Here is a 70,931-nt window from a genome sequence, read left to right as displayed (position 1 = left end):
CATTTCTAGGCTACTTAAAATACCACTATATAGAAACTTCACTTTTAAATTGTCTAGAAATAGTTTGAAAGATATTGGATCAATGGATCAGAAATTTAAACAGCAAGTTAAAAATTACCTTTCCAAGACAAATTTGACACGAAATGGGCAAGGTGAAAGATATCGTACTCTGCTTGTCAAATCTTGTTTTTGATTCAGCCGCCATATTTGTTTTGTAAACAAACCAAAATTCCAAATCAAAATTGCTAATATGTCAATGCAACACTGCAAAAACTGACTTATAATGGTTAGCAACGAATGTAGCAGTACTTGGATAACAATATCTTGTTGACGTTTTTGATACGAATGCTCTTTTATTGAAAAAATTCAAAGATTTGTGATGAAAACAAAGAAAATTTCCAGTTTCTTTAATATTGGAGGTAGAAATGGTTGCACTCTTCCGAAAAAAAAGTCCAAAAAGGTTATCCACATGAGAGTTGTCTTTTCTTCATAGTGTAGTCTCGATTCAAATGTCTTACATTTCAATGGCCAACGTGGAAAAAAAAGCGTCTGCATGAAAATGGAATCTATTGATATGACAGGATGATAATTCCCATACTAAGGAAGAACTGGTTTCTATTTGGGATAGTTGCTGTCATTATTCTTGCCAAATTTGCACCGGGTATTGGTTCCAAAGGAGGTAATTTAAGTTCTGAAGGGATGCAATCAGAGTATTTGTTGTGTATTAATAAAAACATAGACACAAACAAGCAAAGCAGTTAAGTTTGTTTTGAGAAAGAGTAAGAGCTTTCAATCAAAACTGTGTGATGTGTGCATGACAACTAAGACTTCTTAAAAATGGAGTTGACATGGACATATATGTTTTGAATGGTCTCTGTTGTGCACAATATCCTGACTATAATAATAGTATCATTATGCTTTTGAATAGTAGACTAAATAGCTTATTTTTTATGAACAGATTAGAGTTAAGGCAGCTGTAATTTAAAATAAGTTTTCTATAGTTACGGCAGAATAAACATATCTTTTGTTTTATACAGTAAAAACTCTCCAAATACTAAAACTTAACGGAGATCCTGAAAGTAAAAGATAGCTGTAGTCAATTCAACAAAATGTGGTCAAGGTATGGTCATCCCTACCTTGCCCTAACCAAGTCATTCTGTTAGAATACGAGTCTTTATAGATAACAATCACTTTAATTCTTAAACACAAAGTTTTGACAAGATTCCACCGGTCATTGTCAAGTGTACAAAATATAACAAAAACATATTCTGTTCATATCAAACAGTAAGTCATTCTGTTTTAAAGCCGTATTTTGAGATATTTCCATAGTTATATAAACATATCTGATGTTTTATATAGTTAACTGCTGTAACAATATGCTGTAACAATAGTCACTTCCTACTTATTATGTTGTAGGTATTCTATATCCGGAGATCACAGTAAAATATTGTGCAGTGTTTATTATTTTCTTTAATAGTGGAATCTCTTTAAAAACAGAGGTGAGAAGAAAATATTTATTTTGAATATTATTTTGATGCTAATGTTAAATGGATAAAGGTGTCTTCTTCACCAGATTAAGAGCTCAATTTTGTTTATCCTTAGCACTTTTTCTGGGTCTGTAGCACATGGTGCAGAAAAGTAGGAGTCCTACTGTAGTTCGTAAAACTCCATTCATTTCAATTTTTTTTTTTTTCTGGGTCTGTGTCATTTACTAAGTAATAAAGCAACCTGCATTTGCAAGTTAGATATGCAGACATTAATGACATTACGAAGTCAACATCAAGACATTGTCTCATTTGGCGTTTATCTCAGTGTGTGTTTTATGAAATATAAATAGTAAGCCTATATATTTTATAACATTATAATAAGAATTCAAGTGGTTTTTTAATGTTGAATTTATTTCATCTTGTAATTATATAAATGTAGATGGATAGGAAAAACTATTGAAAGCACTCTGTCATCAGAATTTCTCGTACCTTAAGAGGGCTCAAACCCATGGTACCTAATTACCTGTACCCACAGCATGAAATAGCCCAGGGGATGATACTCCAACATTGTAATTGTGGTTCCCGCAATTTCATTAAGTGTTTGATGGCATCACTAGTTGCGAAAGGGCCTTATGTCATATAAAACGTATTTTGCAAGTTGTGACATCAACAAACATTTATTTTGGGTGAAACTGCAGGAATCACAGACGTCTGACTGAAAAATGGAAAGGTGCAAATTGATGCTATCCGTGAAAATTTTAGAAACATCTTTACAATCCCTTTAGCTAGTGACAGATTGATTAACATGACACCCCACATTTTATAGCTTTTTTCTGCTGTGCTACTTGAAAAGCTGTAAATATATGCTGAGTTAATGCCTGAATTAGAACTTGCTTCATTTTCAGGAGTTGGCAAAAGCAGTGTCTCAAGTTAAAATCCATGTGTTTGTTCAATTTTTTACCTATTGTTTCTTTCCATTCATTATAAAATGTCTGGTACTGTTGTTAGAGTCTTTGGTACCGTTTGAAAAGTTATTACTTGATGGGTAAGTTTTAACTTTCACTTTATTACTTATAGCTTCCACTTGAATAAATAACAGTGTTTTTTTGAATGATTCTTCATCACTACGGAAATAACTTGAAATGTTTCTTTAAATATTCAACCTATTCATTCCCTCTTTGGGAGCACCTGTCACCACTCTGTGACATTGGAATTCATTTTGGAGAGTCCTCATTGTTCTGTTTAGTGAATCTGCTTACTTTGCTCATACAACTATAGAACACTTTAGGAAAGTCAACCCCCATTTTGAAAAGCTGTCCCGGTGACAGTTGTTCATCCAAAACAATTGTTACGAGCATGAGATGAGCTCTAATTAATAAAAAATGATTAGAATTATTAAACTCAATAAGAAAATTCAACCAAGGATCCCCAAACTCTTATATTGACATTTCTAATATTCTCCAAATTGAAGAAAATGTTATAGCTTGTGACCAGAAAAGACCATGTTTATATATTTACAGATTACTTATATTAAGTTGTATGCCCCCGCCAGTGTCTTCAGCAGTAATACTCACAAGGGCTGTAGGTGGAAATGAAGCTGCTGCCATTTTTAACTCAGCCTTAGGAAGTTTTCTCGTAAGTTTTTGTTTTTTAATATATAATTAATAAAGACTTAATAAACTAAGTGATAGGGGCAGATGAACTTGGTTCAAGCAGTCCCTATGGTAGTAGAGCCACTGTGCCTGGATTGACTCGGAGAGTTGAATCGGTTTAATCAATTCTTTCTGACTATTCAAACTGGTGGTTTCCCCTGTAAATAATTCAGGTCAGACTATAAAAAGCAGAAAAATCAGAATCCCTGGTCTTCAGAATCAAAAGTAATTTTTTTATCTTTCAAATATTGGCAAAATTTATGCCTAAAATTAAATCAACTTTTTTGTCTTTCACATATTCTTGACAGCTTAAAATTGTGTTTGTTTTTCAGGGAATATTTATAACTCCAGCTTTAGTATTAGAACTGGTAGGTTGTTATTTCTTAATCTGTCTAAAGAATCAAACTGTCCGTTAGATTTCTCTATGCAGTTATTACTACCAGTGGCTAAACTTGATGAGTGGGGGCACAGGGAATTCAGGTAGGGGCCCTCCCCTTTGATGTTTTTTTTTTCATATGTTTAACATATTTTTTTCTAGGGGTGGGGCTCCCTAAGTGGTGGGGGTCCTGTGAACTTGGTTCAACCTGTCCCTATGGATTTTATACAATCTACTGTTATAAAAAAATCTGCTATCCAGAAAATATTTATGAATTAATATAACCATTGGTAATATATGCTCATTATGTAATTAAAGGTTTGACAAGTCTGTTATTTTAAAAACTAAGGAAGACAACTCATATTTAAATCTTAGTTTAATATATCTTACAACTATATACAACAAAAAATACAAGGCAATATATTATGGAACAACACACTTCTTTAATAACAAAGTATATAATGTTAAAACAAAATTTACATGCATCGTCATCAGATGAAAAGTTATACCAGAATATATTTCCTTGTGTTTTTGTTATATATGCTTTCCACTTAAATGTTATTTAATACAATGTACAAGCTGAACATTTATATAACACAAATAAAATATTTTTACAGACATCATATTAATAAGGATTCTCCTGGTATGTCTCTGTCTTTTTTGTAAGGTTATTCCCGATTGTGTAATTTCATATGAACTCTTAGAGTGCTGGCTTGAGTAAAACACTTCCTACACACATCACATTTATAAGGTTTCTCTCGAGTATGTATATTCATGTGACTAGCTAGACTACTGCCTGCAGTAAAAAACTTTTTACAAACAAAACATATGTAAGGCTTCTCTCCTGTATGTGTTCTCAAGTGAGTTTTAAGACTGCCAGCGTGTATGAAACATTTTTTACAAACATCACATTCAAAAGGTTTCTCTCCAGTATGTGATCTCATGTGAACTCCTAGACTAGTGCTCTGAGTAAAACTCTTTTTACAAACTTCACATTTATAAGGTTTCTCTCCAGTATGTATTCTTCTGTGAGTTTTAAGATCACTATATTGAGTGAAACACATTTTACAAACATCACATTCGAAAGGTTTCTCTCCATTATGTCTTCTCATGTGAACATCCAGATTACTGCCCGTAGTAAAACACTTTTTACATACATCACATTTGTATGGTTTCTCTCCTGTATGTGTTCTCATGTGAACATCTAGCATACTGCAATAAGTAAAACACTTTTTACAAACATCACATTTATAAGGTTTCTCTCCACTGAATCCAGTATGTATTTTCATGTGGTCAGCTAAACCACTTGCCTGAGTAAAACACTCTTTACAAACATCACATATATATGGTTTCATTTCTGTATGAATTCTCAAGTGAACATCTAGACTACTGCAATAAGTAAAACCCTTTTTACAAACATCACATTTATAAGGTTTCTCTCCACTAACTCCAGTATGTATTTTCATGTGGTCAGCTAAACCTCTTGCCTGAGTAAAACACTCTTTACAAACATCACACTTGTAAGGTTTTACTACACTAACTCCAGTATGTATTTTCATGTGGTCAGCTAAACCATTTGCTTGAGTAAAACACTCATTACAAACATCACATTTGAAAGGTTTCTCTGCACTGATTCCAGTATGTAGTCTCTTGTGATCAGCCAAACCACTTGCCTGAGTAAAACGCTCTTTACATACATCACATGCATATGGTTTCTCTGTAGTATGTGTTCTCATGTGATATTTTAGACCTCGTGCCATAGTAAACTTCATCATACAAACATCACATTGGTGACATTTTTCCAAGTTTTTTTCCATGATAGATTATAACTTTTGCTTGGGATTGAATGTGACAAATGAAACAGGAAGTTGAATATATTACGGAGTAACTGTTGACTTATGGACAGATTTAGCAGAACATTGTGTTAAAAGGTTGGTGAGATGAAAATTAATGAGAAGAATCTCAATGAAAGCACTGGCCTAGCTCTGAAAGCAGTTGTGAGTTTTTGTGTGAAAATGAAAAAGTATCAGTGGTATTAAATGAGATATAAATTGCTGGCCCATACCACTCTGAAATTCTTTTATACAGGAGGATTGAATATGGTTTATAGCTTAGACAAATAATTGTCAGTCTTTCTTTAAATTTGCTAATGACTGCATAACAAGAAAGTCAAAAGAATCCTTGGCATAATTTTGTAAAATTTAGCAGGGAGGGGAGGGGTGGGGGAATTTATATGAGCTTTGTGTCCACTTGTCGACATGATACATGTCCTACCTTAGTTTTTTTTTAAAAATCCCCTGTTGTGGATGCTATGAAGATAATTTCTGGCTGCTGTTGTGGGGTTGCCATGCTTTGAAGATAATTGGAGATGCTGTTGTGGGGTTGCCATGCTATGGAGATAATTTTGTGCTGCTGTTGTTGGGTTGTCATGCTATGAAGATAATTTTGAGATGTTGTTGTGGGGTTGCCGTGGTGTGAAGATAATTTCAAGCTGCTGTTGTTGGCTTGCCATACTATGAAGATAATTTTGTGCTGCTGTTGTGGGGTTGTCATGCCTGGAAGATAAATTTGTGCTTCTGTTGTGGGGTTGTCATGCCTGGAAGACAATTTTGTACCTGGAAGATAATTTTGTGCTGCTATTGTGGGGTTGCCAAGCTATAAAGATGATTTTGTGCTGCTGTTGTGGGGTTTTCATGTCCTGAAGATAATTTTGTGCTGCTGTTGTGGGGTTGTCATGCCTGGCAGATGAATTTGGGCTGCTGTTGTGGGGTTGTCATGCCCTGCAGATAATTTTGTGCTGCTGTTGTGGGGTTGTCATGCCTGGCAGATAAATTTGGGCTGCTGTTGTGGGGTTGTCATGCCTTGGAATATAATTTTGTGCTAATTTTGTGGGGTTGCCATGCCCTGAAGACAGTTTTGTGCTGCCGTTTTTGGGTTGTCATGCCCTGAAAACAATTTTGTGCTGCTGTTGTGGGGTTGTCATGCCTTGGAAGATAATTTTGTGCTGCTGTTGGGGGTTGTCATGCCTGAAAGATAATTTTGTGCTGCTATTGTGGGGTTGTCATGCCTTGAAAATTAATTTTGTGCTGCTGTTGTGAGGTTGTCATGCCTGGAAGATAATTTTGTGCTGCTATTGTGGGGTTGTCATGCCTGGAAGATAATTTTGTGCTGCTATTGTGGGGTTGTCATGCTTGGCAGATAAATTTGGGCTGCTGTTGTGGGATTGTCATGCCTTGGAAGATAATTTTTTGCTGATTTTGTGGAGTTGCCATGCCCTGAAGACAATTTTGTGCTGCTGTTTTGGGGTTGTCATGCCCTGAAAACAATTTTGTGCTGCTGTTGTGGGGTTGTCATGCCTTGGAAGATAATTTTGTGCTGCTGTTGTGGGGTTGTTATGCCTGGAAGATAATTTTGTGCTGCTGTTGTGGGGTTGTCATGCCTGAAAGATGATTTTGTGCTGCTGTTGTGAGGTTGTCATGCCTGGAAGATAATTTTGTGCAGCTGTTGTGAGGTTGTCATGCCTAGAAGATAATTTTGTTTAACTGTTGTGAGGTTGTCATGCCTGGAAGATAATTTTGTGCTGCTGTTGTGAGGTTGACATGTTTTGAAAGATAATTTTGTGCTGCTGTTGTGAGGTTATCATGCCTGGAAGATAATTTTGTGCTGCTGTTGTGAGGTTGACATGTTTTGAAAGATAATTTTGTGCTGCTGTTGTGAGGTTATCATGCCTGGAAGATAATTTTGTGCTGCTGTTGTGTGGATGTCATGCCTGGCAAATAAATTTGGGCTGCTGTTGTGGGGTTGTCATGCCATGAAGATAATTTTGTGCTGCTGTTGTGGGGTTGTCATGCCTGGCAGATAATTTGGGCTGCTGTTGTGGGGTTGTCATGCCTTGGAAGATAATTTTGTGCTGATTTTGTGGAGTTGCCATGCCCTGAAGACAATTTTGTGCTGCTGTTTTGGGGTTGTCATGCCCTGAAAACAATTTTGTGCTGCTGTTGTGGGGTTGTCATGCCTGAAAAGATAATTTTGTGCTGCTGTTGTGAGGTTGTCATGCCCTGAAGATAATGTTGGCCTGCTGTTGCCATGCCTGGAAGATAATTTCAAGTGGCTGTTGTGGTGTTGCCATGCCCTGAAGATAATTTTGGCCTGCTGTTGCGATGCCTGGAAGATAAATCTGGATTTTACTTGTGTGGGTTAGTTAGCCTGAGAGGGAGTAGCATTGAAATAAAGATAGGAGATCAATGTATCCACCTTGGGTTCTATTTTTCAGGTTGGATCCACAGCTCATGTTCCTGCTAATAAAATCCTTATACAGCTATCATCTACTGTTGTCTTACCAATAGTACTGGGTCAAATAGTACGGAGAAATCATAAATTATGGTTAGAACAGCTGCATTTACCTCTGGGAGAAATAGGCAGGTGAGTAGGATAAGGTCCAATATGATAAAGATAAGATTACAATTTTGTTTTTTTATTTTTTTTGTGGGAAAGCAAAATACCCCTCCCCTCCTCCCAAAAAAGCAATATGGCAGCGTCTTTTGGTCCCCCTTCCCATACTTTATCAGTGGTATCAAGAAACAGGTCCTACATGACATGCTTTGATTTGTTGAAATAAAGTCATTAGAACTGCAGTAGAAATTGGAAAGCCTTGGACCAGTTGATAATGGAAAATATTTAACTAATGGATATGCAGACAAGCACAAGATATATGGATGTACAATTTGAAACATCCTACTTCTATCGCTTTGCGACAGCTGTACGGAAACTGCTAGTACAAGTTCTGACATTTATTAATGAAATGACATTTTTGTTTTCAGTGGTATATTATTGTTGATAATTTACACAACTTTCTGTGATACCTTCAGTCATCAGGATTTACAAGTGGATCAGTTTAGTCTAGTTTCATTAGTACTGCTCAGTAAGTTTTAAGACCATTCATTTAATAGAAATTTCATGCTTCTTGGTCACAATTATAACAATAATAATAATCACTTTATTAGGGTAAGAAATTAGGCCAAATAGCCTTTCTTGAATTTGGCCCAATTAGATATAGAGTTATCTAGCCTGAGAGATCTGACCCTAATGATTTTCCCCGATGTGATATTCGGATGGGATATTGTAACTGTGTCAGACATATAATGTCTATTTTCCAGTTGCTCTGACCCGTAATTAGCGTGCTAGTTTTTATACACATACATGAAATGTCTTTTGGGTCATTGATGTTTTGATTTGCATGAATTATTTGTATTTTTTCAGTAATTTTAATCCAGGTGTTGTTAATGTTATTAGTGTTTTATACAACAACTCATCCAGCTATTTCATTCCATCCTCAAGATACAGTGGCTCTGTTATACTGCTGTACCCATAAATCTTTAACACTAGGTACGTACAGACACTAAACTAGCCTGAGTTATGAAGCATTGTTTTGGTAGAACAATCAAGATTTCAAGACTAAAGTAAAGATGCAGTCTGATTGGTTGATATAGGCAGATTGAATATCAATTGGAGTGATTTGACCAATCAAATGGTTTGACCACTAAAATCATGAAACTAGCGCCAGATATTATTAAAATTAAATTCTTCCTATCATTTAATCATCTGGCTGCGTATTTTCAAAACATTCTTGGTTCTAGGATGTCCTAGAATCTCATCTTTTAACATTGTTTCTGGGATATTCAAGCATTATGATGTTTTCGACAATATGTGGCCTGTAAATCAGTTATTTTGTAGGTATTCCTATAATTAAGATAATATTTGGTAATGATGATAGTTTATCTGTTATAACTATATCATTATTAATATACCATCCTGTACAGATCTTATTGGGAGGATTGTTAGTGCCTCTAGTCAGGGAATGGCTTGCTACCTCTCGTTATATCAGGTAACTCCGTTTTACATCTTACTCTTCTGTACCTGATGGGGATATCAAATGTGACAACGAAGTCAGTGTGTTATCTTTTGTGGTCTGATGCACTTACACGAGACTATGCTGTTATATCTCAAAATGAAAAGGCATTAGCCTACTCTTTTTCGATCTCCAACTGTTGAGGTATTCCAAAATTATGTGATTTCCATGTCAGCACTTTATTTATATCAATCCTGTCCTTTTCAATTTCAGATATCCTATACATAGAAGATTAAGTTACAGTGCTGTTTGAGAATTGAGAAGCTTTCAAATTTTTCATGCATGTTTTACAGTGGAGAGGCTGAACAGAGAGCAACTGTATAAAAGGCCAATGATGTATGTTCTAGTGTTTTGTGGTGGAAGAAAGATGGCCCCTTTTATAAGCAATGATTTGGACTACTGTTGATATCTGACATTGTCTTAAATGATATTTCTATTTCTGCTCGGTACATCAAAAGTTCATGTTCATAATAGAAATGATAAGAAACCTATTTTAGAGAAAGGGAATGCAGAATTATGTGCAATAACATTCGTTAAATAGGTGGACGAGATTCTTCTGGGGTGTAATGCGGTGGAATGGATGTCATCTCATGCACGTTTTAGATGCCTTTTGGTTCAAACTCAAAATGTAAATAAAAAATATTTTTATCTGTTACTTTTTTCAATATTACTTTACCAATTATTAGTGGAGGTTAATTTCAGTCAATCAAAATAAAAACCAGCTAATATACGAAATTCTCAAGCTGTAATATCTTCTTTCTGTAATAAACTGTCCTGAAATACAGAGATTTATAACAATTAAGAACTGAATACAGTGTACAATGCACCATTCCGTCACACAGCCAACATTCACTAAGAGAAAATACTTCCACACATCACACAAACTTTCACACACACCATGATAAATTGTCTTCCCTTCGAAAAACAAAAACACATACTGCATACAACAGTGAATTTCTCAAATCACATACCTTGTATTTGTTTCCTTTCAAACGTCACATACACAACACACCACATATAAACACATGATTTCACACATCACATATAAAACACATGATTTCACACATCACATTCCTTCACACAACACATGATTTCACACATCACATTCCTTCACACAACACAATGTCATGCTTTCACACATCAAATACAAAACACACGCTTTCACTCATCACATTCCTTCAAACACCACCATCTATCACACATGCTTCCACAAATCACACCGTCTTCATTAGCCCACATAGTGCAGAAAAGTAGGACGTAAAACTCCATTCATTTCATTTCATTTCCACAAATCACATATAAAACACAAGCTTTCAGTCAAAACATATGCTTTCACACACTCACACACACACACACAACATATACTTTCACACATCACATACAAAACACATCCCATCGAACACCACATACAAAACACATGCTTACACACATCACATACAAAACACATGCTTTCACAAACCACATACAACACACATACTTCCACAAATCACAGATACAACACGTTCCTTCACAAATCACATAATTACACAGATACGAAACAGGTTTTCATCCATCACATACAAAAAACGTTCCTTCACACATCAAGATTACGTCTATGAGGCACATGAATTCACTCATCACATACAAACACATGCTTACACTAATCACACAATCTACACATGCTTGCAAAACTAAACATACAAAACACACACTATCACTCACACAATATTAAACACTTTTAACTTGTTTTTCACACCAAAACCACAGTCATCCAGCAGTGTAATACACTACTCTACAGTGAATGTTCACTGGAAGGTTTGAAAAGCTTTATTCCTCTTTTGTGATATTTTTGATGGCATCTGCCATATCTTTTCTAAATTTTTTATTCCATATTTTATCCATTAAATTAGCATTTTTCTTATTTTTTCTTTTAATTCATGCTCAATTTCTTTCTTTTGATTTTATTCATTTTATCTTCTGATCTTTATCTTTTCAATTCTCTTTTATTTTTTTTCAATTTTCTTTTTTTTAAATCTTTTTGAGCATGAAATAAGTGAAAATTTTGCATGTTTGTACAATAATAAAATATAATTTAAGATGTACAATTATCAAGCTTGTGAACAATGAACATGGTTTCTGAAGCTGGACTTTCATTTCTCAATAGAATGCTATAAGGGCTTTATAGTGTTTATATCTCAAAATCACATCAGGGATGTTGATTTGGTCATATTTGTCAGTCACGTTTGTTTAAAATGTTCAATATAAAATTTACAATCTGGCCATTTTAACACACATTTTTATCAATTTTTTTTCTGAATAATTGCAAAAAGTTGGACTCCTCAAAATATAAATTTCACTTTCTGTGACTTAGGCTCACTTTTTTATAAACAGAAATTTTTAGAAAATGTATTCAAAAATATAAAAATTCAAAATTTTTAAGCTAAACTGTAAATTATGTAACTAAGAACCAAAAATCGCTCAATAAACCCAGATGCAAACCCTCAATCCATTTCATTCAAAAATCTCCAGACTCAAAAACTATGTTCAGAGTTTAGATCTTCATGGAACTTTGATAGAAAATATACATTGATGACAAAAATAATTAGCATTTAACAACAAAAATATTCTGTAACAATATACAACAAATAGAACTGTCTTGAGTCTTGACAAATGTAGATTTTATATCACAATTTGAATTTTCTTTAAAATGCAAGTCCAATTTGAATTCTCTTTAAAATGCAAGTCCATTTTGAATTTTCTTTAAAATGCAAGTCGATTTTGAATTTTCTTTAAAATGCAAGTCCATTTTGAATTTCCTTTAAAATGCAAGTCCAATTTTTATTTGGGAGACTAATATCGCAAATCAATTCCTAGTTTTCAGATTTAGAGTAAATATATTGAGGAACTAGCCAGAAACTTGTTATCACTTTGTATCTATCTTATTATTTATGGGCTCAATCAATACAGAACTGACCTTCAACAGATATTTAAGTCCTACAGTTAGGAGAATCTTTGACAAGGCTCTTTATAATTTGTATAAAATTATATCAGAAAAAGACTTTTCTGCAACATTTCTTATCTAGTTGAAACTATTTGAATATTCTACCAGTATTTGCAAGTTATAAGGATGTCAAATAATTCAAATCACGTCAAGACAGTTCTAAAATTTCACAACAAACCAATTCCAACAGATCAATTATATACAAAACAAATTAATATATATACAGAATAGTACACAATACATTGCATAATACATGTATCAGGACCCACACCAATTTTGATAGGTGTTAATTCCCCAAATATGGCACCGTCTGTCACTTAATACCTTTATAAATAGTTTGAAGCCAAATAAATTCTTTGCATTTTTTTTTTTACATTACTTAAATAACAAACCCAATTGATCCTTAATTTTGAGCCCTCCAAAATAATATACAATTTGTTTTTTTGTAATATAGACATTGACAAGGGGAAAATATTTAACGAGAATTGTCCCCCTCCCCTTCCACAAGAAATAATACATAAGGTATAAGAAAAACGATGTCAGGCATTGTTAATTCAGCCATCATGAGCCTTTCCACAAAAATGTTAACTTTAAATGCCTTGTCTATAAATGCACTCAAATGAATTTGAAAATCAAGTTGAACTTTCTAGTGTACGGTTCATGAAGAGCTGAGGCGTAGTAATTTCTATCTTCTCCAGGATCTACTTTCTTCATCTTCATCTTCCTCATCATCACCAGCCAGCAGAGAATCTTCATCTAATTCTTCTGTTAGTGCAGACTATAAGTAAATACAGCATTAATTAGTGAAAATGATAAATTATAAGAAGATCAGAACTAATTGAGCTTCCAAGTCCAATACTTTTGTGCATCTGATAGGTCTTGAAAGATGGCCAATTCCATGCAGTTTGCAATTAGGGAAATTTGACACCTGCATTAGCTTACTCTTTTTCAATTTCCAATTAACAAGATATTTTTTTTTAACTCGCACGGACTTTACCACAGAGGGCCTCCCTCAATTTTTCAATCAGTAGAATCAAACATGTCAACTACTTGGAAATGCATGGCAGGGAGGGTAAACCGGTTTGAAGAAGACTACAATGAAACAAATAAAAATTCTGATCTTGTATATTGTGAAAGCTTTAGATCTTACCTCTTCCTCTTCAGACTCTCCTCCTGGTTCTTCACTACTAATAGTTCTAGTAATACCACTGTACCATTTTATACTTAATACTTTATTTTTAAACTTACTACCTCTTGATATAGCCTGAATAATAACAACAAAACTGATAACCTCTTCACATTACTCTTCAGCAAAAATACATGATTAGTTAAAAATTTCTAATAACCACAACAACCACTCCTTTCTACAAGATTTTACTTGGGGCAAAAAAAAAAAAACAGGACTTGTACTGCTATACTTGTTAATAACAACTATGGCAAAAATCTGGAGTTTTACTGGTTACAAAAATTCTTAGCCACTCTAGGAGTATAAACTATAAAAATGCTTAGATTTGAATGCTTGAAAAGGGTAATAAATATAGCAGTAAAGCAGAGTATACTCACCAATTCAGCACTTTTTCTGGTTTTAAAGGTAATAATTGCACTTGGGATCGAATCTATAAATTCACATTTATCTACTTGACCAGTTGTCTTCAAAATAAAACACAACATTAGTTAGAAAACAGAAAAAAATACCAATAAAATGAACTTTATTTTATCTGAGGTGTTGGTAGCATCCATTAGGGTTCTAAATGCTTCAACAGTTTCCACTTCAAGCTTAGATGACAAGCCTTAGATTAAAATTAGCCAGTTTTCCTTGATAACATTTAGTAATTGACAGCTGGCAGAGAAACTGAAATTTTTAGTAAGGTATATAAAACCAAGCAAATCTATAAAGTTTTTGCTTTGTTTATTGTTTAATATCAAACTCAACATCAATATGAACTATCTTTAAAACAATACAAACTTACATTAAAATGATTTTTGATTTCTTCTTTTTCTTCCAAATCAAAGTTTCTGACTTCTATAACTTTGGGCCTGTTATCAAGGGTCATTGACCCACCTCCTCGTCCCCTACCAAATGCAGAGTAACCTCCCCTACCACGAACACCTCTAGCTCTCATACTGCCACGCCCTCTAGCACCTCTTCCTCTACCTCGCCCAAATAATCCTAAAGACTGTGCCTGTAACATAAGATAATGTAAATGATACTTTTGCTTAAAAACACATAAGATATCTTTCTTGAAAATTTGCTTTTGCAGGAGAACTTTACTTTATGACAAATACAAATGGGTTCAACTCACTTAAAAGCATTACGACTCAGACAAAGGGTAGGAAAGGCCAATGGCAAGAGGTTTGACCAAGAACATGCTAGTAGAAAGGATCATCATGAACTGAAGTTGTTATCCTTGTAAACAATGTATTTATATTTCAGGTACCTACCTCTTTAGTAAGCTGTGTCAACTTCAATCGTAAAGTTGTTGTATCTTCTCCAGCATTCTGTTTATTGATCAGTTCTAACTCTGTATCCAGAATTTCTTTACGAGTCTAAAAATATAACACATTCTCAATCACAGGGAAGCTATAAATTGGACTAGGGGCTTATATTCTTAGCCAATATTTTAAGAACAATTTTTAATACACAAATTTGGTTTAATAACTTGTTTTCTGAAATCAAAATTACTTCTTTTAGTCTATAATAGACTAAAAATTATATTGAATAGTTATCCACTTAATATATTACTGGATCCTACAGATATTTTATTGTTTTTGGAATCCTAACCATACTGTGGGATTTTAAATATGTGAACTACCTCCTCTACACAGTGAACTAAATACAATCAATCTTACCTCGTCAGGGTTTTTGGTTGATTTTTGTGGTAAAAGTTCCAGTTTTAATTTATCTATACTGTCTGTTAAGGTCTTCAATGTCTAGAAATATATTAAATTGAAATGATATATGAAATACAAATTTTCAAAATTTCTGATTTAAGATAACAGGAAATTCCATTCCTTAGGTTTCCTATTTCAAAGAAAGAAGGCAAAATTTGTAATGACTAGAAAACTATCATATCATTCTGTCAGAACGATCACTTCTTCATTGGAATCATGGAAGGTTTTACAAGCATTCAGTCAGTATACAATATGAAGATGATGAATGAAATATTAAGATATAATACCAGTCCTACCTTCATAATAACACCTTTCTCTTCACTACTCATAGTTTTATTATTCTCTAACTTTTCTATTAATACCTACAAATATATAACAATAGATGATTAGTATTAACTTAGACAAAAACACTATGTTAATCTGAATGAAAGACTGCTCAAGGGCTGTAAAGAGGTTTTTTAAGTTTTTTCATGACTCTTTTTACCATTCCAATTTTCTGTCCAATGTCTGTGGTACCCTTTTAGAAATTATTAACCCTATATGACATGAATATTGCTTTAATATAGTTTTGGTGGAATTGTAATACCCACAGACATCTGTCTAAAAAATTGAAATAGTACACATGTATGCTTACCTTTTGATGCCCTATTTCTTTTTCTAATAAATTCTGTTTCTGTTTCTGAATTTCAACTTTCTTCTTCAACGCCTCCTGAAATAAAAGGCCATTGCTCAAATTGATATAAAAGATGAAAGTTGTCTTCTTGTGACCTTGGACAGTGCTTCTATAGGTGAGTATCTTCTATAACACCCAACACTATTCAGTTATTTGGGTATATCTGACTGAAACATATGAACACTCCAATAGTCAAAACACTAGATAGATATATCAACCAACTAATAGTACTCTACCTGTTTTATTTCTTCTTTCTTTTTGATTTCTTCGATTCTTTTCACAAAGTCAGCTGATCCAACAGCTGTGGGACTAGTCATAGCAGATTGTGTTTTATTAATGGCAGCTGAATTAATGACTGTTTTCTTTAAATTACCAATAGAAGATGTATAAACTATCTCCTGCAAAATAGAATTGAATAATCTGATATAGTCTGAATGAGTTTCTATCTCAGAGTTAGACAGAAAGGTGAAATCAGAAGAAGATGAGCAAGGCAATGCAGTGTGTAATAAGGGAAAATTTTCCAGGACAGAAGCATCTTTGTGTATTCATTTTTTATTTCCAACTGTCAATTATCATGCAGAGTCTACACAGGTGTAGAATTTTACTTGACGCTTCTATGTTAGCCCCTCTGACGTACATCCCGACAAGGGAAATTGGTTTGATAAATATGAAGGTATATCTGAAACTACGCTATGATTCAAACTGACGACAAAGATCAATAAAAGATGGCATTATAACAAAAACAACTCTATTTACCTTATCTTGTTTGTTTTTATTATTTAATGATAATTTACTATGATGAGGAATGGTGATGGCCAGTCGGGGCTGAACTGGTTTCGATTCCATTGGTTTCTGAAATCGTGAAAAATGATGAGAATAAAGTTAATTCTGTTAAATCTTATCAAGCAAAATATTGACAAAACAATTATTATTAATAAAAAAACCTTGTGCCTGTGCTATAATGGCCCTTGAAAATATCTTTGCTACAAGGCCTTACAAAAGATTCTTACAAATGAGGTTAATTTTGTCAGGACAGCAGCATGAGCATATTCTTTTTGGATAGTTCTACATCCTACGTTTCTGCACCTTATTGGGCAAATATAGAAGGACCAAACAATAGGTTGTTTATTAAAAGTGTATATGGCCTTGATGAGATAAGATGATAATAAATAAGGTACCTGTACAGTCAAGTCTGTAGTCTGACCATCCCCTGCCTCTTGTTTTTTATGCCAGAAAACTTTAATAAATCTATTATTAAATACTGGCTCACTACTACGATAGGCACTGAAAGCTGATTGGTTATCACTATATGTCACTAAGGCTGCTTCAAGGTCACCTTCATAGCAGATCTACAAAATACAAATATAACATTTCAACAGGGGAGAGGTCAATATTCTTTACCCTACATACACAATTTCTCAGTTTTCTACTCAGGAATTTCAAAAGCATTCACTCAATGAACAGAAACAGTACTTTTTTCATGGCTTAGTTTGATATATGAAATTATACTTGAGTGCATTAAACACAATGCAGTTCCATTGCTTATAGTTATGCTTTTGATAATAAACTTTGCTACTAAATTACTAATTTCTATGACTGTTCCTTACCTGTAAATTAACCAGGGTACCAAATTTTCCAAAGTGTTCATTTAATTTAGCTATATTGTTCAACTCTCTGGGAATTTTACGAACTTCTAGGCACGAGTTCTCCATATTTGGGTTTGGTTTTCTATAACCTGTGATAAAATACAAAACAAAGTGTTTTATATGAATTCAAATGATGTTTTTCAAAAGGGGTTTTTATCAAAATTATATTTTGTTTCTAACTCTTTTCCGAATAGACCCAATACAATGAATATGGCCCCCACACAAGTAAATACATCAGCAAATGGAAGTGGAAATGATCAATAGCCAAACAGCAAACAGACTTCAAATGCACTGAGCTTAACCTAGAAACAAGTCTTTGCCTTAAGTGAAATGGTACCTACAAAACCTTATCACCTAGTAGAGTAAAACAGAGCATCAACCTACCTCCTAATCTGGCAAAATCAAAATGGCGTTTAGGCTGTGAACCATGTTGTTGTTGCTGTTGTTGATGGGATTGATCTATCATATCATACGTTCTTTTACTCGGTACCACAACTCTTGATTCACCTTTCTCGTTCTCTTCTGTAAATTAAATATATCAGGTTGAATTTAGATATTCAATATATTGATTACGCTACTTGTACCAGTCATATCTCATACTGTCTGGAGATTCAAGCTCTGGTCACATTTCACAATTTTTTGGACATTTCTATTACAGTTTTCAGTAAATTTAGACAAAAATTACAATTACTGATTTCAGTAATCATATTAACAAATCAGATTTATATTCATTAATTTGATTAAAAAAATGTGAAAAAAATTCATGAGGGATTTATAATCACTTACTTTCACCCTCAGCAGGCAATGTCTTTACAGTAACTAGATCTCTTTGCCTGGGTCCAGAGAGAGGATTCATATTGGGTGGTGGCTGGCTGAAATAAGGCCCTGGGGGACGAGGTGGGCGTGGTCCACCTGGCCAGAATGTTGGGCGAGGTCCAGTCAGTCCTGGTGCTTCTGGATTATAAACTTCTAAAACATAATAGAGGATTTTTTTTCAGACTTTTGATATTTTTTAAACAACCTTTAACATATTCAATAAGAAACACACTGTAAAAGGATTCTTTTTCATTCTTTTATCAGAACAATCCTGGACCAGACTGATCAAACTTATCTTGACTTAAATTTTTTGTTATCCTCAAGATAATAAGTAAATAGGCCTACATATCATGTACTTTTTTGAAAGAACTATATACTAACCTGTGGGTGGGGGTGGTCTATGAACTATAGGTGGAGGGGGTTTAGAAAAATCAGGAGGGGGTCCAGCAGCTATTGGGGGGAGTCCTGGTGGTGGTAGTCCAGGTGGTGGCCCTAAAATGCAAAATAATCAAATCTTAGTTACTTAAAACATTACATTTCTTTTCATGTAATTTCCATTATTGATGGTCTTGACACTAATAAAGTAAAGAATTCCCAATACTTTGTTACCTTTCTTGACATTATATGACTACATAACAATAAACGTTACCTAAAATATGATAATACAGTCCAGGCAAGTCAATTCCAAACATAAACAATAGCAGTAACAAATATCAATCTATCACATTGAGAATGGAATAGGGGGCATAATTTGCATGGAAATTGCAAATTGAGATGAATATTACAGAGAAGTAAAATATACCTGAAGTGGTTGGTGGAAAGGGAATAACACATGGTATTCCACTATCTTCTACTACTACTGGATCTACACCATGATCAAACGGACATAGATCACCTCGCATACAGAATCCCTTTTCTGAAAAAATATAACATGAAAAGTTGTTATATCATGTTTTAGGTTCCTTTAAAGGACAAAATCAAAAAAGGACATTTTAAACCCCCCGGTTCCCAACCTGCAGTGTTTTCACCACCTGGGGGTGTGGGACTAGGGTGTGGCCAACTGGTGTAGGAGAAGAATTTGTTTTGAATTGAGAGAGCACCTCACATCATCACATGCTAGAAATGTGGATGAAACAAATTTTTGGGGTGTGAAAGGTCCACATTATACTCCAAGGTTGTGAAGACTAAGAAAGGTATCTTGTTATCCTATTTCACCTGTGAGCCATAAATCTACCTACCATCATAGTCTCTACATCTTTGATTAGATCTATTAGCCACGCCTCCACCATCTTTTCTAATATCATCAGTACTGGTGACCACAGCTATCGAACTTGGTATCCTAGATCCTGTATTGGTTGTTACTATGTTACTATAGTTACCGTTATCTTGAGTGGGCGTTGACCCTCGACTGTCAGGTTGTCGACCTGAAATATTTTGTAAGAAAAATTAAATTATCCTGAAGGGGCTGATGAAAACAGGCTGCCCCATCCATTGTGCAGGAGGGAATATTTTCAAAGATACATATGCAGTAACAAGACTCAAAACATCTTGTGGAAAAAAACTCTAAACCTACCAGAAAATAACTTAAAATATGTTTTATAATTTCACATCAATTTCAATGATTAAAAAAAACCTGACATAGCTTACCTCTGGATCTTGACCGGCTCCTTGACCTAGATCTATCTCTTGACCTATTTCTAGGACTTCGAGATCTCCTCCGATCAGGTGACCATCTCCTAGGAGATCGTGACCTACTTCTTCTTCGCCCATATCTTCTGGGAGGTGAATATCGAGATCTATCATACCTTCTTCGACGATCATCACTAAAACAAAGCAGAATATCAGGTTAGCCTTACTAAAGACATAACTATGTAACAAAGTATAGTCTATTCACCTATATTGATAAGACAACAAACATATGATTTCATACAGTTAATGATGAAAAACTCTTACCTGTCACGTCTTCTAGGGCTACCTGATCTAGATCTTGACCTACTCCTAGTTCTTCTACGTCTAGAATCTCTAGGCCAATCTCTGTCACTTGATACCTGGAAAATAAGATTTTCAAAATTTCTAAAGAATAGCCAATTACATTAAATCTGGATCCTGAAAATTAGTCAATGTATCCTATCCCAAAAAATTATTCATCTGACAATCTGCCAGTAAATCAGCTTGATCATAAGGAAAGCTTAAGTTTGAAGAAATCCTGTCTTCCTAGTTTACCATTTTCTGTATTACGCTTAAACATTTTAGCAGGCACTGGGATTTTTAAAACATCAAAGCTAAGCAGCCATATCAGACTACTAAATTTTCATAAATTTAATTTTTTCAATATTACAGTACAAAATGACCATTTCGCAAACCTCGTCAGGTCTCTTCTTGTCCTTCACCTCTGGTTTAACTGGTTCTTTCCCAGTGTTAGTTGTATCAGGGGCAACTTGTGTGATTGTGGTGCTCAACTGGACAGTGGGTTGACCTTCTGAAGTCGTGGTTGACACCACAGGTGACAGAGCTTTAGGAGGGGCAGGTTTAACTAGACCCACATAGGATTTATCTTTCAATGTGTTAAATAGGGAATCCACAAAAGTGACAGTTTCTGCAAAAGAAAAATATCAAGGGTTAGAAATAAGATTATTTTTACAAGAATATATTTCACTGGCAATACAAGCATTTTGACCTACAAATTGGTAAAATTTGACATGCAAGGTTTTAACTCAAATCAATTTTGTCTGCTAAACAACTTATCAAATATCTTACTCAGTTTAAAATCAAAAATCCAATCCCTCCCCCATTAGTGACAGAAACTGAAACTAATGAAGACTGGCAATGTCATTCAATGAGCAATGCTAGGCTTTTGTTCCAACAGCTGCTCAAATATGCCTACTTGAAATCAGTAAATGGTCTTATAAGTGTATTTTGGCAATAAAGTGTTGCTAGAGAATTGAACTTCATAGGAACTTCAATAAAACTGTCTGCTCTACAAAATAAACAATAACTTACTGTTTTGAAGGAAGACATCCAGCTGATCTAAACAATTTTCTCTGATTTCTGACTCTGGTTTATCTTTTTTAACTAGGGCATAAATATAGTTTGTAAGAGCTGATGGATCAGCATCACATCTGAAAATAAGACAGTTTAGATACCTACAATGTTATATCCTTACAGTGAACAGCTTGAAGAATGCAAGTGTATTCACTTTTAGCTCTTCCTGGTTTTTCCTCACATATTCTTCTAATCTGCTTCTAAAAAGCTTCAAATTCAAAGCTACATTGAAATCAGCAATATTTCTTTCATTTTCTGATTGATAATATAAAAAAGATGCAATAAATTACTTACAATGGGGTTAAAGACTGGCCAAGCCAAGCTTTAAGAGAATCTGGGTCTTCGATTATCATTGTAAGAATAACTGTTCAAGAATATCTAAATCCCTGAGCTAGGGAAGTGGGTGGTTTGTGTTGTTGACCTTTTTCGTATTTTCAAGCTGGAGTCTGGACAATGTAAACAAAGTGATTCGGAGACTAAAATAACAATCTTAGTTGCCAAACTTGAGCAGTTAGATTAAAAAATTGAGATCCATTCACAACGGCGCTGCATTCAACTGGTTAGTAACATAAATAAGGTTTTTGAAGAAATTGTTGAAGCAGATTGCAAACGTTGCTTTTTCTAAAACAAAATGGCAGCAAATGTCAATTCTCGTCCTTATGTCACGTGACATAATATTAGTCCAAGGTAAATACACTTTTTATTTGAATTCTAAAAGTTTATAGTGTACTGTTTGAGTCTGAATAATGCAAAGATTCAAATAAAGTGTTTTATTATGATATGAAATGACTCAATTCCATATTTAGTGAAATCGGTATTTTGGAGATCTCGCATAATTTCTATTTTAGGAAACCGGAAGCACATGGCTGCTCTAAAGAGAAAAGAGAAATATTTATGTTTTGAAAATGTTTTTCGTTTTTTAATGACTTGATGTTAAACATGCCTCCTAAAAATAAATTGAAAAAACAGGACTGGTTTGAGTGCTCAAAATGTCACCATGTCATTCCTGATCGTGACCTAGAAAGCCATTCAGAAGCTTGCCAAAAGTCGGATGAGAAGTGTTGTTTTATTTTTGAAGAAACGTTAAATGGAGTAATCTCCCTTCATTCTGAAAAAGGTTGGTTTAAAGCTATCATGAAGTTAAAAAAAATGGAAATTTCATATCACATTGTCTAGTTTATTGCTCTGACTAAATTACATTGAGTTATTTTGTCATATTCAAATAATGTTGATTTTAATGTGAAACATATCCTTCCTATTGTAAAGTAGACAAATCAATAATCTTAAAGCTATCATGAACTTCAAGAAATGAAATGTCATTTTTTTTTTATCAGATGTAGCTGTTCCAAGATGCAATAAGGACAAAATCATTTGTATCCATCCAAGTGCAATGCAGCTTTGTGGTCTAGCAATAGGTAAACCCTGTATTGTGAATGATTGCATGGTGTTGACAGCCTGGCCATCTAAGTCTGGCCCAGTGTCTGCTGTAACAGTTAGCAGTCAGTTGTTGGAGAGATTGGAATGTAAAAAAGGTGATATTGTTTCAGTAAAGAGATTGTGGTCCGATTGTCAGGAAGCCTTAGAAGTTCACCTTTCAACTAAGTAAGTGACATACCTGAATTGCAATGAATTTTTAAATTTTGGTACCAGTATATTAAATTTAGGGAGTTAATTAGAGAGGAGGAAGCAAATGCATTTTGTTTGGAACCTTTTTTTTTCATTCAAAAGACAAAATTGAGCTGTATCAACTGGTTATTCATATCTATCTATTTAATCTAATCCCTTTAAATTTGAACCATCTTCATTAGCCCTCATAGTGCAGAAAAGTAGGACGTAAAACTCCACTCATTTCATTTAAATTTTAGAATATTGGATATTTGTGTTTTTCAGTGAGTGGAAAGAGTTTTTTGGACAAACTGAATTCTGTAACTTCAACAAGCTTAAACTAGGTAAAATAACAAGCTTCGTGCATTTTTGTGCAATTTTCTTATATTTTAAAAACTGTAAGAGTATTTCTGTTCATTCATTCAAGGCCTGTGGGGTTAAACTGTACCAATGTAATGTGTTACAAGCTTTCTTACTTATGCCACATGCTTTATCACATTTATGAATTTTAAATGATGGTTGCACAGACTTGATCGTTATTAAAAGTAAGGTTTATATTTTGTTGAATTCTTCAATCAATCAAAACCAAGTGGTACTTTGTATTTCAGAGGGTGAATTCTTGAAGACTGGAAGTAAAATAGAGATTCATTATTTTGGTCAAATCTGTTCGTTTACAGTGGACAAAGTGACAGCATGTTTACAGAAAAAACAGCTAACAGAACTTGTAAAAAATACCTCATCTCAAACAGACTTGTCAGACAGTCTAGCCTCTTTAGATTTATCTGACATTTCATTGGATAGTGAATCTGTGATGAACCAATCAGCAAGTTCCCTACAAAGTGATGCAGATTCTTGTGATTCACCAATGAAAACACCTAAAAAGAAAATAGATTGGAGTCAATTCCACACTCCTGTGCCAAGATTACATAAACCTTCTAAATCAGAATTTCTGAAAATATCAAAAGGAACGAAAATAATAATTTGCAATCCAAACAATCAGAGAAAGCAAAATGGACAACAAAAGAAATTAAGGTTATCGGATATAGGTGGTCTTGATAAACAAATAGGTTCTATTAAAGAAATGCTAGAATTACCACTGAAACAACCAGACCTACTGAAATCTTATGGTAAGTTCAAGCTTACTCCTTCTGTAACAGATTGCACAGCTTCACTGTGGGTTATAATCTAATAAGTGTTGAATTGGTGTGTGCTTATAGAAACATCTGACTCTTAGTTATATTATTATGGTGGTCTACCAGGTTGTATTTGTGTCTGTTTATAAACCCAATGCATCATTTACTCTTGATTATATTCTGTATAGTCCAGTGTTGCATTGGTGTCTGCTTAGTGCTTATAGTAACATCAGATATCACCCAAATTGTCGTTTTTTAGAAAACCAGATATCCTTAAATCTGGGTTATACATATACTCGAAATTGTGGTCCACTGTTGTTATGGTGTATTTTTATAAACACCAGACAGCACCTAACTATATTCCACATGGTAATCTACTGTTGGGCTGATTGAAGCATCACCTTACCAATTGGATTTTAGAAAAAACTCCAAAATTGTGTATAGAACTTGCCAAACTATGTCAATGTACTTGTTAGCTATTTTAGAAATACATGTTTGATATTTTCCAGGCCTATCTGCCCCTCATGGTGTATTGTTATTTGGTCCATCTGGGACAGGAAAAACTCTGCTATCACAAGCTATAGTTAATGAAATAGATATCAACACAATACATGTTACAGGACCACAAGTTTGGAGCAAGTAAGCTATTTGCTTATATCAGGGTATAAACAACTATCTATATATACATATAAACTTTTCAAGTTCTGTTTTAATATTTCTATTTCTACACCGCTCTACAATTGATGTATTGAGCACTACTTTGACGTGCAATATTTTACTATTGTAAATTTTACAGAATATAAATAATGTTTTTGAAACTGGTAAGTTCGCTGCTACAAATTTTTAGCCAAAGATGCAAATCTGTCACTCATTATACCATAACAATTCAGAATATTGTGCTGTATATTTCAGATATTTTGGTGAAACTGAGGCCAAACTGAGAAATATTTTCCAGAAAGCAAAAGAAAAGTGAGTTTTTGATAAAAGAAGAATTGATATTTAAAGCATAGTTTTAAACCCTAGTTAAGATAAACATCGTCCACTCGTTTATACAATGAAAAGGTCAGAGGAAATATAGATGATATCAAATAGATATCTAAACTGCAATCACAGTCTAAAATTTGCAAAATCAAAACATGAAAGAAATGATTGCAATATTCTGAATCTGGAGATTGTATTTCTTTGTATTTGCTCTTGTTTTTGATAATTTATGTAATGATATGATGTAGCTTGCTTATTCTAATGTTTTAAGAAAATATGTTCTTATATTTCAGTTCTCCTAGTTTGATAGTAATAGATGAATTAGATGCTTTATGTCCAAAACGTGAATCTAGTCAATCAGAATTAGAAAAGAGAGTTGTAGCTTCATTACTTACTTTGATAGACAGTATTAGTTCTGTAAGTTTCTTAATTATTCCTAACTCAGTTTTGTGGTTCCATGTTTAGAAAATGTTAATGTTAAATCTCTATACCTCTGTACTACATGTTGCTCTTGTCTAAGATTTTGGTCAAGCTGTACTAGGCCTCAGATCTTCCTTAGGAAACTATCTTGCATTGTTCATTCACAATATAGGAATACTACAAATTTCCTGCATCATACAACAAGAAAACATCCTTGAAGGATAAAAATGATGTTTTAATATTTTATTACCACTTTTGTCAATTCTTATTCAGTATTGTTGAATATTTTGTATTTTCAGTCTGAAGATAATAGTTATGTTATAGTTATAGGTATAACTAGTAAACTAGATTCTATAGACACATCACTTCGTCGACCTGGTAGATTTGATCGTGAAATAGAGATTGGCGTACCTAATGCTATAGACAGACTGGATGTAAGAGTTTACTTCCATTTTCATGCTACATTATTTGTAGAGGGTCAGTGGTTGCTGTTTGAGACTCCATGCTGTATGGCAATTTAATTTTGCAAATGGAAGTATCTTAGAGACATATAATAATAAATCTATCTTTTCATTTTTTCCACTGTATTTCCATTATTTTTGCATTGACAATTTAGAAGAGACCAAACAATACTGCTTATTGAAAGGAAATGTCTTTCTTAATTGCCCATTTGTATTTACAATAATGGAAATTTTTTGACTGCTTATGTAAGACAAGTACTGTTGTACAGCCATATTTATTTTGCAACTGGTAACATATTGTTAGATTTGTTCATGATTTATTGATAATGTTTCAGATAATAAAGAAAATGTTATGTAATGTACCACATAGTTTACTAGCAGAAGATATCACTAACTTAGCTAACACTACTCATGGTTTTGTTGGGGCTGATTTATCAGCTGTTTTTAAAGAAGGTAGGTTGAAAATATTGAAATTCGTTATTTTTCTTTTTTCAGGTTAGCTTTAATGTTAAATGAGATTTTGTATCCAAAGTATGTTTTGGTTATTTTAGAATATTAAAAATAAAACATATGAGCAGATACTGTATCAGTCAATATATCTGAACTATATTATTGTCCTGTTATTTCTAAATAATATAGTTTAAATTGTTTTCCCCTTTTTGGGAATTTGTGATATAATTTAATATATCTGAATATTTGCTGACTTTTGGTTTCTTTCTCCTGTACACGCAAATTGGGAATTAACAAGAATAGTGTTCTTTTGTATCATGCAAACAGTTGAAAACAACGTGATTTTCCGCATAATCCCTCATATGACCTTTGCCCTTCATATGCTCAACTTTTGTTTATAATTCATCCTTAAAGCTGGCATGATATGTATAAAAGAGAAGAAACAGCAATGTAAAGATATGAGAATTAATCTACACCATATACAGAAAGCTTTAACCTTGGTCAAACCCAGTGCAATGAGAGAAATACAGTTAGAGGTGCCAAAGGTAGGTTATATCAGTAAATATATTTGAAATAAATAATTAATAAAAAAGATTGACTAAGACCATTTCCAAATAAATTAATAAATAAAATAAAATAAATTTTTTTCTCAGTTCTTAAAACATCTACGATTTTCAATAATAAACAGCTACAATAATCAATTAATGCACTTCACATTGAGAAATATTTTTCTTTCTTTTTCTTTCAAAATGTCATTTTTGCCTTCCTCAAATTGCTTTATTAAATTATTCTCTTTTAAATAATGGATATCTTTGATAGCAAATCAGTCTACCACAATATGCAATTCAGGCACTGAACAATTTTCATTTTTTTTTCTCTATTTATGTCTTTTTTGTTTTGTTTTATTTTTCAAATAGATGAATTATTGTTCAAGATGTCATTTTGATTAGTTTCAAATTGGTGCTGTTGTATTAAATTATTCACTTTTAAATCAATGAATCATTGTTACAGGTATATTGGTCAGATGTGGGAGGACAGGACGACTTAAAATTGAAATTAAAACAGGCAATAGAGTGGCCATTGCAACATCCTGAAGCCTTTCTACGCTTGGGAGTTCAACCACCACGAGGCTTATTAATGTATGGACCTCCTGGATGTTCAAAAACATTGATAGCCAAGGCATTAGCTACTGAAAGTGGTTTGAATTTTATTGCTGTAAAGGTAAGAAAATAATGCACAGCCACATTAATTTTTGCACATCTGAATCTGATTCAAAATATACACACGAAGAGTCCACTTTATTTATTTATTTATATATATCCACCGGACAAAAAAACTGTGTGCTACAAGTTCAAGGATCCCTTTACCATTCAAAAGTGAGAAAAACAGCTGTCAAAATGTTCTCTCAGTGCACTCTACATGCGGGTTAGTATCAAGGTATATTCAACAAACAATTATCATGTGTTATTCCAGAGCTAATTAAGTAATGATTTATTCCAAAAACACAATTCTCAGCAAGGGTGGCATGTATATCATGGGTGACTGCTTGAAACCTTGTATAATGATATATGACACGAAATTACTTTTCAAGAAAAACACAAAAAACTATTTGTAGGCATATTTTGTTAAAATCTTTATTATTTTTTATTTCGCTGTACATGGTTTTCATTCTTTGAAAATTTAAACCTTGTATAACACTTTGAGTAATCCAACCTATCAACCAATAACTCGTATAATAGTACAGTATACAAGGTTTTTCGTTCTCATCCGCAGAAAAAGGAAGATTGGACCTTGTATATTTTTTACAAGGTTTTAAATCTGACTGTGTATATATGTGTTATTTAATTGGTTCTTTTTGGGTTTTTTACAATCAAGCTAAGAATAATAGGTTTTGATCACAAGATCCACGCTTTTATGAGCTTTCTGTACCAAAAAGTCAAATATGGCATATACGAGATTTCAAGTGATCACCCATTATATTTAATTACTTAAGTTGTGATATTCATGTTCTCTTTGACAGGGTCCAGAATTATTCAGTAAGTGGGTAGGTGAATCAGAACGAGCTGTACGAGAAGTCTTTCGTAAAGCCAGGTCGGCAGCACCCTCTATTATATTCTTTGATGAAATTGATGCTCTAGCTGTGGAGAGAGGAAGGTAATAAGAAAATTGGGTAGGGAAGAGGTGTGTACTAGGACTGTAAATTTGCTTATATACCAGTGTGGGAGTTTATATCACCCATGGTACTGATTACTGAGTGTTTCTATGGATATTTTATCAGTGTCACATCAATGACACAATTTGACAGCTGACAGTGTCATCATATTGACTAGCTGACAGTGTCATCATATTGACTAACTGACAGTGTCATCATATTGACTAGCTGACAGTGTCTCCATATTGACTAGCTGACAGTGTCATCATATTGACTAGCTGACAGTGTCATCATATTGACTAGCTGACAGTGTCATCATATTGACTAGTTGACAGTGTCATATTGACTACTTGACATTGTCATATTGACTAGCTGACAGTGCCATCATATTGACTGGCTGACAGTGTCATCATATTGACTACTTGACAGTGTCATATTGACTAGCTGACAGTGTCATCTTGACTAGTTGACAGTGTCATATTGACTAGCTGACAGTGTCATCTTGACTAGCTGACAGTGCCATCATATTGACTGGCTGACAGTGTCATCATATTGACTACTTGACAGTGTCATATTGACTAGCTGACTGTGTCATATTCACTTACATACTGTTGATTAGTGTTCTAAGATGTAACGAACCCATGCAGATATGCCATGTATGATGACACTGTCAGCAAAGTACACCATGAAAATTGCCTGAACCTAACCAGCATTAAAATTCCACTGTATGGTTGCAGGTGATTATGTAACTTTGTGATTTGATTTAGATAAGACTTATCTTATAAGAGCTAAGGAAAATATATATAACTATATCTTAAACAAAAATTTGGAAATTTCTACATGTGAATGAAATAAAACCAGTCATGATTGATAACTGGACCCAATTATATGGATAACAATTACTTTATTAAAATATTCTTTCGTCTTTATCAAGCAAATGACAGAAGAACCTTTGTCGTAACGTCTCAAGTTATTTATTAAAGTAATTGTTATTCATAAAATTATGTCCAGTTATTTATTGTCTAATTACTAAATGCCACTTAAGGAAGTTATCAGTCATGATATGTATTGTAGTTCAGGAGGGAGTAGTAATGTAGCTGACAGAGTATTAGCTCAGTTATTAACAGAAATAGATGGTGTAGAGAATTTAAAAGATGTAACTATAGTAGCTGCTACCAATAGACCAGATATGATAGACAAGGTTTGATTTCACAGTTTTAAGGGTTTTACCTGGGGCCATCTTCATCAATTCTTAAGATGGTAGTGTTTATGTATATATCTGATAAATTTAGTTTGAGTGTTTCATTCATCTGATTGGTCAGACACTAAAATTGATTTGAAATTTGGTTTTATTAACCATTCACTTTACCGTTATTAAAATCAGAAATTTATTTTGGTTAAAATCTTGTGAATCAGGGCCCCAATTAACCTTCTTGGCTGGAAGCATTTTTGTGAGAAAAGTGAAAATTTATTTGGATCAAGTTCTAGTCCTTTGAGTGCAAAAATTCCAATATTTTTACTTCCTATTATGCAATTTTTAAGATTCATGTACAGTTCATAATTGAAGAAAAATGAAAGAGAGATTTAAAATTTACATTTTCTTACTCTCATGTAAACTCAAAGTTTATTATTTAAAATCGAGTTTTTTTTTTATTTCCAGGCCTTACTACGACCTGGTAGAATAGACAGAATCTTGTATGTTCCATTACCTCCACCTGAAACAAGACAAGCTATATTCCGTATCAAATTTAAAACCATGCCAGTATCAGAAGATGTTAATATCCAGTCTCTTATTGATCAAACACAATATTACTCAGGAGCCGAGGTGAGTCAGACTATATGAAATGGGAAATCCATTCAAAGTGAAATTTGTACTGGTGGTCTGCAGTAAATCATGATAATTGTTACTGTAGCCATTTATACACATACTACCTATAAGAAGTTGGCTACATGATCAATTGATTTGGGTAGTACAAACATTTATCAGCCAAAAGAGTAAAATGATAATAAAATGTTTAAATTTTTAAAAGCTGATCATGAAATAGTATTTAGAACATCAAGAATTTGGCATAAAGTTTCAGAACTATTTATATGGACACTGTTCTATTTTATAGGTGACAGCAGTATGTCATGAGGCAGCACTAGCAGCTTTACAAGAAGACATCACTGGAAAATTTATAACACTGAAACATTTTCAACAAGCCTTGAAGTCTGTTACGCCTAGAACCAGTCAACAATCAATACAGTTTTATGAAGATTATCATAAACAGAGTGGTCTACATTCTATATGAAATAAATATTTTATTGTAAACTTGTTATACTTTTTCATCCATTAAGTTTATTTTATTTCGGGACAGCTGGATTAGGGAGCTCTGGACGTTCAGGATTCATGAAATCAACTGGACCATCAATAAAACAAGTTCAGAACGAGTTCCACATAAATAGTAGATGCAGACAGAATAAACAATGGCAGAAAAAGGAATAGAAGGGAAAATTGTGATGCGACATTATCTTTGTTCTGTACCGTTTGATTAAGGCCAGAATTGAGACAAATGAAACCTGTTCAAGCTCTACCTAGAATTATAAACTGGGCATTGCATGTTGTAGATGACAGGTTTAGACTCTCTTTATAACAGCTTGTAAAGGGGTTAACTTTCCAGGAGACTGAAAGAGCTAATTATTGTAAAGGGCCCCTGGATCAATTTTGTCGTAAATATGGGTATTCCTCAATGTAAAATAATACACTTAGAAACTAATATCGTAAGAATTTTGAGAAACCGGGGCCAGGTGGCTTATACATGTCCTACGTTGGTTATAGCCTAGTGGGCCTTTGTCATTCAACTTTCTAGTAGGAATCTAGAGGTATATGTGAGTAAAGTCATTCATTTCGACTTAAGGGGCTATGAATGAAGTTATTCTTTACTGCCAATGTGTCTTTTTTCTTAAATATCATCTGAATGTTTCTTTACCAAGTTCTATCCATATAACTTAGAATCTATTGGGTATACAGTTTACTTCACAGAGCACAATAAGTTACTTCATTTCTCTGCTTGCTGGACACTAAGGCCTGTGTAGGTAGGGCATTAGAAATTTTCACCACACAGAATGAAGCTACAGTTACAAAAGAATCAGTCACAAATATAATGTAAGAATTTAATTCCAATTTAAAGCTGATTCGATATAAACATACATAAAATTAACAAACATTTAATATCAATTAACAGGAAAGACAGGCAATAAACAAATTGGCTCAGTGTTCTAAAATCTTTCTGATAATTCATCTTTTTCACTGATAGATTTGGAAAATTTGTATATATAATATCCCACACATACATCTGTGATTCTCAAACTAAAAGGGGGTATAGACATACATATATTTGATTTTTCAGAGCTATGAAAGAGCTCAATTTCAGCATGCAATGACATTGTTCAGGTTAAATGTCTAGGACAAATTAAAAAATATCTACCATAAAAGTTAAGACTTAACATTCTCAAAGGTTGTTTAGAATAATATAGGATAAATTGTTATATCTGTATGTGAGGTTTAATAAGCTTCTTCAAAAAATGAGCTAGTATTAAGGCAAATAGTTACATGATTTTAAACTGATATATGAAAAAAAAAAGTTCAACTCTTAGATGGCCATGCTTACAAAGAGAGATCTCTGAGAATTTGTCTGTCAAAAGATTATAACAGTGACAGTATCATTTCACTCTCTCAAAGAGAATTCCTTAAACATGAGATAGTCTTTAAGTTTGGAAGGCAACGGTAAATGCTCAATATTTTTATCAATACTGATAGGCAAAGATGTTCTGATAGTTATTCGGCAGTGATCTTTCAAAGATCGCAATGGACATAATAATGTTTTTATCCAAGGTTCAATTTTGTGATAACTACTGCACATAGACATTTGATGCACTTTTGGCGTTAGTGGTCCAGATGCGGGTTGGAAACCTGCAGAAATTAATAGTTTCCATGACATTAATTCTTTACTGTATAAGTTCACCACTTCAGGATTTTCTAGGATTGACTTTGAAAGAGTCACTGACACCAGCTCAGTCATCTCTTCCTCAGTAATGTGAGCACCATAAGATAGCAACAGTTTTAATTTCTCCACAGAGTTGTGAACGTACGCGAATATCACAGGCTTGTGTCGTTTCCATCCACCGCCACGGTTCACGTCTGCACCGTATTTTAATAAAAGTTTGACCACGTCTGTATTCACGCTAGCAGACGAACACGCTAGTCCCAGTGGCGTTCTCTGATGATCATCCAACATGTTAATATCCATACCAAGTTCTAACAATTCTATGACTAGCTCATTAAATCCAAATTGCACTGCGGCTGGCAGAAACGTGGCTTGTTTAGGATCGGCACCGGCTTGTAGCAAATGTTTTGTAATTCTCACTGGAGGAAAGTTATCAGGAATGACATGACCAGCTGGAGAATCACGTCCATTCCAGAAAAACCAAAATTCTGCGTTACGGCATGAAAGTTGCAGCGGAGACTCTCCGCTTACTGATTGGATATTTACAGAGCAGCCATATTTGATTAATCGAGTAACAGCTTTGATGTCGTCATTATCACATGCTAGGAATATCGGCGTGCAACCAATATTGTCAGCTAAATCCACATTAGCACCAGATTCCACTAAAATATCAATTATTTCCAATAATTCGGAATAGGTGTTGTTTGAATTATCTGAGCGCTGATCATTGGCACGGCAACAGTAATGCAACGGACATTTCCCATCAGCCCCTAGGATGTTGACGTCAGCACCATATTGAATTAACAGACGAATAATATCAGGGTTTAATTTTGAGCATGCGATATTTAGTGGGAAGATACCCTCCTCCAATTCTTGATTGACACAGGATTTTGCGGAGCTGTTCAATAACAACTGAACCAGCTCCAAATCTTCGTTTGTTATGGCATCACACAGATTTTTCAAGTCTTCATTCTCTTCGTTTGGTCCAGTCATTTTGTGAGTTTGTTCCAAATCTAACTACATCTCACTGAAAAAAATAAAATAATGGTAAGAAAAGGGCTTTATTTTTTTTTTCTTAAACAGTAATATAGCTCTCTTAAGAGAAATGTTATGTTAGCATTCATCACCAATACAAGGTTTCTTAATGTTTTTTAACACAGCATCAGACTGCAAACTTTTCAAACATAATTAGCGCATATAAATGTACAGACTTGAAAGGATAGGGATCTGATACTAAGAGAGGAAGATTTAAAATTTAAATACCTGTATTTACATAACTAGGCCTAGGCCTACTTTACTAAAATCACATTTTACAAATGATAACTCTTCCAGTGGGTTGCATTTTCATCAACCCAAGGCAATCTTAGACTCTCATTAGTAGTACTAATTTGCCGTTTCAAATCATATGAAAATGACTGGCAAAATCCGTTTTTGTTATAAAAACTGACAAAATACTATGCCTTTAGTAAGGCTTTGAATTGCAAAGCTTTCTTCACTTATTTCAAAGCAGTGAGGTTCCTTTATATTGCAAATCTTGAATTACCCTCAATAATACACATTAAGATCCATAATCAAATAGAATGCACACTTACAGAATGTGTAAAAGTCAAAATGGAAGCTCTAAAGTCGACTTTTGGCCTTCAGATCTGCATTCTCTGTTCATTTTCATGTCACTCTCAAATCAGCTGATTGATTCGACTCCATTTTCAACGACCTTGAGGTCGAAGGCAATATTTGATTAGTTTCAACCGTTAAACAATACTGGATGTTCTAATCTACATAATTATCATCATCACTACATAAGACTTGATAATCAAGAACTATTTACCGGTTGAAATAAAGCAAACTTGACCTGTCCTATTTCTGACTGACAACAATGTGCATAAATAAATTTTAATTTTTTTTTAAAACCTTTTCACTCCAGAATTCTCCCAAAATTCGACGCACTACTCTCTGGAATGGAACTGACATATATTCAGATAAGAGTTCCTATTACAATCAGGCTGCCAATTCTAAGGAAGGCAATGTTTATGCACTGACAACACGGTCAAGAAGCTATCATGCTACCAACACATGGCAGTCCAAACTCCGTCTGTTAGTAACTTGTGTGACCGAATTCTGTTATGTAAATTAAAGGGGCGGTCTGATTTTTTTTAAATTAATTAGGAAAATTGTTTTCGAAATAGCTATAGACCGAAGTCAAGAGAAATGTGCCCCTTACTTTCTGTTAATTTTTAGAACTAAAAAAAACTACGTTATTTAAAAGGTTTTTTTCGGCAAAACCTCATTTTTTAATCATCCCTTTAAAACAAATTCAGTTTGATCAAACAGGCACATTGAAGTAATTAACATATTTTAGTAATTTTTTCACATGCAATTTCCATTGTGATAATGAAAATTTTGCATAGACTACTCCTTTAAACCACAAAACTGTTAACCAGAGAACTGCCAGTATACAGTTCTATGTTTAAACTTACAAACTTTGTAAGGGTTGCCTTTGGGTAATAACGTTCTGTTATAAGGCTATAGCGGCCTTGAGTTATATCGCTCTGATATATAAGGCCGGGCTAGTTCAGGGGGTAAGCGAGCTCAGTTGTTATATAAAAAAAAACGATGTTCTCAGTTGATAACTTTAATAATAAAACCCTTTAATAATAATATGATACAATTAGATATATAATACAATAATAAAATACTATATCTTAATATGTTAAACTTAATATGCAATGAGGGAAACTTATGCCAGGGACTAGATGAAATAAGATTAAATATATAAAAGTAAAACTAACCCAAAGATGGGGTTTTATATAAAGCTGTTATATGGAAAACTATATCTGTCTATAACTAAATCTGTGAATGTAATTATAATTAAAAGGTAATTATAAAACTTAGGAATTAAATAACAGACTATGAACATATTGAACACAAAGGATCCCAAAGCATAAAAATTCAAGATGGCTGCTGTTGCTTAAAATACCATGGTTACATTTATACACCTCTCATACAAAATATAGTTTCCCAGAAAGACAATTACCCAATAAAATACCAAAACACACATACATGTGAAGTTATCAGAAGACAATAACTGGTGATGAAAAAGAATAAAGAAGTAGATATTCAGTATTTCAATGAGGTTGAAATATACTTCCTTCTTCTTTAAAGACTTAGGTAAAAGTAAAGTTTCTGACTGGACAGGTGATGAAACTCACTAAAAACTCACCTAGTTGGCCAATGACAGAAGGTGACAAGGTCCAGTGATATCAGTTAAGTTAAAGAGACTAAGAGAGGGCAATAATTAGTTAATAGTATAAGGCCAGTGTAATGTAATTAGGTGTTTATAAAAACAGTAGTGGTGTATTTAGAGAAGATAACAAATAAATAAAACAACCAAGTTTCTTTAAAAATACACCCTATCACAATATATTGGCCCTGAGTAATAACTCTCTGATATAATGCTATATCGGCCCTGGATAATAACGCTCTGATATGAGGCTATATCGGCCCTGGGTAATAATGCTCTTATATGATACTATATCGGCCCTGGATAATAACGCTCTGATATAAGGCTATATCGGCCCGATTTCAATCAAATTATCATTACATTTAATTTAGAAATAAATTGAGCGTTGGTATTCAAGCCACTGTCAGTGACGATTACCTTGTCCTCCAGCATGACCATTTAACTATTGTACAGTTTGTCACCCCTCTTCATTAGATCTTGAAAACTAGGACCGCATTCATGGTGCAAAAAAGTAGGACGTAAAACTCCGTTCGTTTCATTCAACTAGAGCGTAAAGTTCCATTCTATTTAAAATCCCAGTAATAGAACTTTTGTTTTTATATAAATTATATACTTACCTCCCTTTGATGTTGAACTTCGTATTTGTACGATACGTCTGTGCGAATCGTCAATGCTCTTATTCGCTTATTTTCACGAAGTTTTAGTACGCGTAGACGATAATCACAATCGCCATTTTCCTGTCAAATGACAAACTGGTGTAAATTTTTATCAACGAATTAAAACGGTTTGAAGCTCGGCTTCAACAAGATTCTCCTTTAAAATGGAGCACAGTTCAGTTAGATATGAAGTGGTAAGTTAAACAAAACATCTATCAATGTATTTAATGGCCAAATTTGCCGGTAATATTGCAAGAATTTTACGAACAAAATCGCAATCTTGTCAACAATTACAAATCATAAACAAATAAATTAAAATATCACAATATTATATTGTCATCAACGGTCACAGTCAAAGTCGAATCCTGTGATACAAATATTGGTTTGATGTCTCAGACACAGAATAAAATAGATGGCTAACACTAATTAAAAAGCAAACAAATAACCTCTACCTTTTCTGTCATCATTTTCAAGAATTGAAATCACTTCCCAATTTTTCATGCCATTTCAGTTGAGAGAAGAAGAACAAGATGTACCTGCGCAACCTGTTGCTATGGCAATGGTAGTCCCACCCCCTCCCCCGTACGCACCAGTCAACCCTGTACAAACGGGTACGGATTTTTCTTCTTTAAGCAATGTCAAAATTGGATGGGCAACTTGACCTGGCTGTGCATTCTTGTACAGGAAACAACGACCAGGAAAACTGAAATAATTGACGAAAACGTGAATTTCTTACTTATATGATTGACATTCTAACTTCAATTTGTCTAAAAACGATATTTCTGTTTTGATTAATCACTACATAGTTAACGTACGGTACTATTTTGAATGTGAAACGCTTGTTATTTCTGTAAGATATAATTTCCTTTTCTAGAAAATACAGCAATGTTTCAAGGACCAAAGTTACCAACCTATGATGATGCTACCAATCTCCCGTCATATGACGAGGCTGAACGCAGTAAAATAGAAGAATTACAAAGACTTCATGATGAGGAATCACAAATAGAGGACGGCCCTTCTCAGGTATTTATTATAAAAAAAAGATAATAAAAATGTTTCCATATGGACGTCTGACTGAAAATTCGAATGCAAATCGTTGCTGCCAGTGTCTCTGATACACATAAAAAGTTTAGAAAACAGGGTTTGTTATCAGACTCAGTGAGATAAAGAATGGAATATATTATATTGTTTATATCTTTGAAATCTATGTACATGCCATTTCTGCAACATAAAATTCCAAAAGTAAAAGAGAATATTGGCACTCAGAGATTATCTGTTATTACTCTACGTAAAATGTTATATATTTCAGCTTCGTCTTATTACACTTTAAATACTATATAACATGTCTTTTACAGTCTGCAAGCAATGCTGAAAGATTGACAGGATTGGCTATTGGTACAGATGGGATGTTTATCTGTACTTTTGTTGGTAAGTTATTGTTTGATCAGACAAACTAAAGAACAATTTAATTTATCAAGTAAGAGCTTATACTACCAGCAGTGGTTGGGGCGAGTGGTTGGGTTAGCCTTTTTATATTGCCCACATCTCTCTATGTTGACGTATATTGTCGGCACCCCTGTCCATCCGTTGGTCTGTCCGTCCGTCAACATTTGCTTGTAAACGCTCTAAAAACTTTTTTGATGGAATGAAATGAAATTTGATATGTGTATACTTATTTTTGAAACGAAGATCAATTTCGAATTTGAGCTAATTTCAACCGTTAGAAGCAGAGTTATTGCCCTTATTGCCTTATTTACCATCCGCATGCTGTGGTGGGCGTATATGCCTGTGGTCCACTATTTGAGAACTATATAGCGGGCAGACTGACTTAATAGAGGGACAACTGTGAGGTTTAAGATGCTTATGGAGGTATGAGGGGGAGGGGGTTCTCCCGCAGAAAAGTAGAATATAAAATGTTAATCCAAATGTATATGCCAAAGACGAGTATATATTCAGATATGAGCAGTATGCAATATCACATATTAAAATGTACTGGTATATCATTAATAACTGTTTTTCTCAAAGCTGTGGTAAAATTGTCCAGCTTATTTCCGAAATCTTCAATTGTTGTTCTTGCTTGCTTTGGACTTGTGAATTTTAGGAAAGTTTTGAAAACGTTTCAAATTCCGATGTTGTTATAGCTCTAGATATTAAGTTTTATTCTTTTGTTTTATTTTCAGTTGCATTTTTATTCAACTGGGTTGGATTCCTCTTGTCTCTGTGTATATCAAATACAGTTGCAGGACGGTGTGGGGCGTTATCTGGATTAGGTTTATCTATTGTTAAATGGGTGGCCATAGTTAAGGTAAGAATAACAGGCCAAACATTGCATCAGTCACACAGAATTAAAAAAATTTAAATGATAATGTACACTTGAACTAGTATATCGATTCATTTGAATCCTATATAATCCTCAATGATATTAAGGGTAGAAATCACACTTAATAACAAAACGAAATTTCACATGGTATGCTTATATTTATTGAACACAATGTTTCAACAACTTACATTATTGTCATCAGGTATATACTAGTCATACATAGTCATTACCAGTGAAATAATTTCACTTGAGAGGCATGTAAATATTGTATACAAAGCAACAAAGGAAAAGTAAACCATTGAGTTATCTCAATGCTAGCTTTTGAGAATTTTGATTTCAAATCTGAACCATTAACCAGTCCATCAAGATATTTTAAGATGTCCCTGGTCTGACATTAAAAGGGGTTATGTTTTGTATTTTTAGCACAATAATTGGGCTGTTGATTTTGCTGGCGGAGATTCCTGGTTATGGTGGATGCTGGTTGTTTGTGGTAAGATTATTATTTGTACAATTTTTACTGTGATAGTTAATCCTTTGGTGGAAGATTGTTCATTCAGCTATGGCCAAATGATTTTGACATTTTGATATTTGGAGAAACCAGACAAGAAATTCAATATCAAATGTGAACTTTGATTTCAACTTTCTTTGTTTGTCTGGTCCATCAAAATATCATTTTTAACCTGAGATTAAGCTCTTGAGCCTACTTGAATTTGAGCTTAACTACAATTAGAACTATCTTGGGTGCCAGTGGTTGTGTCATCTTGAGATTTAGCTTTAAGTACATATATCCTAGCCCTTCAATACTCAACATGGAACTGAGATTGTACTTTTTTACTATTTTGAGTAATGTCCAAGTGCTTTATTTGTTTATTCAAAGCTCACTCAACACCCAAATAGCAAATAAATTTAATTAGTATTCTCATTGTCTTTTATTTTGAAAATTTCTATGTTATATTTGCAGGGTTTTTGTTATTTATCCGAGGCTCAGTACAATATGTACGAATTAAATATGAAATGAACCGACTTACTGGTCAACTTCGTGAATATAGATTGATATAATCACATCATTTTACTGAACAAAAAATACAGTTAAAAGAAAGAAAATAACGAAAACAGAAGAAATTTTTAATTTATATACATGTACTTGTATTTTGGGGCCTATTTCACAATAACTTATTTAAGATAGTTTTAATGCTGCATATTTCATTTTGAATTTAGTTTTATGAGCGAATTAGATAAGAATTTCAAAGCTTATCTTGGTTAACTTTCATCTAGTTGTTAGAGGCTAATAAAAATCAGCAAATTTCAGAACAAATAAGTAGGAACTTGTTTTTTATTGTATGTCTAATTTTCAACATTTAATAATTTCAAAACACTATTTTGAATTTGTCGTTGAATCTACCATTGTATTTCAATAATGTGTACTTGTACAGAAACACAGTAGAACAACCTTCTTTCGTTACACAATATGGTGCATAAGAAAACAACAGTGTAGTTTATTCTACCATGGATTGTATTTGCATAACCTAGCCTGAAGTTATGTGAAAATAGTATTTTTGGTTACATTTTACAATAGAACAGAGATTATATCAATCAATACTTACTTTATGTGTACAAGATTTAATGTTGTAATATATTTTATGTCCTTAATAACTAATGTGGCTGTGATGAATGGGGGTGGAAGATTTATTGATGGGGGTAAGGGGATTTATTGATGGGGGCATGGGGATTTATTAATAGGGATGGAAGATTTATTGATTAGGGGGAAGGGGATCTTGTGATTGGGGGTAAGAAATTTATTGATGGGGTAGGGATTTATTGATGTGTTGGGAGTGGTCAGAGCTTGGTTTGTTATTTTTAGAGGTAGTTTTCAGATGTGTTCTTACTTTTTTGTTTCTTTCTTGGGGCATTTTTTTTTTTTTGTTGAATTTTAATATCGTTAGGTAGTATTGCCAAGTAAGTTTTAAGTGAATGATTTGTAAAAAATAAGACAGTTATTGAAAAAGTTATAACCATGAAGTCCCACTCTGTAAATGCAGTGATTGTTTGGATTGTACTAGAAAATACAGCCAATCAGGCCTCAACAAAAATCTAGATACAATTAGCCTTGCCTTTTTGTCAAATGCTCTGATTGGCTGTATTCTCTAGCATACAATCCAATCAATTCAATGCATTCTGTAATTCAAAAAAGGCAGCCATTGAAGTCAAGGTATAAGTTTGTCAAGGTCAAGGTCGTAATAACCTGACATTGTGAAGATGTTTCAGTGGTATCTGAGGCTTGTCTGGATCAGTTGTCAGAGCTAAGGTTACAGTGATTCTCCTGAAAAGGATTGAAAAATACTAAAATTCATTCTTAAACTATGTTGTACATTTTCTTAGCTACTAATAAAAATAAATGATAACCATTGAATTGGTACTTTCCTTTAGACCTTTATTAAAGTTGCAGTCTGTGCCAATTGACAGGGTATATTTAGAAAAATCTATATCATAGTCAAAATAAATAATTGTATGTATATCCATTGATGACAAAAGATAAGGCATGTTGAAGAGACACTTATTACTAGTAATATTTCTTCTATTGACTTAAATAAAGAAATCAAAACTGAGATAAATCAATTTTGAAGAATAAATGATAGTTAAAAAAAAGATTAACACCAGGCAACAGATTGAACAACAATTCCTGAATTGTGCTCACTCATATGAACCAATTTGTTCTGAGTTTTTATAAATGGAAATACTATTGCATTCTAAGAGAAAGTGGACTTCTTTATCCTGAACCCTGGTGGACCTTAAAGCACCAGTGGCCAGTGTCCCGAGCTCGGGGGTAGGGAGCAGACTGACACAATAGTCAATGGGGACCACTGTCGAAGTGTGGCACCTCCTCGGAGGCGTCATTAGCCGTATTTACACTACCATAAAAACTGGTCCGCTTGATGTAAACCGTACTCATGCAGACTCGGCCCAGGTACTTTGTATAACGTGGCTAAATTCTCTAGCCTCTTGTGGAGCGTCTGAAAGCACACGAACGGTAATATGGAAATGTTGAGGGTTGTTGTCGCAGTGACCATTACACATTAGCTTAAAGGATATAACTGCCATGTATTACACTCTGTTTTACTCCACCATCTAAATGACTAACACCGTCTTCCATAGCTTTGCTGTTCTAAGAAAAGACACAAAACTTCTATTCATTTTATTTATTATACATGTATTTAATGTCATTGTTCGTGTATATAAAATGTACGTCAAGACAAAATACCAAATCAATCATAAAATAATACGTAGATAATCGATCATTTCAACATTAAAATTGCGACTTAGATCTACCAAAATATTGATCTCTGACACTAAAGACAGACATTTTTGATCGAGTAAGCCAAAGAATTGTGACAGTTTTTTTTTACATTTTTCTGATCTACCATGTTCTTGCACACACTAGCGCCTTTCTCATAAAGCAACTTAAACAGCAAATATACACAAAAGGGTATTCACAAGGTCTATCGCTGCTGATCGAGACAATATAATGTTGGCCAGTTGTGCCCGAGATCATTTATTGCGACAACTTCAAAGCCGGTAGGTCCAGATTGGGTTATGAGAAGCGACTCTTTGTCGAATACAGATCATCAACTAATTCATTTTAGACACAAGAGGCACAGTTCAATTATTCTAAGGTAAGACAAAAATAATTTAGGCACATTAATTGCTATCAATGGTCAAATGTGAGAAGTTTTTTTTAAAAGCGAGTCTGTTGTTCTTTTGATGGCTCCACAAGCTGTGCTGGATCTCTAGATAGGCTTATTTACGGAGCCCCTTAGGCGCAATTATCCATACTTTTATCAAATATTTCGTTTAAACGAAATAAGTTATTCGATTAAACGAAATAAGTTATTCGATTAAACGAAATAACTAATTCGTTTAAACGAAATAACTAATTCGTTTAAACGAAATAACTAATTCGTTAAAACGAAATAACTAATCCGTTTAAACGAAATAACGTAATATATTTCGTTTAAACGAAATAACGTAATATATTTCGTTTAAACGAAATAACTAATCCGTTTAAACGAAATGATTTTTCGTTTAAACGAAATGATTTTTCGTTTAAACGAAATATATGATATTATTTAGTTTAAACAAATTAATTATTTCGTTCAAACGAATTAATTATTTCGTTAAAACGAAATATTTTATAAAAGTATGGAAAATTGCGCCTCAGGGGCTCCGTAATAAGAAGTATCATTTAACAGTTTATAGCAGAAGACATGGGCGCTCTTTCAAACTCTTAAGGTTAGTCCACACGAGCAAGTTTTCGTTGACAATTTTTCCTTGACAAGGAAAACTTGCTCGAAATCCACTGGTTGAACAAGCCAAAATTTCACTTGTTGGAAAACTGTGCATGCGATTTGCTGACCCTTAATGACCCAGCAATGAAGAATTGCTCGTGTAAACGCACCAGCAAGGAAAACTTGCCACACTATAAACGAAAATGCCGAAGTCGTCACTATAAACTAAAAATAACAACGGCCATTTTGTTGTGATTTTCACTAGGGTCGCCAGATGGCAGCACTCCCCAACAAAAATTGTTGGGTGCGTCCACACGAGACGAAGTGACAAATCCTTGCTCAAACATTGAACAATTTTCCTTGTCAATGAAAACTTGCTCGTGTGGACTAAGCTTTATTAATATTTACATATTTTAGGTTTTAAAATGAACAGAAGTATGATTAGAGTTGTAGTTTTACTGGTAGTTTGTGGTATGCCTTATCTAGCTGAGACCGCTCCACACAAAACCACCACACCTGAATACTCGTTGAAGAATTTCTCATCTCGTCTGGAAGAAGCCAACATCCAATTTCTGGCATTACATCAACATATTGCAGAAATGGATAAACTTCTTAAAGATTTCATACGGCATCTGAAACCAACGACGTCTCAATCTCCCGTTGAATCCATTCCGGCATATCCGACAGAAGGTCCGTTGATTGCAATAGCTTAGAAGAACTTGGTTCATATTAGAGAAAGGATTTAGATACCAGTAGTATAAGACATTACTAATATACGGAAGATACTCTCCTAGAAGAATTGAATTATAAAAGATGCTGCTTTCGGTAGTTTTCAAAAAGGACTTCGTATCGCCTAATAATATATGACAAGAAACTTTTTATCAGCAAAGATGAAAACGATTTGTGAAAAAAATGAGAAACTATCAATCATTATATTTCTGGTTATGTGGTTCTCACATCGAAACGTTGAAAGCAATAATTAATATTCTAGAAATATTTATCTGTAAAATTGTCTTATTTATCTATAAATTGTACCTTTGATATTCCATTGAATGATGATTTGTGTAATGTTGCAGGATTTGGTTATACAATACATTTTGTAATATAAAAATATTATTTTGAGCCATTTAGATTAGATTAGTTAAAATCAAATTCCTATAACGATCTAGTTGTGTTTTATCTGGATTATTTCCGCTTACTATATACGCTGGGAATTGGCTTTAGATGAGAGCGGACGTATAGACCACGTCATGGACTTTTACTATATACGTATTCACAGTCCACCAGCAGTCCATGATGATTTTGTGCAGGTTTCGTTTTCAACGCACAGTAAGTTCAAAATTTGACCATAAATCTTGTCTACGCAGTGTAGATAGTCTTACTATAGACAAATCGTTGGGGTCAAAGTCGACGGTGGCGTTTGCGAATTTGACTAGGAGCGGACGGTAACTTGTCTATCAACCCAGTAAATGGGCATTCCTCGTGGGTGTTACATGTAAAGAGTTATTTAGATGAGCGATCATTTTAACATTCAGACGTTGATAATTCTGATCACACGTGGATTTGAGAGCTAAGATTTTGAAGGTGAGCTATGGATACCGATTAGCTTAGCTAAAAAAAAATCGCGTTTCTGATACCAAGGTATGATTGGTTAAGCGGATTGCGATTCTGTCCCTTTAAGTCTTAAAATGTCAAATGATTTACATCAAGTCAAAATATAGAGTCTAGAAATAATACGAAATGTGACAGATTTATCATTTTTCTTGCACCATGTTCCGACAACTATAAGACTTGTAACATTCGAAACACTCTAGCCACGTTCAGAGAAGAAACGCGATTAGCATTCTGTTAACCGTCTGTCATTGTACATGTTTATGCTTGCTGAATTTATCGGGCACAGAAATAAAATACAAACAGCCAAACGTGAAAGTCACCATAGGCCCAACTTGACGGAGTTTTTCCGAACGATTTACAGACACCTGATTCTGGTACAAAAAAATGAATTTTAATATATTAAACAATACCTCTGAAATGATAATATTCATTTCAACAAAGGATATTAGTTTTCCCTTTTTGGAATAGCTGGTCTCGTGGATAGATTAGTGATTTCTCATTGCAGTTTCTTTCATGGAACGTTTTCGAGGCGATCTTCATTGCGTTTGCCGCCTTGATATTCACCATTATTGGAGATAACGTATGATTAAAAAAACACGAGTTGCGATTGTATATTGAAAGCAGTAAATTTCAATTTTGAAAAAAAAGATGACAGAAATATTGTAAAATGTAGAAAATATTTTGAAAATCAACAACGGATATTTGGGATACAGGTAAGTAAGGATTTTCTTATCAAAGTCAGATTCGATTTCTGATTAAGCATGCCGGGAGGATGACTTCTACTCGGATTAAACTGTAAAAGGAGATGTTTCGTGTTATTCAGTGTATGACTCTTTGTCAACCGTGATCTGATGCAACATTTGTTCTGGGTTAATAATTTTTTCAGCCAGTCAGATAGGCCGACTCTGATCAATAAAAGGTTTACAAAATACATGTCACATCCCCTTCTCATAATCAAGAACTCTATATGAGCAATATTTAGTGATGCGAATATCGACTAGCTGCATCAATACCTGTTACATATTTTATGTTTTTATTTTTAGATTCCAATTGGAAAAAACCTTTTACACGTCTTTACTTATTAATCGAAATAAAATTTGTTTGTTTTTACAAAGAACATTTCCACAAAAATAATATTTACCTTTTCATTTCAGACAAAAATATCAATGACTCGCTTTGGAATTATTCTGATATTGGTAACCTTGGCAACATGTTTCCAACCGACTCTGTCTTTAGTTGAGAGGCTGAAATCCTTAGAACGGTTGTCACAAGTCAGTTCTGATTTCTTTCTGAATAAAGTTAAAGTGGGAGGCTTGAGAGAACGAATGGATCGAGATGCTCAAATGAGACTCCAGCAAGCAAATGGGACAACAAATCGCACGCTGATCACCAGCAGGGCTTTTGAAATCCTGCCACAACCTGGAAACGATTTGATCAGCAAACAGTCTTCCAACCCGTTTATAAATACGGATCTGGCGTCGATGTTCAGTCGTCCCAAAAATGGTGAAAAGATCCCTCCCCCGCCGAGAAGGAAAACAACCTACATGCGACCTGAAATAAGCAAAGACATCCTTTCCATTTTTAATAGACCTGCTCCGAGAAAGAGTGACAATGAAGAGAGCATGAATTCAGGATTTGGGATGCCGAGACCCGTAGTGGAGAAGAAGATTGAACAGACATCCGTTGCATCAAAAATAGCAAAACCAGCAACCTTGGCAGGTCCATTATCAATTTATAACTTGCCGATTGTTTCTAGACCGGTGGATCAAATCCCAGCTTACGATAACGAAGTGGAGACAAAGCAGAACATGCAATCGCAAACAACTGTAAATGTTAAAAGCACCGACCCTGCGCCTCCGACAACGGCTAAAGTCGTATCCATTGAGAACTTAATTTCTAAACAAGACGAATTATTTGGACTGATCTTACAATATCATACAGAAGTGAATAAACTCATCAAAGATATTTTAGCAAAACTTGACGCCAAGGGACCATGATGAAACTGGATAACATTCATACGAAAACTTTTCTATTGTACATATTTGTTCTAATTCATATAGCTATTGAACGAGCTGAAGTTGAAAGTTAATATGTTAATGAATATTCAGTAAATCAATGAATATTTATAGCATTGCACTTCATGTATTCGCTCATTTGTTCATTTAAGGAACCGACATTTAAAGGAATACTACGTCTTAGAATGAACATAAAATTTAAGAATTTTAAACTAAGAGCATATTCATCAGCAGATATACCTGGTGTCATAAAAAACATAACAGGATCCTTATATAATCCGATAAATCCAAAAAACCAATTAATTATCCACAAATATACAATTAACTATTGAAAAATGATTAAGCGTTTTTCAATAATTACTTAGTTTTGTGAATTTTCCAATTTTCCAGGGATTCTGTTGCAACTTTATGACACCAGGTAAGTCACTGATGAATATATACGCATATTGACTATTCTTGAGAACTTGTTCACTCTAAGACCGGTATCACTTTAAGAACTCAATGGTAGGAAATATAAAACTTGGAGACCCAGACCATCTTCCATTTTTTGGTGAATTTTCTGAGAATTGTTAAAGTATATAAGAAAAATAAAAAGTTTGAAAATTGTTATCAATAGCACTAGTATCTATTTAGAAAAAAAAAACAAAACAAAAAATTGATTGTTTTTGATAAATTGAGATGTATTTGTGACATCTAAAGCCTGCATAATACAATAACAATAAAACATAGCTCTAGGGCATCATATTTACACTGTCTAAATATCCAGATTACGTAGGAAGGCAAATATATTAATATTTTATCTTTGAAACGTCTGGGAGAGAAGTGTGTGTTTATTCAATCTAAACTTTAGAATTAAATGAGGCTGATATTCAAATTTACTTTAAAAAATCAGCAAAATTTGATTATCTAAGCAATATGCAAAGTTCATAGTCCCTAAATTTCTTTTCCCTGTTACACATATCACACTGATAGTCATTCATCTTCACAAGCCTAATGACAGGATTATATTCTTCCCAATACAATCCTTGACTTGTGAAAATGATATCCATTGCCAAAATACAACACATCAATAACCATTCAACATCTTCCCAAATACAAGAATGAACTGACATTTTCTAACACAACCAATCCCATGATATGTGAAGATGATATTCCTTGCATATACAGAAATACAACAACCTAAAAAGTATTTAACATCTTCCCAAGGACAAGAAAATAGTCGTGTGAAGATGATATTCCCAGAGTATAACACAGAAATTAAACAATATACAAACTATTCAATATCTTCCAGCACATAATTATCAATTGTGCCTAGATCTTTGAGGCTGATATTCATGCAATCTTATTACAATTTTAGTTCTTTTTCATATTCATGTCTGCATTCTAGTCTAATAAGTTCTTTACCACAGTCCTGTTCTAATGATGTTATTCTTAACCAATCAGAAATCAGAAAAAAAAGAAATAAAAGAGCAATCTAACTTTAACTTTAATTAGAGTGATATTCATGGTACAAACACATTATATTTTATACATCATCTTCACACACACAGGAATTCTAACAACATGGCTTGTGAGGATGATATTACTTTCATTTTTTCATTAACAAGAATCAATGGTCTATTTCAATGGTAAACATCGGATTTTACGTTCTTCTTTATTTGGTTCCAAACCATAAACAGCTCTCTCCCTTTGAATTTGACGTTGATTGCGATTTTTATACAAAAAAAACTGTTTCAATTTATAGGGTCGCATTTTATGATAAAAGGGCTCAACGATTCGTTTCTTTAACGGCACTTTTCCATCAAAGTACAGGTTAGCGAATATCAAATCAGTGCTTTTTGGCTTGTCTTCCTTCTTAACGGACGGTCTGTTCTGAGGTCTGGCAACAATAGTTGGAACTCCTCTTCGAATCTCAACAACATTCAATCCCATTCTTTCAGCTAGTTGTTGATGGGTTTCCTAAAATGAACAGACAAAGAAAAAGGTCAAAGAAAAAAAGGAAATTTAATTTTGCTGCATGTATTGAAATGAAAATTAGTCTCACTTTTCTGCAACTGTTTTGGCTTATGTGCAACACCATGCAGTGTGAAATGAGCAAACCTTGCCTGGACAGAGTCATTAGCCTATTCTTTCAGTCTTCTGCTAAAGCATTCCAATTAGGATCAAGATGGCAATTTTGTACTTGTAGTATCGCATAAAAAATATCCAAATAAAAAAATTAGAGCTGTATTTCTATTAAAAACGCATTTTACGTTTTCATAAAATATTGACAAATATTCAAAGAATAACAACCTATTTATAAAAAAAAACACATTCATATCATATATCATTGACTCTTAACAGATACCTGATAAACACAATATTAATGTTTCTGCATTCTTAAATAGTCAATATTTCCTCAATGCACAGTGAATAGCCCAAAAAGACTTCAAAGCACCTTACAAATAGATATCTCACTTTTATAATTTCTAGTTTTCTTACCTGCTTGATCAATCCATTAAAAAAAGCTTTAGTTATATTTTGTATGTTCCTAGTGGAGCCCTCAGTTCTAGTTCGTAAATCTGTGATACCAATTAACTGGCATAAAGTTTTAATACAACGATGGGCTTTCACTCCAGAACCTGTTGTAAATAAATGGCGAGAGGTTAAAGCATGATTGCAAGGCGCAGTAAAATACACCTACACTTCAGACTTTCAATGAACGATGAAATTTTGATGAAGATAGCTTGCCAAGCAAGGTAACATACGCTCGCTGGCATGTCTCATGTCTTAAACCTTTTAAGATATTTTCATAAGTCAAGGGTAATAACTCAAACACCCTTCAATGAAAAATTGTCAAATTTGAACTTGACCAAAATCTCATAAACAACATCAATTTGAATGGTGATGCCAAGAAATACTGAAATTCAACATTAAAGATAAATTTTTAACTTTTACAATAACATAACCTGTATATATAGCCATTTAATAGCGAGGATAGGTGATAAAGTGGTCAAATTCAATATGCGGTCAGCTTCCGAATACACTGGTTGAGGACAGGTTTCAGGTCAGGTATATTAGCTTTAGTCCTAAAATAAAGATGTCCTTACCTTCTGCCGCTTTATGAACAAAGATCTGTGATTTATTTACTTGACAGTGGAAATTATGATAAACTGAAAATAGAACACAAGAAAAATAGAAATGAAATGAGCTTTTCCCCTTATTTTTCTTCGTATAACATGCATATTGGCCTACGAAAATATGCGTTAACGTTTATTCAAAATTTGCAGCCAAAAGTACACTTTGCTTCTTTTTAGCCCATTCTTAAATAAAATGAAATGAATGGAGTTATATGTCCTACTTTTCTGCACCATGTGGGCTAATGAAGACGGGCAACACCATGCAGGGTGCAGTGAGGAAAATTTTGCCAGGACAGCGTTTTTTCCATGTCAGCCCCTCGTACCTGCATCACTGACAGGGGGGAACCGGGTTGAAAAATCCAAAGGTATTATCTCGACCTATGCCGAGATTGAACCCTGGACCTTCAGGTTAGTGAGCAAGCGTCTAACTCACTGAGCCACTGCGGCTCCCCAGCCCATTCTTAGACAGGGGGGTTGGTACATGGAACACCTGAGACAGGGGCATTAAACCAGGGATCCTGGAAAAGAGGCTGGCTTGGCATTTGCCCCACAACTTTCAAAATTTCTATCAATTTACACAGTGAAAAAACATCCTGGGTCAGCCTGCGTCCCCCTGGAAAATTTTATCACCCCTGCACAGCTAATGTTTCCTAGAAACAGACCTGCTTGTCATGAAAGTTACACCTATGCCTAATAAAACTTACCTGTAGCTTCATTATACCGCTCTATAAAAACTAACTGTTGAGCTGCACGATTCTTGGCCTATAAGATAACATACAACAGTAATAGTCATACTAGGTTTAGCACATCACATACCATATTGGCCTCCTTTGAATACATTTGAATTTTATTCTAATTTTAAAACTTTGAATAGAAATTTGCTATAAGTAATAAATATTATTCGGTTGTTAAAGTTCAACAATATTATACTTACAATCCTCAAAGCTGCTTTCATATTAGCTGCTTTAGCTATACCATAGCCTGCATATATAGAATAATATATAGAATAATATATAGAATATTATATAGAATAATATATAGAATAATTAATAGAATAATATATAGAACAATATATAGAATAATATATAGAATAATATATAGAATAATATATAGAACAATATATAGAATATTATATAGAATAATATATAGAATAATATATAGAACAATATATAGAATATTATATAGAATAATATATAGAATAATATATAGAACAATATATAGAATATTATATAGAATAATATATAGAACAATATATAGAATATTATATAGAATATTATATAGAATAATATATAGAATAATATATAGAACAATATATAGAATATTATATAGAATAATATATAGAATATTATATAGAATATTATATAGAATAATATATAGAATAATATATAGAACAATATATAGAATAATATATAGAACAATATATAGAACAATATATAGAATAATATATAGAATATTATATAGAATAATATATAGAACAATATATAGAATATTATATAGAATAATATATAGAATAATATATAGAACAATATATAGAATATTATATAGAATAATATATAGAGTAATATATAGAATAATATATAGAATAATATATAGAATAATATATAGAATAATATATAGGATAATATATAGAATAATATATAGAATAATATATAGAATAATATATAGAATAATATATAGAACAATATATAGAATAATATATAGAATAATATATAGAGTAATATATAGAACAATATATAGAACAATATATAGAATATATAGAATAATATATAGAATATTATATAGAATAATATATAGAGTAACATATAGACTATTTCAATTATCTGTCCATTTCACTGCTTTATATAGCTATGTCAGCTATCAACATTTTTTTTTTGTGAAATGAGAAATGAGAATACAACTCATAGAAAGCATGGGCCTAGGTATGGAGCAATTTGGTGTGATAAAATCAAATTATCATAAGATTGTAATCTTACAAACTTTCTACCACAGTCCCATTCTTATGACGTAAAATTAGACCAAACTTTGGTTGTGTTTTTTTTGTTAGCTTCCTAATTCCTGCTGTTCCAAGGCTGGGATTTTATGACGTGAACTATAGGTTCATTCAGTGTCTAATGCTTCACAGAATATACCTTTAGTTTGCGTCACAAAATCCCAGTGTTGGAGAGTTAACAAATTTGATAAGCTAGTGGTGTCATCAAACAGATAAATTACTTAGACCCTAACTGAAGTGGCTATATTAAAAATAAAAACTAATAAAAAACAGAATGAAAGATTGGTCTAATTTTAATTAGACAGCCTCAATCTTCCCTTTACTGAATAGTCGACAAATTTAGATATAATATATTTAAAATCAAAAATTAAATATGAAACAAAGAAGAAAAGGTAAATAAGAATTTATAATAATTCACTAACCTGCCAATCCATTACCGTTACCAGTAGCAACAAAAGCACTGGTTGTATAAATTTTTCCTAAATTAGCTGTAACATTCGATACCCTTTTCAGCTGAAATTACAAAATTCCACATAAAGTTTTCTGTATTTTTTCGTAAATAACAGTGTTTCATTGACTATAATCTTGTCTGTATACAATCTAATTAAAATGAGATCACAATTTCAACTCTTTAGCCTGCGTTGCAATCTAACAAGTTTTTTACCAAAGGTCTGTTCCAAAGGTAGTATCTTTAACCAATCAAAGCATGTCATGTAGAACCTGTTTCTTGACAAAATATGGAATTGTGGGATAGCGCATCCTACAAAGATTCTGCTTTGTGTTGCGCTATCACTTCCTACTTCATAATTAAAATCAGTTCAAAAAATAAAGTTTTACCTCTAAAACTCTAGAATCAAATCCTTCAAACTTATCTGACAATAGAAAATACAGAAATAAAAGTAAATGATTTTTCAATTGTGAAATATGAATTTTGTTCAGATTTCCAGCTTTCCCCTGCTGTGATGCAGTTTAAAAGGGACAAGTTCATCATCCGTTTGACCAATTGTACTTAAGTTTCACAAAAGAAATTCTTTTAGCTCATCTTATCAGTATTAGTGTCTACAGCTCACCCTCAAAATTTGAGCCATCAAATCCATGTGTGTGCAGAGTATTGACCTTTTCAGACAATGCTTTTAATGCGTCAAAGTATCTTTATGATTTTGTAAAGAATCTGATCCATTTCGGAATCATCAACAACACTGTATTCAAGGGTTGAGCACAGATTCCTCATCAATCAAGATGTCAGAAACATTGGCTGAGCAAAGCAAAATTATTTTTGAATTTTTCTATGTCTTTAAGAGAATTGGAATATCAGTCTCAAAATAGTACTGAGAGTCTAAGAATGTCTTTGTGGTGAAAAAAATATAATTTTTTGTAAGTCTACATTGAAAAGAAACACATTTCTCTCGTAGAAATTTCAACCAAAAAGAGGTCAGAAATTTTGGCTGAAAATTGTCCTCTATAAAAACAAATAATGTGTGCTCATGCTTATAATTTCATCAACGTAATTCTAAGACATTTTAAGACAAGCAGCGCTATCTTGAGGCTGATATTCCAAAAACTTTGCTCAGACAATATTAACACTGATGGCCTTACTATGTAGTAAATTAGATCGTCAAAAAGTTCTACTTACAGTCGTTAATCGGGTCAGGTGGTCCAATGCTGGTTCCTGGAAGGCTATTTCCAGACCATCCTCTCTGTAATGCCGGCACTCTACGAGAAGTCATTTTTCTCCTCATTCGAGCACCTGCCAGTTTAGCCTTCCGTTCTGGATCAGCCTCTAATTCCTGAATAATTTGTCTACTTTCTCCAGTAGATGTTGCAGTATTCAGACCAGGCCATGACATTCTAACCTTTCCTAAAATAAAAGTGAAAATAATATTCAGTGTGTAAAGGGTTGTACTGTAACTATTTAAAAAACTATATACCTTTAACGGGACAGGAACCTCATTTTAAAATACTCTGTGATATATAGAAAAGATATATATATAGTAATAGTGAGTACATTTCTAGTACTTCTGAAGACTATAAACATATATTAAAGACTAAAATCAACCTCCCAAAATACTGCACCTGTCCCTTTAACATGAAAGTTTATAATTACTTATAATATACTAATCAAATACTAATAATATTTTAGTTTGTATTTACTATTCTGATAATATCATTGATTCCTAGGTCTATGTTATAAGTACTATGAATTTCCATTTTAACATTCTGGGGCAGGTTTCACAAAGCTTACAATCGTTGCAAGTTTACGACTAAGTGTAGAAGAAATATACGATCGTAGCTAGTATCATAAAACCACTTGCTCAAAATGATCGTACGACGATCTTAGTTACGACATGGTCAAACGAAAAATCTCGGCAATATCTGTAATAGCAGCATTTCATTTAGACCTACGATTCCAAAGCAGAGAATACGTCAAACAAAATGTCCAGGCAAAACTTTGTAGCCTACTGTGTGAGTACGTCGTCAGTGGGGACAGTAAAAAGAAACTCTCTAGACCATCTCTTCCAATTTTACCAATTATTTTAAAATAGATGTTCCATCCTAGACCTGTCCATTTTAGACTGAGAGACTCAAATATCCTACTTTCGGCAAAGCTAGGACAGTAGGAGATGTTTACTCGAGTGTCTGAGACAGGCATACTGTTTTTACTTGCACTTGACACACCCACCTAGGCCCACTTTTAAATCTATGTGAGATTTGAACAACCGCCACTTGTTGTAATTGCTTTGCAGTCTAGTACACTCGTACTTCATTTCACTTCCTTTTTCTGCAGTTTCTTAAGCGTTAAAGCGGTATTAACAACTCTACCCCTTAAATCTTGTTGTGTTACGGACACATCCCCGTGCAACCCACCATTTTGATAACGAAAGATCGGTCTTACGACATCTAAGTAGATGTCGTAGCTAATAGTCTTATATCCTAAAAAACGACCAAAGTTGCGGCTGTATTTATTTCGTGAAATCCATCGTAAGTTTTACGAACGACTTGCGATCGGTTGCAAACTTACGACCTGTCTTAACTCTTTTGTGAAACCGGCCCCAGCTTCTTGCATTTTGGCTCATTTGTTTAGTCAGACATGAATTGATCTGGTTGTATCTAATGATGTTGACCATTATAGTAGTGGCTGGTGTTGCTTATGAAACAGACTATGCTTACTCCTTTCGAAACACCTGATGGTACTTCTCTTTGGAAGAGTCCAAGACTTTACAACTATTACTCTCGATTTTGCCATTCTTTGGACGAGATTCTTGATTAACGGAATTGTCTTGCTTGTACCGATATTTAGACAAACTCACCATCACCAAGTCTCTGGCCTTTATTTAAATCCATTCTTAACCCTTTTACATGCCTAGCTCTGCCTCTTTTCCTACCAGGATTACTGACAGTAGTTAAGGCATCCCACATTCTAGATGCAGGCACTGAAAAAAAAAGTGAATATCTGTCTTTTCTTGTCTTCAGAGAATTAAACTTTAAACTGTTGTCAGATGATCTCAATTTAGAGATAATTTTTTTCAGAATATCTATATAAATCTTGTGCTTCCTTATCTATGCCTATTTCTAGCCTATATGTGATATAAACAGTATACAATAGTCAACCAGGCTAGTAGCTAATGGGGAGAACTCCCCCCTGAAAACTTTAGATGTTTTGATGCGGGTTAGCTACTTGCCTGTCTCCAACTATAAAATTGTGCCAACATTTGTTAATAAATTTCAGAATATGAATATCAAAGACTCATTTAAAGAAATCTATCGAGTAGAGATTTAGGGGTTGAAATATTTCCACCAAAAAGGAATATTTGAAAAACAAGCCTTTGCGGCTGTGTTTAAATCACAAAAACTATGCTGTAGATATTAGTTATCTACTAATGTTTGACAAAATGTCTTCAATTCTTACACTTTCTGTAAAATCCAGAATTTCGTGTGACAATTACTTGACTGGATGTACATGTCTTCAATAAACTGTCTCCATTACTCCAGACTGAATATTGAACATGACTTTGATATGACACAGGAAGATATTGGCTGGTGGAGAATAGTCCTTCTGAAAACAAAACATAACAATCTTACCATTAATAAAATACTTTATGACATTTCTTGTGACTTTGAGTGTGGTCTGGGGAAAATTGCCTTTAGGAATAGGGGTTTAGTTTGATGTCCAGTATAGTTAATTTAGGTCTATGTCTATTCTTTCGCTGCAATATTTCCATCCTCACAGATCAACTTAATGTTTGTTAAAAAACCAAAGTCATATCCATCCCTACTCAATAATGAATCACTTGAATAAACAAGATTAAAAGGAGCCGATTCCCAAAAGAGGAGTACCGGTAGGCTTTCCTTTCAGTTGATCAATACACAGACAGTCAGATTTTGCAGCATCAAGAATGCATTAGGAGGGGAAAATACCTCTAGGGCTAGTTGAGAGAGGAAAGGTGGGGGAGGTAGGAAAGGTGGGGGAGGTGGGGAATTTAAAATGACCTTTAGAGAGGTTGCAAGGCTTTATAACATTTTTGCCAAATTTCAACAGGCATGAGACAGCCATTGCTGTGTTTATTATTCAGCATGAGATTTTATTGGTTACCGTAACAAGAATAAGCAAACTGGTTTAAGAATAGACCTTTATTTGGTAGTGTCTAAAAATGAAATATGTAGTTCCCAAATTTCAAGGGATTTTTAACAATACTGACAAGAAAAATAGGAATTTTAAGACACTCTGAAATATTCAACATTTAGTTGATATAGATTTGACAAAGATGATGTCAAAATAATTCTAACGTTTGCGCCAGCTCATAATTAATTATCCAGATCCTAACATTAGGCTTTATTATAAACCGAAACCGGTTGTGACACGTGGTTAACGGTACATGGTAAACAAATCGTAGCACTGATTAGAAGTAACATCTTATTTGCTACAGAAAATAGCAAACGATTCGTTAATGGAGTATAAGAGAAAACCTTAAAACCGAAATTGAAATTTCCATTGCTTCAAATAAACTGAAACAGAAACGATCAGAATTGTAAGTAAGAGTCAGTAACTAAATTTAAATTTTTAATTTCATGATAGGCCTATGCATAGCCTGTCGCCCTATACAATACAATGTGCTATTGTAAGTAAGCCAGCTATGTGTATCTGGAACACTTACAGCTCTTAGCGCCATTCTGTGGCTGCTATAAACTTTAATGAATGCAAGTTTAGTTAAGAAATGAAAAACCCACATTTAGATTTCATTTCAATTGATGTAACAATTTTGAGTTAATTGAATAATGGATCAGACTAGACTAGACCTATGATATTTCAACTTAACCTCTTAACATAACCTAATTTTATTATTATTTCAGACAAAAATGGAGGAATTGATAACAAAATGTAAAGAACAGACAGCAACTGAGCCAGTCTATGATAAACTCAGCCAGTTGTTTGGAGTAGAAGACCATAAAGAATACTTACGCAAAACTAGAGAGGTGATCCTAGAAATCAAATGTAAAGAAGATTTGAAAAATTGTAAAGTCATACTTCAGTGTTTGACTGAGTTATATTTCACCAAAACAATCGACACAAAAGGCTCAGTTCGAAGACTCATTGCCAGTTTTATCAATAACCTGAACATTGATTCAAAAACATTTTTATCAGTCATTTTCCAAGGATGCATCTTATCCAAAACATCTTCAAGAACTGATGATGAGATCCCGAGCAGTAGAATAAGACACAATGTGGATATTTTAGCAAATTTATTAGAAAATTTTCCTTTTGGTGAAACATGTGTTATTTCTGCTGTTGTGCCATACACAAACTATTTATCAGATGCTCATCAACATTTTTTAACCAAAACTGAATCAGCTACTTCTCCAGTCTTATTGAACTTGTCCATGCATCATTGTCTGGTTACAGAGCAATTAGTCAACAGAATGATTCAGAAATGTTTCAACACACTTCAAGAAAAACTTTCAGTCAATTCAGAGGACATTGAAGGGGTTTTGTTAAAATTAGTCGTCACAAATGTGAAAATTTTGTTAAAAATGGAGGACATTTTGATGGAGTGCCGTTGTAATGCAGCTATTACATTGACTTTAGTTTCACGTCTCTGCTGTAATGAAAATATGGGACCTTTATTTGTTTCAATCCTTAAAAATAGTAATATTCCTGAATATGTTCCTATGTGGTTGAAAACAGCTTTGGAATGTGTTAAACAATCAAAACTGTCCACTCCAAGCTATCTGTGTTTTCTGTTTGGATCTTTATCAATGCTGAACTCAAATGACTTGATGTTTCAATGTGGATCAGATAGGTTTCTTCTTACAGAGCTGTTCTTACCAGAGATTCTACAGCTTGTACAGTTAGTGAGCAACCCAGCCAGTAAAGTGATCCTTTCCAAACTGATTAGTTTATGGACAGAGAAAGCTTTGAATCTGTCTAAAGATCCAAAGCTTCCACAAGGTCTTCAAGCGCGATTTATTGGTGGAAGCGAATTAGTTCAAAATATTTTAGAATACATATGGAATTCTGTGGATGACTCTTTGGATGCAGTCAGACAAAATGCTCGAATCGCTTTCGACCAAATATTAAAGACTCATATTCTCCTTTCGAAAGGCAGTGACATTGAAACAGATCCTTGGATTTCAAAATTGATTAAAGAAGTTCTGGATATACCTTGGTGCAAGAGAGGAAAATATGCTCCATTATCCTGTCTTGTAGGGAATTTAGGTGCTTCGCGACTTATTCAACATTGTCCGAACATAACTAATTATATCATACACCAATTAGCAGATCACACTCTAGCTTGCTATTGCAGTGAATTTTATGAAAAACTTTACACAAGCCATAAATTAGAACTTTCACCTGAAAAATCTTTCGAGTGGTTTAAAATTTGGGTGAATCCAGTGATAGAAGGACTTTGTTTAAACTGTAAGAGCACAAAGAATCATATTCTTCAATATCTTCTTCCAAAACTGATGTCTTTCAGTAATGACATTCTTCAATATATGATAGAATACCTATCGAACCGTGACTCCCAATCGCAAGGCACTCTTGGTGCATTGATCATGTGCTTGCGTCGTGGGCGCTCCCTGGGACTTCTCGATGATCAGAAAAGTGATGAGAAAATGTGGTGTGGTGTTGTCCACATGGATGTTTTGAAGTATGCTTTGTGTTCTTTGGATGAACAGATTCGATTAGATGCTTTCTCTTTGATGTGTGAAAACAAAAAGACATCCAAACCTATCAAATCTTTAGAGTTTGAACTAGTCAAACTTTTCATTCCAAATAATTTAAATAACCAAGCACCTTCTTTTAGACAGCACATGACCGCTTACTCCAAAAAGTTTTGTAATCGTATAAATGACAGTCAAAATTCATTGATCCGCCAAATGGAGAAATCAAGAAAAGTTGAAGAGAAGAAACAGCTCCAAGAAGAGCTTTTGAAATACAAAAACTTTCTTAAATGGCTTCAGAGCTGTCTTTTTCAATGTCTTTATCCAGGAGCGGCCTTTGCCATGAGGACATCTTGCTTGAAATTGCTTAGGACTCTGATGGATGTCTTATATCCACCAAGTAGTGAACAAACATTTCATTTCTTTGCTGATTTTACTTCCTCACATCTTGTTACTCTTCTGGAATGCATTGCTGACACCTTTGAAGACAACAAGATCGAAGCTTTAAAGATATTCACCAACTATGTGAAGTGTAGTGATTCCTCAGTCATTGACCATCAACAACTGAAAGAACTGTTTGATACTTGTGTTAAGTTGTCTGTTAGTACAAGACCCCAGGACAGTACAGCATCAGCTTATTTAGCTCGCTGCTTGCTGCAAATTGATGGAATCGCAGATGTAATGAAGGGGTACAAATTGGATTTGAAAATTTTGAAAAATGGTACGAAGAATGGAATTGACTCATCAGAACCTCATTCAAACTATCTTCAGTTTGTTTTGTTGCTTTTGCTCTCATTACAAGATCAGACAGAATTTGCGAAGAAGGGTCTTGTGCTTGCTGCAGCTAACCGACCAATTTACCCAACGATCCATTGCATAAGATACATTTTAGGCGATATCAAGCTCAAGTCCTGCAGCAATAGCTCATCTTGGAAACATTGTTTCAAAAATTTAGTGAAAGTTTGTCTCGAAGTGGCTGAAATCGTTTCACCAGTCGTCCAGGATTCATCTCCAGAAGGCAATGTCCCTGCTGAAGCTATACGAGGTCCAGGTCTTAACTTTGATGCTATTGCTCAAACTGATGAAGACAGGGATTTGATGCTGGAGGCGGAGAAAAGCGAGAAGACCGTTACTTTGATGCCTGAATATCTGGTAGTATGTTGCTGGAGAAGCATCAAAGAAGTGTCTTTACTGCTTGGAGAAATCTGTCTTAAAGTCAGTATTGAAAACGAGATCCATAATGAGCAAGGACTTCTGTCATTTGACCAGATTCAAGACGTTGGAAGTTATTTCATCACCCAGCTTCTGCAATCCAAACATCGAGGAGCTTTTGAGCTGGCGTATGCAGGATTTGTGATGTTGACAGAAAGATTGTGGAAGAGCCCTTTGGACAAGTTGAATCGGTTGCCTTTAGTTTGGTTAGATAAGCTGTTAGAAGATATTGCTCAGGATGATGGTACAACTGGATTGTGCTCAACGCGGAGAAGTGCTGGTATCCCATTTTACGTACAGGCATTACTTGGCACTGAACCCGAAGTCAACGATCACAAATCGTTTCAAAAGGCGATGACAATCTTACTGAAACTGTCAATGAACGAATCTTCTCCATGTACGACCAACAATCCGCCTCGAGTTCATGCTCTGAACATACTAAAAGTTCTATTCAAAGATAACAAGCTTGGTGATTTTGTTTCGCCTTACATATCTGATGGTCTCATAGCTGCCATTTTGGGATTCAAATCTAAATTTTGGTCTGTTCGAAATTCATCCACTTTGTTGCTGAGCTCCTTGATGACTAGAATATTTGGCGTCAAAGTGTCCAGAGATGACTCAGATTTGTCCCGAAAGAACTGTCTTACCGGACGAGCATTTTTTCAGAAGTTCCCCAAGTTATACGACTTTTTGTTGAGTGAATTCAAATCGGCGACTGAAAATTTATCATCAGTAGACGGCATCCATCTTCATCCGAGCTTGTATCCAGTCTTGATGGTCCTGGGCAGACTTTACCCATCGGCAATGGAAGGAACGGACACAAATTTGAATCTTGCAGCTTTTGTTCCTCTAGTCATTAAATGTTCTTCTAGTCCAGTGTACAAGACTCGTGTAATGGCTGCTAGAGCAATACAACCCTTGGTAGAAAAGGACAGAGTTGCGAGTGTAATTTTGGAACTGATTCAAATTCTTCCAAGGGCAGACAATCCTAAAACATACAGCTGTGTCCATGGTGTTTTGACCCAGATACGCTTTCTGCTTGATGCAGCTCATGAACTCAGCCTGTCCATCAAAGCTTCTGTCTTGGCCCATGTTTCTCCGGTCCTCGAAGAGGTTACGTGGCTGTTATCCGAAGACAACCGATGTCCTATGGTTCTTGAAGTTTCTTTTGAAGTTTTCGACCGCACATTTACTCTTATTCCAGAAGCGGCTAAGGTGTCTTTACTTTATCCAAAGTATGTGGATTATTTGAAAGCTGCAGCTTCTCGGTCTATAACACGTTTACCAGGCGGTGCGAATTGCCAAGCTGTTCTGACGAAACTTGTATTGAAATACCATGAAGAGAACACTTGTATAACCCTTCGTTTGATGCGTTCGGATTGCTACGAAGTTCGACTCTCGGTATTGAATGAATTACTTGAACACATCACCAAACTTAAGGACGTTGACCAAATCCTTAACGAACTTTTACAACTTGCACTTCATAATGAGTGGCATTTTGAATGCCTCGGGAAAACGTTCGAAGTTCTGACAGCTATTCCAAACATAACACACAACATAAAGGAAGATGCAATCAAGGGAATTTTTACAACTTGCTTGAAGAAGCTTGAAACAGAGAGACGAGACGAAGTCAAATGTAGTATCATCAGATTCGTGTCCTTATTAGTTCATCATTTATACCATGGCAATAACACACAGCAAAACGGACACCTGTTGATGCAATGGTATACAGTTCTGAAAGAACATTCTTCAACCGAACAGGATGCAGATCTTCAGTTAGCTGTCGCCCAATCACTCTTGGACAATACGGACATCGTACTGCGTGATGATAAGGGAACTTTGAAAGATATGACTTTGGACTTTTGGACTATTCTTTTCGATCTGCTTCAAGAGGACGACTTGGACGTGAAAGAAGTAGCGTCCAAAGTTTATCTGAAACTCGATGCTTCTTCACCCGGAGAGGTTCAACCAGGGCATGCTTTGGACCTACTCCTACGCAAAATGGTCGAGATTCATTTTCCCACTCGACCAAATGAGGTTTTGCAAACTTTATTGAAATTGCTGCTGGGTGACGAGGAGGAAGAATTCGAAGACGAGAGGCTTTTTGATAAAGGAGAGATGAATACTTATAGAGATGAACTATATTTCGTTCGGCTTGTGGCTCGGTGCCTGTCTCAAACGCTCATAAAAAATGAGAACCAAAATATGATATCGCTGCCCATCTTTGACAATACTGCTAAAGCTCTGTCCCAAAGACTTAAAAAGTGCACTGAACTGACGATTTCTGCTTCGTTCCAGGACAGCAGTTTTCATTCGAGAATTGTAACTGAAATTTGCCGAACTTTGCTATTTTTTCAGTGCTGTGATAAACTTTCTTTGACATTTTTTTCAATTGATGAACTTCGGGTCCAAGTCAAAAGTCTCATGGACAATAGTTCGGAGGATTTTTGTGTTAAAAGTTGTATATCAACGAATGAATGATGTTTTATATTTTGCTTTTAATGAAATGATATTTATATGAGTAATTTGTAGTTTCTTATTTGTTGCTTTTTTGACGAATTATTCGTCAGTCAGCCTCCCCTGAGTACGTACTAGTACCAGATCTTCGATTCCATTTATTTTCTCCACTTTATCATGTGAAGAGTGGATTGGAATATATATCTGCTAGAATCTTTTTATTTTAGCCGAAGATATGCTGAAAAGCAAGAATATCACAATTGGGCAAATTCGTTCATTTAATTTTGGTAACTTTGGCGGTAACGCTAGCAAACGTAGGCTACAACGAGGGAAATTATGTCAGGACAGCTCCAGTCAGGACAGTTTTAAATAAGATTGAAACCTCTATTTTAGCTGAAAAGTAATGTGACAGTTGGTGCAACAGAATGAGGGCATTTTCTTGTTTTATTGACTACCTGATGTAGGTGTGTCACTGAGTCTGTCAAGTCGATATTCTTTCAGAGAAAACATGACAGAGGTAATTCTGCTTATTTATGACACGAATGGAGACTGGGCTTGCTTGTAGTGGAAAACTTTCGACTGTTTGTATGAAGAGTGAAACAAAGTTAGCTGTGGTCTACATGATTACTAGTTGCGCCCCTTGATGGGCTTTTCATTCATCGAGGCATTAGAGGTTAGAAAGGTGTATTAAATGGAATCATCATGTTGTTTTTCTCGCTTGAAATGACATTTCTGTGAATGTGACTTCAATTGAAGACGGATTGAGTTAATAATGGATGAACAGGGTTGCCCAAGATGTAAGACAACCAAATATAGAAACCCGTCTTTGAAACTCATGGTCAATGTCTGTGGCCATTCATTGTAAGTATTCGTTGGTTTCAAAGGTACTCTTAGTCTTGTATAGACTAATCCAACCAGACCACAGTTAATTTTTCATTCTGACAGAAAGTGATTTGTGAAAATAATCACCACCAAAATAGAAAAACGTACAGCTGTATTGTTCTTATTCCTAAATTAGATGACAACACTGTAAGTTGTTAGCTGAGAATGTCTATTTAATGTTAATGTAGTGATTTGATTGGCATACTTTAATATTTCGGTTTCACCCCTGACAGCATATTAAGAACCTTGCTATTTATTTTCAGATGTGATAATTGTGTAGATTTGTTATTTATAAAAGGATCAGGGGCATGTCCAGAATGTGGGACTGCCATACGAAGAAGTAATTTTAGATATCAGATTTTTGAGGATCCACAAGTTGAAAAGGAAGTTGACATTAGAAGGAAAGTTCTAAAAGAGTAAGTATTGATCTTGCACTGACATTCTGAACAGTATAAAATCATTCAAGGGAGAGCTCATGGATATGTCATAAAAAAAAAAGAAAAACCAAAGCATTAATGATCCGAACAGCAAAACCAAACCAGAAATCCAAAACATATTGGCAAACATTGTTTGTTGCTAATGAATTTTTTATATGAGGAAGTATATCAATCATATAAGAAATGTTACACTGAGCAAAGAAACAAGATTTCATAATGGACATGGACATGGACACTATGAAGACCACAGTAATGTGTGTGAACAAGTGTTTATATTTTATAATATTTTCCAGTTATAACAAGAAGGAAGAAGATTTTAATACTTTAAGAGAATATAATGATTATTTAGAAATGATAGAGACTATAAGTAAGTTCTAGGATCCTTATAAATCATCTCCAAGAAGGTTTTTAATTGGTCAGACACCTTGCTTTTAAAATAACAAACACTATTTGAAGTTTGTTTGCTAGTTTTAGTATTAATTTGATAGACATACTTATGTCATGTTAATTCTTTCAGGTCTTGAAGGGTATCTGAAATTCTTTTCAAATTAGTTTCTAATATGTTAAACATTTGCTTCCTTATTCATACATTTTCTGTATCAGACTTTGAAGTTGAAAATGAAAGGAAATTTGCAGGTGCTTGTATTTCTTTGATGAAAAACATCTTTTCATTTCAGTTTATAATTTAGCTAATAATATTGATGTAGAATCAACGAAAAAACAAGTAGAAACGTACAGAAAGGAAAATAAAGATTCAATACGTAAAAATTATTCAAAACTTGTAAGTAACAGTAAAGCTTCCTTCTTTCTTCTTTTATTTCTGGTATTACACCTGAGATAATTGAAAAAAAACTTGCCTACATTGTTTTCAAGGCTTCCATGATGAATTTTATAGTTGTTGTGATGTAACGAAAAACTAGGGAAAGCTACAAACAGTCTTGAATAAATAATCAAGGTGTGTCTCTTTTTTCCGTCTGGTTTCTTACCTCATCTTCCCCTATACTTGACTCCTGCATGATGGTCAACATCCTTTTAAGTTGGCACTCACCACTATAATCTTTGATAGAATGATTTGTGTCATGTAAAGTAGTGTAAATCAGGAATCCAATGGTAGGTATAGATGCTCGATCTGTGAGAACTCCTAATGCCACTTTACTACATGGTTTGTCATCTCTGCATACCTTTCTTAGAGTCCATGTAGCTCATGATGAAGACATTTTTGCAATGTCTCTTGTTTGTTTCTCATTCTCAAAATATTCTATTTTATCCTAACAGAGTAAAGATGAAGAATATATAGAAATGTTAATAGAAGAAGAACAACAGAACTCTACTATTCGCAAACAGATGATCCATGAGTCAGAACTGAACGAAAAAAATAAAAAACGCAGGGAAAAAGAGGCTCTTATTGATGATTTGGTAAGTAAAGTCACAAAATATTAAGATTAATTTTCTTGACATTTTTTTTAAATTGATGAACTTCGGGTCCAAGTCAAAAGTCTTGTGGACAAAAGTTCAGTTAATTTTTCCCTCATCAAGAAATTAATTGGTCTGTAGTTCACTTTATTTAAATAGTTTGGTATGAGGTTGTAAATTTTAAGGACCTTGTAATATGAGAGTGATTACCCATAGTTCGTTTAACCAAATTTTACTATCCAATTGTGTTTTGTGCTGATTTTATGATGTATTATTTCAATATCATTAATATTCTGGTTGTGGAAAGTCCAAGGGATAGGGTAAATTGGGTGATATGGATGCTGTTTTGGAAATGTGGAATGTGATAATGTTGCTAATGAAGGAGATATTTAGATTTTTAATTGTATTTCAGATGTTTTCTGACATGTCAGCTAATGATATACTCAACATGCACAAATCTTCAGTGAATACTGCTATGGAGGTAGAATCAGACATCACAACCCAACCATCTCAGACCACCATTTATTCTACTGGTATACAGAGGGTTAGTTGACTTATTTTGTTTCTTTTTTATTGCTCCCATGTCTTTTCTGACTCTAATTTTGTCTCTTTTATACAATTACCTAAAATGATTGTTTTGTATCCATGCTATGAGAATGTTTAAATAAACATCATATTTTCGAAAGGATTGCCTGGACTTATCCAAATTTACACAAAGAAATCTAATTCAGTATGAACTAAATATTTCAATGCATGAGTATATATTTGTGAAATTCTAACATATCCAAGTAAACCTAACAAATATTTTAAAATTAATGATTGAAATAATCTTTCTGACTTTTGGCACCTGGCCCTGTATTCTCGAAACGATCTTAGCGCAAGGATATCCTAGAATCAATCTTCTATCCTAGCGCTAAGATGTCCTAGAATCAATGTTAGAAGATAAGAACCTAGGACATCCTAGTGCTAAGATTGTTTCGAGACTACAGGCCAGGACTTACGAGCGATCATGCCTAATGCTTAGATATAATAATAAATGTTTGTATTTCCAGGGTCAAGGAACTGGATTCATCCCTATGCCAGTAACAGAAGTAAACCCTGTTTATTCTTATCAAGGTTTTGATTTAGAGAGAATTGGACCAGAATATCCTACAGAGGAAGAAATAAAACTTAATGGGTAAGTCATGAACAATAATAAAGAAGGTTGTGATTAAATGAGGTGTCCTGTATGGTGTGGAATGATTGATATAGAAGAAAATCGTAGAAGTGAATACATGAGATACGGGTGCTGGCAAAATTCGGCCATCCGTTTTCTAGGGTATTGGTGTACCTGCACTGTACATATCATCTGATACTGTACTGTATTAAGATTAAAAAAAATGTATACATGTGTCAGTGAAATAATCCATCCTTTATATATTGTCTATTTCAGTTATTTGTTAAATATACGAGCTGTATCTGAATCAGAGAGAGGAGGAGGGTTCAGTGCTGTACAGTGTTGTCAACGTGCATTACATGATGCTCTAGGTGGACTGTTTCATTACTCAGAGGCAGCCTCCACATCTGTTATATGAGAGTCTTGAAATATAGACACTTAGAGACCTGATTGATGCTAACTTTCTTAAAATGGAGATTGACCTCTGAACTTTGCCAGATTGGTTGTAAACTTTGACCTTCAAAGGAAGTGTAAACAAATTGCAAATCAACCTTGTAAAGCAACAGCAGAATGACTGAAATTTGGACAGAGCCTAAATTGTGCTATAGAGGATAATATTATTACTTCTCTCTGATAGTAGAAATCAGGGATGTGACATTATTGACAACTAATATAGATTTGTGATTTACTGATTTCAAGTATTCTTCTTATCTTATGTTGCTGTACTGTATAATTGCATGTATAATGCGTAGTACTTTATGACATGGATAATAATATATTATGTTATGTCACCTTTTTGTGTATACTTTATGGCATCAATGAAAAAATAAGGAAAACTATCATCAAAATAATTAAAATCCACAAGCATTGATTGGCCAGCTGATTGTTTGAAACATAAAGTTTGGAAAGAACCCTTGACCCTCCTCCATTTAGTAGGAATTCTAAAAAGGATTTGAATTCAAATATTTCAAATAAGGCAATAACAATTTAGAATAAAGCACCTGCCTTGAAAGCCACAGTTTGTGATGTTTATGTTTTAGAAAGATGTACCTATCTGACGTTATGATGGTTGAGTTTGAAATAAATAAGTCAGTATATAATAATATAACATTTATATATTTTGTAAATTCATAAACATTGCACAATAATAACAATAAATATAGTCATTTCAAACAAACTGAATTTTAGAAATTGACAACATAATTCTAGAGAATGTTTTGAGCCTTGGAAATTAATAATAGTACATAGATCCAAATTTAAATATGTATTCGGATATAATCCTTGTAAGACATGTAGAAGTATCACAGCACATAAAAAAACAACAGTTTTTATGGATATAGGCTTTTATTTATTTATCACTTGATAACGTTACCTGTATGTGTAATGAAACGTCGTGTTCAATAATAAATAGAAGTCTATATCCATAAAAACTGTTGTTTCTTATTTTCGGATAGTAGCGACGCCAGCCACCGAGACTAGGGGGTACAAATAGAGGGCAGACTGAATCCCTTTAACCCCATTGGCGCCGCTACTGTCCATATGCGATTAAAATAAAAACTTGGATATATATTTTTGGATAAATAGAAACGTCTTGTGTTCATTTCTGTTCAAAATAATGTAGACCGTTTGTGTTTATGATTTGAATTGAACCACAAATGTGACAAAAATGTGCTCGACTAGAATCATATAGATCTAATGTAAAGAGCTTTTTCTTCATCTTTGTCAAAGATCTGAGTTAAAATTCGTCTCACAAAAGACAAAAAAGCAATTTGGGGGAAAAGAATGAAAGATAAACCACGAACATATTTTAGAACTCAGATGCATTTTTTGCCACTAAAAGCATGAGATAATATCGAGCTAATTTTAGAAATAACAGATGCATGACTTGACTACTTATAAATTCACACAGAAAACTGATAAAACACAACCTTTTAGTTCATAAATAATTCATTGTTATACTTTACAACAATCAATAATAATAATAAAGTTCCATTCACACTGTCGGCAATGACTGTAGCTAACTGACATCTGGCAAATACTTTTCAGCGTAGGGAAAAAATTACGGTGCCTAGAAAGGGATTAGGTTTTTTACATATTTGTTTAAAGTTTAGCTAATCGGTATGCAGGGGCGTTTCTAGAAAATACCAAAGGCACCCAACAGCCAACGTATTTCAGATGGCTGAGACGAATTTTGAGCATTAAGAAGGCCCACCCCCTAAATACGCCAATGTCGGTATGGAAAAAAACGCCAACCAGATATAATTTCCATTGTCATGATTGACTAAAATAAGATTAATTACCACATTACAAAAATTACGATTATTGAGCATTTGAAAATCACGAAAATGAAGCAGTTTATACATAGATTTATTCTGAGCTCTATCTATTCCAGCACCAATCCTTCACATTCAAGCTTGGCTAGTGTTAGTTTTACAGATATGAACCGGCAAATCGCCAGTATTTAAGGAGTTTTAAATTGAACGCTTGCTGCAGTGTCATACATAACACTTATGAAAATCGGATATCAACTTCAGATTAAGTAGGCGCTGATCACAAAAATAACTATTATCAATAATTCAATATTGACGTTTGTGTCAAACTACAGAATAGAAATGGTAGTTTGGTTTATAGTTGATTATCCAAATTTTCGTTGTTTGCATAAATTTTAAAACCATTCACGTCATCAGAAAAAAGGGGAAAGGTGATTAAAATTGATTTTGTTAGTTCTATTATGAGTGACGTAACCCACAAAAACGTATAGTAACCATTCAATAAAATTTATAAACATTTCAGGTATACACCAAGCAACAGTTAAAATAACCCAAATCTCCCTGATGTTTCCACAACAATCATTAATGATGAAATAGGCTTAATGCATGACGCATACAATTGCTTACCATGTATGGATTCCCGATTCCAAAATTTCAAGTAAAAGCGCGATCTTAAAAAAACCCAAACATAAACATATTTTTTTCAACAAAACACAAAATATAATGTTGGGTCCTTATGTCACTTCAATATCATTTAGTTATACTATATAGACAAATAACATTCCGATATTTTGGTTTTTGAAAAAAAAGTCAAAAAGTTCTGTGTGTCCCTTAACCAGTGGTGGCGCCAGCCTCCCAGAGCTAGGGATACAAAAAGAGGGCAGACAGACTTAGTGAGATGACAACTGTCGAGGTTGAGATTCAAAATGCGATAAAGTTTTTGACAAATGTCCTAAGCCCCCCTGTACCCCCACTGGCGTTGCCACTGTCTGCCCTAAACAAAATCACCACCCACATTCGTTCTTTTACGTGTTTCATATTCCTAAGGAGTACCTTCGTTATTTATCTTCCACTGGACTACCAGCAGGTACCGACTGACTCTGATAACTTTCCGTTTCCATATCTTCATCTCTTTGCTTCGTATATTTAGGTCCTTTGGGGTCAGAGCTAGATTTAAGAGAAGTTGTCTCGTCAGCTTCGCCGTCACTCTTCATATAAAAATGGAACCCCAGGTTGAGCTCTGGAATCTCGTAGACTACTGCTAACACTGTCATTAACATCACCAGACCAATCAATAGGTAGGCTGAAATTGAAAATATAGTCATTGGAAAACTACTTAAGATAGAAAGAATGAAAAAAAAATTCTAACAAAAAGAAACCCGAAAACCAAAATGACGGTTTGGCAGTACATTATTAGCATAAAATGACATCTTTAGCTGGAAACTAATAATCTTTTAGACCATTTAATAGATAGGATTGAGCACTATTTTAACCGGGAAAGTACTTTATTCCAGCTAAAGATGGCGGGAAACTTCATGCACTGTGCAATGAGAGAAATCAAAGACTTTTTATTTCTAATTTTAAATGTATTTGGACACAGATTGTAAAGTAATCAAACAGACCCTACCTGTAGTTGAGAGTTTATAAATAGCTCTGTAATGCTGGTTTGCTGAATCACCAGGTATATAGTCTCCAAGACCAATGGTCGTCAGCGATATAAAACAATAATAAAACGAATCTAAATAATTCCATTTTGGTTCCAGCACAGCAAAGATGGCGGCCGGGATCAGAATAAACAACAGGATGAAAGTTCCCAAGATAATTCCAAGATGGAGTAACTGAATGTGGAATATTTTGTAGATGTGTCCAAGTTTTCTGTATAAGAAAAGCAGGAAGTATTTAGCTGGTACCATCAACCTTTCCACCAGAGCAGTGAACAGAATAAGGGTTAACGGAATTCCTATCACAGCGTAGATGATACAGAATCCCTTCCCACCGTCTGATAGTGGAGTTACTCGACCATAACCTGTAAATATGAAATAAATCCG

General features: G+C 34.0%; 10 protein-coding genes across 10 annotated transcripts in view; 6 read left to right on the top strand and 4 right to left on the bottom strand.

Annotated features, from left to right (window-relative positions):
- Positions 1-205, bottom strand: part of LOTGIDRAFT_158127 (hypothetical protein) — a gene marked incomplete at both ends in the record, with an annotated part of 4,589 nt that extends 4,384 nt beyond the window's left edge. Inside the window, one exon of the mRNA XM_009051151.1 lies at positions 119-205. Coding sequence (XP_009049399.1) covers positions 119-205 — 87 coding nt within the window. The remainder of the gene's footprint in view (positions 1-118) is intronic.
- A 377-nt stretch (positions 206-582) lies between these two features.
- LOTGIDRAFT_112710 (hypothetical protein) lies at positions 583-9,403 on the top strand (the record flags this gene model as incomplete). The annotated part of the gene is made up of 9 exons (XM_009051150.1): positions 583-679; positions 1,417-1,499; positions 2,393-2,532; positions 3,008-3,122; positions 3,472-3,507; positions 7,789-7,937; positions 8,336-8,436; positions 8,775-8,900; positions 9,249-9,403. The coding sequence occupies 9 exons, from the start codon at positions 583-585 to the stop codon at positions 9,401-9,403; spliced, it is 1,002 nt and encodes a 333-aa protein (XP_009049398.1).
- Positions 9,404-12,670: 3,267 nt separating this feature from the next.
- On the bottom strand, positions 12,671-22,092 carry LOTGIDRAFT_230885 (hypothetical protein). The gene is made up of 22 exons (XM_009051149.1): positions 21,767-22,092; positions 21,431-21,549; positions 20,794-21,026; positions 20,384-20,478; positions 20,078-20,253; positions 19,669-19,854; positions 19,233-19,346; positions 18,812-18,922; positions 18,401-18,583; positions 17,999-18,136; positions 17,576-17,703; positions 17,147-17,317; positions 16,725-16,820; positions 16,205-16,366; positions 15,930-16,004; positions 15,592-15,657; positions 15,254-15,334; positions 14,846-14,950; positions 14,374-14,586; positions 13,967-14,053; positions 13,554-13,667; positions 12,671-13,181 (listed from the first exon to the last, which is right to left on the bottom strand). Exons 1-22 carry the CDS (start codon positions 21,823-21,825, stop codon positions 13,089-13,091), a joined length of 2,805 nt encoding a protein of 934 aa, XP_009049397.1. The 5' UTR covers positions 21,826-22,092; the 3' UTR covers positions 12,671-13,088.
- A 319-nt stretch (positions 22,093-22,411) lies between these two features.
- LOTGIDRAFT_230884 (hypothetical protein) lies at positions 22,412-30,982 on the top strand (the record flags this gene model as incomplete). Its single annotated transcript, XM_009051148.1, has 15 exons — positions 22,412-22,589; positions 22,807-23,074; positions 23,363-23,421; positions 23,686-24,204; positions 24,720-24,849; positions 25,123-25,179; positions 25,485-25,608; positions 25,911-26,045; positions 26,408-26,525; positions 26,937-27,067; positions 27,534-27,743; positions 28,543-28,676; positions 29,749-29,875; positions 30,335-30,499; positions 30,789-30,982. 15 exons carry the CDS (start codon positions 22,412-22,414, stop codon positions 30,963-30,965), a joined length of 2,532 nt encoding a protein of 843 aa, XP_009049396.1. The 3' UTR covers positions 30,966-30,982.
- Positions 30,983-36,639: 5,657 nt separating this feature from the next.
- On the top strand, positions 36,640-41,486 carry LOTGIDRAFT_230882 (hypothetical protein). The gene is made up of 7 exons (XM_009051147.1): positions 36,640-36,751; positions 37,069-37,168; positions 37,432-37,580; positions 37,913-37,985; positions 38,738-38,862; positions 39,301-39,367; positions 39,839-41,486. The coding sequence occupies exons 1-7, from the start codon at positions 36,722-36,724 to the stop codon at positions 39,934-39,936; spliced, it is 642 nt and encodes a 213-aa protein (XP_009049395.1). The 5' UTR covers positions 36,640-36,721; the 3' UTR covers positions 39,937-41,486.
- Positions 41,487-43,577: 2,091 nt separating this feature from the next.
- On the top strand, positions 43,578-47,438 carry LOTGIDRAFT_230881 (hypothetical protein). Its single transcript, XM_009051146.1, has 3 exons — positions 43,578-43,850; positions 45,423-45,487; positions 45,929-47,438. Exons 1-3 carry the CDS (start codon positions 43,586-43,588, stop codon positions 46,769-46,771), a joined length of 1,173 nt encoding a protein of 390 aa, XP_009049394.1. The 5' UTR covers positions 43,578-43,585; the 3' UTR covers positions 46,772-47,438.
- An 18-nt stretch (positions 47,439-47,456) lies between these two features.
- Positions 47,457-56,438, bottom strand: LOTGIDRAFT_230880 (hypothetical protein). Its single transcript, XM_009051145.1, has 11 exons — positions 56,387-56,438; positions 55,806-55,952; positions 55,207-55,329; positions 53,532-53,756; positions 52,736-52,770; positions 52,321-52,411; positions 50,843-50,889; positions 50,613-50,670; positions 49,879-49,941; positions 49,271-49,410; positions 47,457-48,748 (listed from the first exon to the last, which is right to left on the bottom strand). The coding sequence occupies exons 3-11, from the start codon at positions 55,313-55,315 to the stop codon at positions 48,407-48,409; spliced, it is 1,110 nt and encodes a 369-aa protein (XP_009049393.1). The 5' UTR covers positions 55,316-55,329; positions 55,806-55,952; positions 56,387-56,438; the 3' UTR covers positions 47,457-48,406.
- A 1,733-nt stretch (positions 56,439-58,171) lies between these two features.
- Positions 58,172-61,129, top strand: LOTGIDRAFT_112768 (hypothetical protein; the record flags this gene model as incomplete). The annotated part of the gene is made up of 1 exon (XM_009051144.1): positions 58,172-61,129. A coding segment is annotated over one exon (2,958 nt), but the record flags the coding sequence as incomplete, so codon positions are not given.
- Positions 61,130-63,429: 2,300 nt separating this feature from the next.
- LOTGIDRAFT_230879 (hypothetical protein) lies at positions 63,430-67,031 on the top strand (the record flags this gene model as incomplete). Its single annotated transcript, XM_009051143.1, has 8 exons — positions 63,430-63,586; positions 63,871-64,023; positions 64,338-64,411; positions 64,722-64,825; positions 65,320-65,460; positions 65,870-66,001; positions 66,510-66,634; positions 66,890-67,031. The coding sequence occupies exons 1-8, from the start codon at positions 63,498-63,500 to the stop codon at positions 67,029-67,031; spliced, it is 960 nt and encodes a 319-aa protein (XP_009049391.1). The 5' UTR covers positions 63,430-63,497.
- A 3,069-nt stretch (positions 67,032-70,100) lies between these two features.
- Positions 70,101-70,931, bottom strand: part of LOTGIDRAFT_95453 (hypothetical protein) — a gene marked incomplete at both ends in the record, with an annotated part of 1,993 nt that continues 1,162 nt past the window's right edge. The window contains 2 exons of the mRNA XM_009051069.1: positions 70,101-70,186; positions 70,511-70,909. Coding sequence (XP_009049317.1) covers positions 70,101-70,186; positions 70,511-70,909 — 485 coding nt within the window. The remainder of the gene's footprint in view (positions 70,187-70,510; positions 70,910-70,931) is intronic.

This window comes from Lottia gigantea (genome assembly GCF_000327385.1).
Source record: "Lottia gigantea unplaced genomic scaffold LOTGIsca_16, whole genome shotgun sequence".
Taxonomy (NCBI): Eukaryota; Metazoa; Mollusca; class Gastropoda; family Lottiidae; genus Lottia; species Lottia gigantea.
This window is presented reverse-complemented; position numbering and strand designations above follow the sequence as displayed.

What these genes read in the sequence shown, in the direction of transcription:
- LOTGIDRAFT_230885 (XM_009051149.1), bottom strand. Translation starts at nt 21,825, where the DNA reads ATGATAATCGAAGACCCAGATTCTCTTAAAGCTTGGCTTGGCCAGTCT. An exon ending in GGCCAGTCTTTAACCCCATT is followed by an intron (nt 21,550 to 21,766) that starts GTAAGTAATTTA and finishes TCTTATTTTCAG; the next exon opens with ATGTGATGCTGATCCATCAG. An exon ending in AAGATGTAGAGACTATGATG is followed by an intron (nt 19,347 to 19,668) that starts GTAGGTAGATTT and finishes ATATTTTTTCAG; the next exon opens with AAAAGGGATTCTGTATGCGA.
- LOTGIDRAFT_230882 (XM_009051147.1), top strand. Translation starts at nt 36,722, where the DNA reads ATGGAGCACAGTTCAGTTAGATATGAAGTG. An exon ending in AGTCAACCCTGTACAAACGG is followed by an intron (nt 37,169 to 37,431) that starts GTACGGATTTTT and finishes TTCCTTTTCTAG; the next exon opens with AAAATACAGCAATGTTTCAA. An exon ending in GTGGATGCTGGTTGTTTGTG is followed by an intron (nt 39,368 to 39,838) that starts GTAAGATTATTA and finishes TTATATTTGCAG; the next exon opens with GGTTTTTGTTATTTATCCGA.
- LOTGIDRAFT_230881 (XM_009051146.1), top strand. Translation starts at nt 43,586, where the DNA reads ATGAACAGAAGTATGATTAGAGTTGTAGTTTTACTGGTAGTTTGTGGT. An exon ending in TCCGGCATATCCGACAGAAG is followed by an intron (nt 43,851 to 45,422) that starts GTCCGTTGATTG and finishes TTGAAAAAAAAG; the next exon opens with ATGACAGAAATATTGTAAAA. An exon ending in AACGGATATTTGGGATACAG is followed by an intron (nt 45,488 to 45,928) that starts GTAAGTAAGGAT and finishes TTTTCATTTCAG; the next exon opens with ACAAAAATATCAATGACTCG.
- LOTGIDRAFT_230880 (XM_009051145.1), bottom strand. Translation starts at nt 55,315, where the DNA reads ATGTGGGATGCCTTAACTACTGTCAGTAATCCTGGTAGGAAAAGAGGC. An exon ending in AGGCCAGAGACTTGGTGATG is followed by an intron (nt 53,757 to 55,206) that starts GTGAGTTTGTCT and finishes CTTTTATTTTAG; the next exon opens with GAAAGGTTAGAATGTCATGG. An exon ending in TGTTCATAAAGCGGCAGAAG is followed by an intron (nt 49,411 to 49,878) that starts GTAAGGACATCT and finishes TATTTACAACAG; the next exon opens with GTTCTGGAGTGAAAGCCCAT.